The sequence below is a fragment of the Alosa pseudoharengus genome, unplaced genomic scaffold (assembly GCF_046254945.1).
Source record: "Alosa pseudoharengus isolate Yale_2024_CS ecotype anadromous, Long Island Sound unplaced genomic scaffold, YU_APseudo_1.1 YU_APseudo_1.1_scf_4, whole genome shotgun sequence".
Taxonomy (NCBI): Eukaryota; Metazoa; Chordata; class Actinopteri; order Clupeiformes; family Clupeidae; genus Alosa; species Alosa pseudoharengus.
The window spans coordinates 8,988,878-9,051,377 of NW_027468774.1; the positions used below are offsets into that span (position 1 = coordinate 8,988,878).

The window sequence follows — 62,500 nt, forward strand, 5'->3', positions numbered from 1 at the left end:
TTTTAAGGCGAGTGTTTTATTTTGCAAGAACTGTCAGACATTCTGTGAATGTAGTTTGAGAATGGAGAGGTTTCAAAAATGGGTTTTAACAATTGGCTTTACTTTTTTTGAGCAGTATATTATGTAGCCTAGGCTTTATATGACCTGATGAAAGTGGACAGCTAAGATACCTACTGACTAGGCTATCGAAGTTGTGTGGAAGATGTGCTCCAAGAAAATCCTCCTAAAAGGCGGATAGACAGCCAATCTGAATACTTGTGCACCAACCAGCGGAATATTCCACATTGCCAGCCTTCGCTGGGCCTAGCAAAAAAGCTAGGCCTACTTAAGCTATATCGCGGCGGTCACTCATCTAAAATCTTAAGTAGCCCAGTCTAACCTCATACGCTGCGCATCCCACGTTATTAGGCTACCGTCATGCCGACTACGAGGGCAGCGGAAAGTGAAAGTAAGTGGCTGCGATCGATCGCACAGTCCAGGCTAACGAAGTAGGCTAAACAACTTTTACAAATAACGAATCCTGATTACCTCTCTGCTGCTGTCTGGGGCTTTTGCTAAATGCAAATCATGAAATACAAGCCTTACAGTGAAAATAGATAGGCTATCTTCTGATCCTATAAAAACAACGAAAGAAATTATTTATTTTAACACGGTGAAGGACGCATTTGGCGCTGTGTTTGTAATACGTCGTCCTTTATAAAACCAAAATATTTCCATATAACAGACGTGCTTTTCCTTTAGTCACCAATTCCAAGTCACCAAAGTGTAGCCTACCTCGCTTGACTCATTATCTTCAGCCATCACGACTTAGCTCTTGCCTCAACACCTAAAACACCACACACCTAAACTGGTAGGGGACGGGCTTCAGGGCTGCATGACAGCATTGGTTTGGTAAAATATGTTGACATTCAGAATGTGAATACATCATAGACTGTAGGCAATGGAATGCGCACGGCACAGAAAATGTATCAAAATTTATCGAAAATTAAGTAATCTTTGCGGTATGTCCATCGCAAGCGTTGATATCGCGATAACGATAGATTTTAGATATATCGTGCAGCCCTACCGGCTTTGCAAATAACAATGTCCACAGACAATGTAGAATAAGTTGCATGATTTTATGAAAGTATGATGTATTGCGACATCAGATGCAAGTCAAATTTGTAGCTTCTCATGTCTCATTCCATCGAACTACAGATCCGCTACCCGATGCAGCAAACTTACATAGTGCGGTAATAGCCGATAGAGGGCCGCGAAGCGAATGCAGAAAGTGCCGTTCACCCTGTTACGAGTTGATGAACCACTGAAACGATTTTGGAAACATTATTTTAAGGTAAAAAAAACTCTTTGGTGTTGCTTTAAGTCATATTCACACACACACACACACACACACACACACACACACACACACACACACACACACACAATTATGTCATGAGTAAATATGTATGCTGACGCCCTGTTTCTTTTCTGCAATATAGTCAAAGTGACTCATGTGCTAGTGAGCTTTCAATATTAGCAGCTTTTTCAGAGTCATTTTAGTATCATTTCATTTAGAACTATTTTGTGTGCAAGTGCATTCAACACAGAGAGACACAACAACACAAGCAGCTGACTAAGGAAAAAAATCATCACACACACACACACACACCGTCTCATACCGATAAGAGTGTCACTCGTTATCTGTTGGTACATGAACTACCAAAGGGTGGACATTACGAACTTACAGCAGGAAGGTCAGAGTGCAACATCAGCTTACACACACTCTCTCACTCTCTCTCTCTCTCTCTCTCTCACACACACACAAATCAAATGGAAATCTCACATGGAGTCCCTATAAAGTCCTCATATAATAATATAGAATATCATAGTGCAGGCTACAGGACCGTATAAAGTCCATAATAATATAGAATCTCACAGTGCAGGCTACAGGACCCTATAAAGTCCATAATAATATAGAATCTCACAGTGCAGGCTACAGGACCCTATAAAGCCCTCATACAATAATATAGAATCTCACAGTGCAGGCTACAGGACCCTATAAAGCTATAGAATCTCACAGTGCAGGCTACAGGACCCTATAAAGCTCATATAATATAGAATCTCACAGTGCAGGCTACAGGACCCTATAAAGCTATAGAATCTCACAGTGCAGGCTACAGGACCCTATAAAGCTCATATAATATAGAATCTCACAGTGCAGGCTACAGGACCCTATAAAGCTCATATAATATAGAATCTCACAGTGCAGGCTACAGGACCCTATAAAGCTATAGAATCTCACAGTGCAGGCTACAGGACCGTTTTCCATTTTGAGAGGCCCAGTGTGCCAGCCATACAGTAGATACAAAAACCACTTCCCCCTTGTGCCCTGCCCCTACCCCTCCTGGCACATCACACAGGTTTCCATGCCAACACATTATGGAATGTATGACTGGCCACCCATGATGCCCAAGGGAGAGAGGAGAGGAGAGGAGAGAAAAGAGGATAGGAGGGGAGGAGAGAGGAGAGGAGAGAAAGAGAGGAGAGGAGGAGAATGGGAGAGGTAGAAGAGGGTCTGCAGCCCAGAGGTGAAATAGATGAAGGTGACCTACTTTCATATCTTAAATATGAGAGGCTATAGACCTGCTTTTGCTCCATAAATATGGGCTAAAGACCTGCGTTTGCTCCATAAATATGGGCTATAGACCTGCTTTTGCTCCATATGAGAGGCTATAGACCTGCATTTGCACCATAAATATAGGCTATAGAGTATAGACCTGCTTTTGCTCCATATGAGAGGCTATAGACCTGCATTTGCACCATAAATATGGGCTATAGAGTATAGACCTGCTTTTGCTCCATATGAGGCTATAGACCTGCATTTGCACCATAAATATGGGCTATAGAGTATAGACCTGCTTTTGCTCCATATGAGAGGCTATAGACCTGTTTTTGCTCCATATGAGAGGATATAGACCTGCTTTTGCTCCACATGAGAGGCTATAGACCTGCTTTTGCACCATATGAGAGGCTATAGACCTGCTTATATAGACCTGCTCTTGCACCATATGACAGGATATAGACCTGCATTTGCTACGTATGAGAGGCTATAGACTAGAGTCCACTCTAGCCTGTCTGTGAACTGTCCGAGGCGTATGAAGCTATAAACCTCTCCAGACAGCATCTCCACCCACACAGCAGGCGTAGCAGGACTTGTTGCCGCCTGAGTGGTGGAATAGTCGGATAACAGGGCTAGCTGGATAGTGGTGGAATAGTCGGCTAACAGGGCTAGCTGGATAGTGGTGGAATAGTCGGATAACAAGGCTAGCTGGAGAGTGGTGGAATAGTCGGCTAACAGGGCTAGCTAGCTGGAGAGTGGTGGAATAGTCGGCTAACAGGGCTAGCTAGCTGGAGAGTGGTGGAATAGTCGGATAACAGGGCTAGCTGGATAGTGGTGGAATAGTCGGCTAACAGGGCTAGCTGGATAGTGGTGGAATAGTCGGATAACAAGGCTAGCTGGAGAGTGGTGGAATAGTCGGCTAACAGGGCTAGCTAGCTGGAGAGTGGTGGAATAGTCGGCTAACAGGGCTAGCTAGCTGGAGAGTGGTGGAATAGTCGGATAACAGGGCTAGCTGGAGAGTGGTGGAATAGTCGGCTAACAGGGCTAGCTGGATAGTGGTGGAATAGTCGGCTAACAAGGCTAGCTAGCTGGAGAGTGGTGGAATAGTCGGCTAACAGGGCTAGCTGGAGAGGGGACTCTTAGTGAAATGTGAAGTCGTCTGGAGGAACAAAAAATGGCAGCTATTTCAGTTGCCTCACTAGTGGACTTAAGACTAAGTAAGTATGCAAGCTCTAGCTCCAAAAGTACTTATCGTGCAAACTTAAGCTCCAATTTTTGACCGACTGGCCAATTCTGGGTTCATGCGTTGAGAATGTAAGTGCATGCTGCCACGCTGAATGGGGACAGGAGTAGCTGCACATGGGCTTGGGGGTAACGGAATGCAGTTCCCTCAGACTAGACGGGGATAATCCAAGCCCCAGGCCAAGCTTACATTCCTTACACTACTAAACCCAATCACCCAGCGCTCATTCAAACCATATTAGCCGACCGCTAACAGCCCAGCACAGCACAGCACAGAAGTCACACCTTAGCAAAGCAAAGGAATGAGAGGACTTCTGCAAAGCCTTGAGAACAGACAACCAGTTCAAGCCGGTGAAACATGCTTAACATTGACAGCAAAAACCATTGGGTGTCATTCCCAGAACAGCCATGTTTGAATTCATGATGTGATTTATGTAACGATGGTGCACATGTCTCTACATGTTTGTGTGTGTGTGTGTGTAGAGTGCGCAGTAGGCATATCTGGTGCTTGTATCAACATTGCCTTAGCTTCCTAATAATAATCATCTATTGGTAAGACCTGGAGAAAAGTGTCGGAGGCAACACACACGCACACACACAAGCACACACACACACACACACACACACAGAGAGAGATAGAGAGAGAGATAGAAAACTGTGCAAAGTGACTGAATGTGCACATAATGATGGAGAGGAGAGGAGAGGAGAGGAGGGGAGGGGAGGGGAGGCTTCAATTAAATCCTGTTCCACTACTCATGCCCTGCCAACCAGAACGACCAGTTCAAACAGCTGACATTTAACTGCTGCTGAGACACTATGTGTGTGTGTGTGTATGCATGAATGTCTTGTGTGTTTGTCAATGTGCGTATGTGTGTGTGTGCTTACAGACTGTGTTTGTCTTCTCCATGTATTATGTGTCATTCTTAGACACACCTATGATTACCGAGTGACACATCCTACATTCAACTAATCATTATCTGATGTGAATGCAGTTACAGTCACACGCACATACGCGCACACACACACACACACACTGCTCAGGCAACTGCAGATGACCTAATGCTTGGTTAAGGTGGAAAAGAACAGAAAACATGTAGCCCACCGATTAGCCTGATTATTATGATGTCTGATTATTATCAAGTCCGTTTAGCCTGATTATTACGAAGTCTGATTATTATGAAGTCCATTTAGCCTGATTATTATGAAGTCTGATTATTATCAAGTCCGTTTAGCCTGATTATTATCAAGTCCGATTAGCCTGATTATTATGAAGTCTGTTTAGCTTGATTATTATCAAGTCCGTTTAGCCTGATTATTATCAAGTCCATTTCAGGAAAAGAGATTCAACCTGACAATAAAAAGACAGCAAAACTGTAAAACAAAATGCTGACCACATCCTCTACATATGCATGCCTACCGACCCACACCAGTGGAGGCCACGCAGCTTATCCAGGTGTGGCAGCAGAGAAGAGAGTTGAAGAATGTATCTGTGGAAACCTCATTAGTGAGAAAACTGTGAGGCATCAGGCAAGGATTATACTGTGGGGCACTCAAGAATCTTTGATATCCGGCAACCAGGAAACCCACGTCAGGAATCAAATTACAAGCCGTAACATGTTGATGCAATCAACCCTGTAGAAGTTCTTCAGAAGTCGGAGCATAATGACAAAGCAAGCGTAGGAAAACTGCAACACACAGCACACATTAATGACCACATTCACATTCTATAAAACCCCTCTAACGGTTTGTGTGCAGTCAGCTGTCATTCAGCCACTCCTGTCGGCGTCATTTGACGGCTGCTCCCGTCCTGGCTGCTGTGGTCGGTCTGCTGCGGACGGCCACTGTGAGGGTTCTATAGGGCTGGACAGGATCAAACAAACCTTCTCCTCCCTGATCTACTGCCTAGTGAGCCAGCCAAGCAGCCTGGACCAGCCAAACACACTCGAATGGCAATAACCAGAAATTAAAGTGGGAACTGCTGTTCACTTGTGTGGATACCTTGGAATAAGTGTAAGTAAGTATAGTATATATACTCTTTTGATCCCGTGAGGGAAATTTGGTCTCTGCATTTATCCCAATCCGTGAATTAGTGAAACACACTCAGCACACAGTGAGGTGAAGCACACACTAATCCTGGCGCAGTGAGCTGCCTGCTACAACAGCAGGCGCTCGGGGAGCAGTGAGGGGTTAGGTGCCTTGCTCAAGGGCACTTCAGCCGTTGCTACTGGTCAGGGTTTGAACCGACAACTCCGGTTACAAGTCCGAAGCGCTAGCCAGTAGGCCACGGCCCCCCAATAATGACCATCAGGGATCAGGAGTAGACTGTGTCAACAGATAGCCTGAAGTCGGCAAACAGAGAAGCGACAGGACATTTTGGTGAAGTTGTGAAGTGAAGTGATGAAACTGTCCAGTCCTCTGACACTGTGTCCTCCACAGACACACACACACACTAGGGTTTCACACGAAACGGACAAATTGGATAACTGTGTGTGTGTGTGTGTGGAAAATACATATACACACAAACACACACTTCAGCTGATTTTGTGTGTGTGTGTGTGCGCATCAGCAGATAAATTCCTAAATAATGACCATCAGGGATCAGGAGTAGACTGTGTCAACAGATAGCCTGAAGTCGGCAAACAGAGAAGCGACAGGACATTTTGGTGAAGTTGTGAAGTGATCTGGTCTAGAAATGTCTGGGGGGAAACAATGATGGTGTAGGGTGTCCTGAAGACGAACAGGTTGAGTTGAAGTTGAGCTGGGCTTAATTTACTGGCCCATGAGCCAGCAGCCTGAAGCAGCCTGCAACACAGGGGATCTGCTGATGCTGCAGCCGCGCTCGGACGGAACACTCCGGAAAACCCCGGGTAATTAGCGCTCGTTAATTAAATCAGAGCCGATCAATCGCGCTCGGAGCTCCGTAGCTTACCCCCTCATGCAATATAGCCCCCCCCCCCCCCCCCGGCGAAGATCACCCGACATCGATACCATGGCAACGAGGATTACCTGCACATTAACTTCAGCTAAGCTAAGGAAAGTTGGAAGCTGGAAAATTACATAAAGAGAACAATAAGCCTATAAGCATACGCAATATGGTCAATAAAAACAATGGTAAAAAAAAAACTAATTTAGAAACATATGCCTTGGACATATCCCTTTGTTTACCTTTTTTAAAATGATAAACCATCCACACAGAAGGGAGATAGAGAGCATGTGGTTGCTCGGCAGTAAGAGAAACACGTTATGAGGAGTCGGTGAGCAGGTGTGTGTGTGTGTGTGTGTGTGTGTGTGTGTGTGTGGTGGCTGGGCGAATGCATGACGTCTTGGCTGCACACGGTGTTAGGAAAAACACACGGCCATGTTAATATTTGATAGCAGCGTGTCTGGCTCCACCCCTGGGTAGGAGAGGACATCTTCCCCCCCACAGACAGATAATGGGATGTGTGGGCAGACGACATCCGGCTCTGATCCGGCCCTGTCCTGGCCCACAGACAGCTGCTCTCATTAAGAAACACGTCCTAAAAATCACCACAAAAACACTGTCCTCATTTTAATGACAAGCATGCATCATCAAAACTCCCGAGTCCAATCTTCTCTGGTGTGCGGTTTGAGTCAACAACATTATCATTTCTTTATCCGTGCACAAACACAACTAATATTTACGGAAAGCACCCTTTAAAAATGAGGAGTTTCTGTTTGTGGCTGCATCTCATACACGCACACACCCACAGCTGGAGAGAGATGACACAGGGCTGGTGACGATGAGTAATGATGGTCCTTGAGCAATCACGCTGAAACTGTCCAGTCCTCTGACACTGTGTCCTCCACAGACACACACACACACTAGGGTTTCACACGAAACGGACAAATTGGATAACTGTGTGTGTGTGGATAATACATATACACACAAACACACAGTTCAGCTGATTTTGTGTGTGTGTGTGTGTGCGCATAAGCAGATAAATTCCTAATACGTACAGTATTTTTAAGTCTTTTATATAACTGAGGTCCACTGGTGCATCATCGCTGCTATTGTTTGGCGAGATGGAGTGTGTGTGTGTATGGCTCCATGTGGACGATGGGGCAAGAAGAGATGCCTAGCAACGAGAAGAGATGCCTAGCAACGGACCCCAATTGGGGGCATCTGCAGTGGCATTCTGCTTGCTTGTGCCCCCAGGCTGAGGGAGTCATGTGGGTCTGCTTTGTAACATTTGGCCAAGACTGATACTGACCTACACACACACACACACACACACCCCTTCTTTGTCGATGGCAGCAAAGCTATTGAGTTACGGTGCCTCAAATAGGCCTCCTCATCAATTATGCAAAAGTGCAGTACTTAACCTGTCATGGCAAAGATGTGGATCAATAGGAAATCTCACTGTTGTTCTGCTGTGTGCCTGGGCCCACTGATCTGGAAGCAATACTTTATGAGAGCCAATAATGCGAGCAGAGGATGTGGTCTAAAAACGTCCGTGTGGAAACCATAGTTCATCGGAGTCATCTGCGTGAAAATCACACAAGGTTCTACAGTGATTTTTGACCAGAAATGTTTGTGTGCAAAGGTCAATTGGGAGTGTTCTAGAAATGACTGTCTGGGGTATTTTGGACTTGGGCGGCCGTCTGGATGACTTTAGTGATGTTCTACTGTACAATGGACTTGGATGCCTGTCTGGATGACTTTAGTGATGTTCTACTGTACAATGGACTTGGTTGCCCGTCTGGATGACTTTAGTGATGTTCTACTGTACAATGGACTTGGACTAACCGTCTGGATGACTTTAGTGAGTTGCTCCTGCGCTCCCTGGGGCAGCTGAAGTGGAGACGAGCTTAATTTGGGGCGTAAATGAGCACAGGGCCTCAGCTCTGGTAGCGTCTGTGCGAGCCAGATGGTCCAGTTTGCCCTCAGCCACAGCAGGCATCACAAGACACAGCGCCTCACCTCCACAAAGGAGACTCACACAGAGTACAGAGAGCGAGCGCTCACGTCAGAGCAGGACACGGGGACTAGGGCTGGGACAACGTGTCGACGTAATCGCGTCGATTCATTACGCGGAGGGAAAGTGAAAACCAGCGCCCCAAGTGTTTGCGTTCCTATCGAAGAGCAGCTCCAATGTTAAGTCCCATAGACCTATTTTTAAAAAAAATATTGTGAAGCCAAATCAGCGATGTTATCCACCAAAAATATTTTTCAGTGTCTATACAGTAATAATCTTCTAACTGTAAAAATGTCAGACCCTATTTTGCCTTATTTAAGAAACTCGAAATTGCTCCTTTTGTTTCATAAACGAACTACAAAAGAAGTCACGTGACTTTACCCTTCTACGTTACTCACGGTAGCATGGTTTGTTTATTAGCCTGGTTAGCATTGACACTTAACACTTACAGCCAGCTCTTCATGTGAGTAGAAGCACAACACCAGTTATCCAGACAAAAGGTTATCACCACGTGGTTTACATCACGTTCCGTTATTACAAAAATATGTTAAGCCAGTTAAGCAAATTGCCGTATTGATCAGTTAGAGATTAAGCGCCCAAACATGTGACGTCACATGCAGCTGTAGTTCCTTATCACCATGTTACGACAAAAACTCAAAACAATTCAACTGATCCCAAAAATAAGGTATGACCACTTGAAGCAATAGAGATGACCCCAGTGCCTAACATATGGAAGGCATTAAATTAAGATCCCAATGTGCACCGAGATATATTTTTTCTAAAAAAAAAATCCCATCCACTCCGCTAAACTCTAGGAACGCAACCACTAGATGGCGATGAGATTACTTTCCCTCCCTATGTTAAGGAATTCATGTTTTTTTCATTCAGATATGTAAATCAACATGTATAAGTTGCTATTAGTCAATTAATGGGGAGATAATCGAATTGAAATCGAATCGGACTGAAAAAATGAATCGTTAGATTAATCGATGCATCGAAAAAATAATCGCTAGATTAATCGTTTAAAAAATAATCGTTTATCCCAGCCCTAACGGGGACCCTACGGTGGTCATTCCACTGAAGCAAGCAGCAGGCCTCTCTTCCAGTTTCCGGACTTCTGTCACTATTTTACTAATACATGTATAATAACTTTTGAACAAAAGGTGACAAATTGATTCTGTTTTTTTTTTACTAAGTAGAAGACAAAATTGGGAATCTCTCATACACTCTAGGTTTTTGTCCATTTTTAACAGAAATTGGGGGTGAAATGAGATGAACCTTGACAAACTGATATTTTCATGTTTTTTGGGGTTGAATTTTGAAGAGATTTTTTACAAATTACCAGTATGTGTGTGTTCTCCTCAAATTTATGAATTATATTTTATACCCTTTCAATGGGCTACTTCACCTGATTACAATGGTGGATATATTGTATCTCTGTCATGTAACATAACCACACAATACACCTTTTTGTGCCGCAAGGGCATCAAGTCTGAAAAAATGTAATGTTCCGTGCAGTCTGTAAAGGGTTAACTCCTCGTTTGAGTGCATTTGTGTGTGCTGCAAGCACCCGGATGGTGCTCTCATAAAGGTCAAAAAGTTGAGTGTGGAAAGCTGGACACCTTTAGCCCTCAATGGTCGCCCTATTTGGCTACATAGCGAAAGGGGAGGGACCATTTTTAAACTCGTGATAATGGAGGAGGAACCTGGAGCAGCAGACGTGGAAAGCGCACCTTACGAAGGTACAAGCAAATTATACCAATTATTAAACTGGTCATGCTTTGACAGAGCGACTATGTGATGGAAAATGCACCTTACGGATGTACAAGCAAGTTATACCATTAAACTGGTCATGCTTTGACAGAGCGACTATGTGATGGAAAATGCACCTTACGGATGTACAAGCAATAAATTCATCAATTAATTGTTGAAGCCCTATTTTCTTATTGTATTGCAATGGTTTTGCTTTACATGGAGAAGGGAGGAGAAAACGACACAATGTGGATTCAGTGGATTGCTCATTCAGCAATAGGTTCTTTTTTTTCTGCCCGGAGAAACTGCTAAACATCCTCTTAGACACGACACCCTGGTATAGCTTCACATTGTGCAAATGTGACATCACCCTGACTGTACAGTACAAATCCAACTACATGAGGCAGACAAAATGGTGGATTCAACCAATAACATTCATAGCGTAAAGCCGTCAGTGTACTCAAACCAGCGAACGCGTCCTACATCTGTCGCATGGGGCAGACAGTAGGGGCTTGAGGCGGCCGCTGGAAGCGTCTCGGGCATCTTGACTTGCTTTCAGCACGTTCCGTATTTGGTTTAATGGGCCGAGAGAAGCAGGGGAGGTGGAGAAGCACCATGGCAGCTCTGTGGGGGAGCAGGGTGCTGATGCGCGGCAGCATCAGAGTCTAACGCATGGATGGGGGTTAATAGGGCCGTGATCAGGGCTACTGGCCCGGAAGAGGTTAGCAAAGCAAAGCTAATTACAGCTGCCGATCCTACTCTTGTGTGTGTATGTGTACGTGTGTGTGCGTGTGTGTGTGTGTGTGTGTGTGTGTGTGTAGGGGGCTGGGGGAGTACACATATGTGTAATTATCACTGTATGCAAGTTTGCACAAACATACTGCATGTCCTCATACACATTGATACTTTAACACACAGAAAGAAGTGGAGAGAGAACAGACAGAAAGGGACATTAGCACTCTTGATTAAATAACAAAAGATGGATGAGGCAGTAGATTGAAGTGCTCATTGATGCACTAACAATGCAAGGAGAGGCCACTTCCCCTGAGAGATCGCTTGTCACTCAGTCTCTCTCCTCTCTCTCTCTCTCTCTCACTCTCTCTCTTCTCTCTCTCTCTCTATCCCCTCTCTCTCACATTCTCAGTCTCTCTCTCCCCTCTCTCTCTCACACATTCTCTCTCTCTCTGAGCTTTTCTCTATGGGTCCAGCTGCTGTGTTGGGATTCCTTTGTGATGTTGAGCTAACATGCTTCGTGGCTTTTCAACCTCTGAATGGCCAGGTCTCTCTCTAGTGTTCTCTCTGAGAGTCTTTTCTTTCCCATTTTCATCTCAATAGAAACAGATGCGCTGTTGAACTATTCACAGCACCGCAGCCACACACACACACACACACACACACACACACACACACACACACACACACACACACACACACACACACACACACACACACACACACACACACACACACACACACACACACACACACACACACACACACACACACACACACACACACACACACACACACACACACACACACACTTTCAGCAACAGGTGGGACAGGGATTGGGTCATTTGCCAAAAGAGTTTTATCCAGGTCACTTCTGGGTAGTACTAGTAAAAGCTTGTGGAGAAGGACATCAACCTTGAGCCTTTGCAGCATGGTTATGAAGGTCAAATGCAGTCACAAATGACAGCCACCACCAGGGCGACTCCAGTATTGAACACAAATCCTAATGTTCCAGTGATAGGAGAGAGCTTAAAATCCATAATCTCCATCATATCAAAGCCTGCAGTTTCAGTAAGCTATCGTCGGAGATTCAAGGACAGTGTGCTGTGCTAATCCCCATGAAACGGACGGTGTGTGTGTGTGTGTACAGTGTGTGTGTGTGTACAGTATGTGTGTGTTTGCGTCGTGCACTCCACCAGACAAGAGGCCGCAAGGCGTGTACACACACACACACTCACACACACACACCCATGTGGGTCTCCCAGGCCGGGAGCCCTGTCTGGGGACAATGTCCCCGTTGTGAGCGGGCTGAGGGTTCTTAACGCGGCCGCTGCCTCTTCACCACATCAGCTGCCCCCGGCTGCACACACACAAAGCCCTGCATTCTGCATTCTCCCACAGGCCCTGATGGACACACACACACACACACACACACACACACACACACACACACACACACACACACACACACACACACACACACACACACACACACACACACACACACACACACACACACACACACACACACACACACACACACACATCACCACAGTGTGTTCAAGTCCCAGCCATCACCTCCGACTAGCTCATTAAGAGCGAGTGTGTGTGTGTGTGTGTGTGTGTGTGTGTGAGTGAGAGAGAGAGAAAGAGAAAGAGAGAGGAAAAGAAACGATGAGAACATGTTGCTGACCATTAATAAGCGTTTTCTGACAGATTATACGGTAATGACACATTTACTATCAGTGCAGCCGTTTTGATAGAGAGGAAAGCAAATGAAAAGAGAGATAAAAAGCGATAGAAAGACAGAAAGAAAGAAGGAAAGAGGAATGCAATAGTGATAAAGAGATGGCGCGTTGATCCTCTCGCATTGAAGTGTGTGTTCTTTTGGGTGTGTGTTTGGGTGACGAGTATTTGCCAAAACGAATTGAGTTGAGTTGAGAGGGTCCTTCTGAGGAACTCTCTTCAGAGACAGAGACGGGGCTTGATGGCAGAGAGGGGCTTTTGATGGAAGAGAGGGGCAATTGATGACAGAGAGAGGCATTTGATGACAGAGGGGCGTTTGATGGCAGAGAGGGGCATTTGATGACAGAGAGGGGCATTTGATGACAGAGAGGGGCAATTGATGACAGAGAGGGGCATTTGATGACAGAGAGGGGGCCTCTACAGCGGTGCTCTGGGGTGCTTTCAGGCCCTCAGTTTATATGACATAGTGCAGAAGCTTTCTGTGATCCCCAGACTTACACACTCTCGAGAGGCCATCCACTCTGAGAACCATCACAGGCCCCCACCCAGGGAGAGGACCACCAGCAGCTAAGGGAGCCAGTCACCGCACACACACAGAGGCTGACCACCAGCTAAACAAACACTCCTCAATGGGTGCAGCAATCACACACACACACACACACACACACACACACACACACACACACATACACAGCACAACAACCTCAACATCACAAAAGCGAAGACATAAAACAAACTGTAGTACAGCAGTGGCATTACAAACGTGTGTCCTCCCCAACACAAACACACACACACACACACACACACACACACACACACACACACACACACACACACACACACACAGAGCACAACCCATTACAACTGCACACAAACACTGTACAATAGCGTCACCATCACACACACACACACACTTATGGCCTCACCCCAAACAAACACAATGCACAAGGCTCCCAAGCTGCTGCAAGTGAGGAAGCCATGCAGGGCCGTGACATGAGCACAAAAGGAGCTCTCTCCCTCGGCTCTCTCTCTGCTGTCAAAGCCCAGACCCAGGCACACATCACACACACACACACACACACACAGGCCCAGGCCCAGCACAATACACCTCAGACCAGAGTTGGTGTATTGTGCTGGGCGGTCAAAGTGACCGGCAGAGGTTTCGTTTTCCGGACATTTTGATGATATGCCGGTCAAATATCCTATTATCCCTTCTTAATTAGTCAAACTGAGGAAAACTGGAGACAGGCTATGTAGCTTAAATAATTACATAATCTGTATAGAATGCAACATGTTCATTAGCCTAACTTAAACATGCTTAACAAGATCTAGCCAGTATCTTTTCATGGACAAGAGTCCGCTTCGTTCGTTGTTTTAAAAAGGCTACGTTGTTTGTTGCTGCTACCCACGTTATCTCAGTGGTGACTGTTTAACTTGCACAGATGCGCACAAGAATGAGCGCTTACACCACTACCCCCTAATGCTATGCCTCTTTATTTGATAACAATAAATTAAGAAATGTTTCCTATTTCTTTCGGCCGCAGTTCAATGATATCGTTTAATTGTTTCAGAAATTATCCGCGGACCAGTAATCGCCTCGTCGAGGAGGCCCTAACCCTGCAGATCATAGACAGAGAACGCATAAACCTACTGTATGCTTTGGGTAAAGAACACTTTGCATGTCCAATGTACACGGAGAATGACAGTGTCTTGGAGTGGCCGCACCCCCCGCAACTCCACTTCCAATGTCACTGATTCCGACAGATACGCCCGACACTTCTGCTTTTTATCTGGTGGTGGTGGAGTTGACCGGACATCTGAGGCTTCAGACGTTACCAATTTATCATCATCCATCGTGTCTGGCCTCTGAAAAAACGTTTAAGGCTAGTCTTCCTGGGCCTGGCCATGTTTGAACCGCCTCTCATTTGTTCGTTGTTTAACATGGACGTTTTAAGCGTGCGCTTCCTTGAAATGCAGCATAGGTTATGCTTGTTGTTTAATAACTTTCAAACGGTAGAGCCTGTTCATTTAAAAACATAGCCAGAGGATGTATAATATAGGCTTAGGCCTACATATTAAGGCTTATTCTCAAATTCAGATTGCGTTAGGGGACGGGATTATTAGCCAATTTCAATCGGACAATTTGACCGGAGAGATTTAATTTTGTCGGACATTTCATTTTTTTTCCGGCCAATGTCCGGTAATTACCGGACAACGGAAACCCTGCCTCAGACACACACACACACAGCACAATACACCTCAGACACACACACACAGCACAATACACCATATACACACACACACAGCACAATACACCTCAGACACACACACACACAGCACAATACACCTCAGACACACACACACACACAGCACAATACACCTCAGACCAAACACTGGAACACAGCTCTCTCTGCTGTTAAAGCCCAGACCCAGGCCCAGCATAACACACACAGAGACAGAGAGAGAGAGTGGGGGAGGAGAGAGAGAGAGAGAGAGAGAAAGTATGTGTGTACTACAGTGAGAGAAAGAGAGTTTATGAGGGAGAAAGAAGTCCTGTGCTGCATTCCTCCCTTATCAGCGGAGAGAATCCACCGTGCTCACAGCAGCACACCTGAAGACCAGCCTGCGTGCCACGTGGCCTGCTCAGTCCAGTGAGCACCTCACCTCACCGCGCTAGCTAGCTAGACCCAAGGTCACCCTTCCTGTAAGCGAACGCCGCGAGCAGATGAAAAAGGGACTCTGTTTATTTTGGGAGCAGGAAACATGTCGTCTCTCGATCAAGTGTGGGACACTGACCACGTGTGTCTGTAAACAGAGCCGCTCATCAGCAGTGCTGAGCCAGCAGAGCTGGGAGAGGAACCCGTGAGCCCTCAGAACAGGAGAACCGCTGAGGCCAGAATACTAGAACCTGAACCGGAACCCACCCAGACCTGACCTGACCTGGCGCCAGATCTGCTCAGTTCAGTTGCTGTATTTGTCCTGAAGGATTTCTTTCATTCTGCTTTTAAACCATCCAAGATTACACACGTGTACACACACATGCACATTGCACACACTTTTGTAGGTATGGGAAGAGAGTTGCACACACACGCACACACACACAGACACACACATATGCACACACTGTTGTAGGTATGGGAAGAGAGTTGCACACACACACACACACACTGTTGTAGGTATGGGAAGAGAGTTGCACACACACACACATGCACACACTGTTATAGGTATGGAAAGAGAGTTGCACACACACACACACATGCACACACTGTTGTAGGTATGGGAAGAGAGTTGCACACACACACACGCACACACTGTTGTAGGTATGGGAAGAGAGTTGCACACACACACACACTGTTGTAGGTATGGGAAGAGAGTTGCACACACACACACACACACACACACACACACAGGCACACACTGTTATAGGTATGGGAAGAGAGTTGTACACACACACACACACATGCCCACACTGTTGTAGGTATGGGAAGAAAGTTGCACACACACACACACACACTGTTGTAGGTATGGGAAGAGAGTTGCACACACACACACACACATGCACACACTGTTATAGGTATGGAAAGAGAGTTGCACACACACACACACATGCACACACTGTTGTAGGTATGGGAAGAGAGTTGTACACACACACACACACACACAAACACGGTTATATGGGAAGAGAGTTGCACACACACACACACATGCACACACTGTTATAGATATGGGAAGAGGGTTGCACCAGAGACTGCAGTAGCAGAAAATGTTTAGAGATGATTCTGAACAGGATGTCAGACCACAGTGAGTACACACACATAAACACACACACACACACACACATGCACACACACACACACACAGGGAGTACAAATACACACTGAGCCATTGAGGAGGAGCAGTTGGGGGTTAGGTGCTTTGCTCAAAGGCACCTCATCCTGCTCATAATATAGGGCCATAATACACCTGAGAGGAGAGCAGAGAAGAGAAGAGGGGAGGAAGAGAAGAGGAGAGGAGAAAAGGAGAAGAGAAGAGGACAGAAGGGGAGAAAAGGAGAGAAGAGCAGAGCAGAGGAGAGGGGAGGGGAGGAAGAGAAGAGGAAAGGAGAGAAGAGGAGAGATGAAGAGAAGCACAGCAGAGGAGAGGAAAAGAGATAGAGGGGAAACAGAGGAGTGTTGATTGACATGAGGCTAAGAGAGGGTTAAGGATCAGAAGTGGGGAACAGACGCTGATGAGAGGCTAAGAGAGGGTTAAGGATCTAAGAGAGGGTTACGGATCAGAAGTGGGGAAAAGACGCTGATGAGAGGTAATGGGGGGGTCGGGGTAATGAGCGTCGTCAGAATTAGAAAAGAGTAGAAGAGAAAAGCAGCAAAAGGCAAGGACATCCTAAAACAGAAGAGATGAGAGACTAGGTGTCCCAAAAATCTAGCTGAGCCTTTAGCACCATCAGAAGCAGGTTGTGTTTAATTAGGCTACTGCCACCCAGCATCCCCTGGGCTTGAGCTCATTTAACTGGAGCACCAGTGGCATTTAATAGCCCCCCTAAAGCACTTAGGGCAGTAAGTAGCATCATCTCTAGCAGCCGCACTGTATGAGTGCTAATCATGTCTGCTAGCCTGTAGGGGGTGTCATGTCTGAATAATCCCAGGAATTAAGCCAACACCATCCACAGCCTCACACGCTGGAGCAGCTCTCGAAGCATTCTTGGCATAACTAATCCTGAACTGATCTTCCAAGTAGGCTAATCCCAAGGAGGTTCAAGGGAGTAGGCTAACGCGTAGAGATGGCAGCTAGTGATTTTAATCTCATTAGGGTGAACAGACAGACAGGCAGGCCTGGCGGTATGTAAGAGTTTAGCTGTCCAGCAGGTCGTGTGTGTGTGTGTGTGTGTGTGTGGGAAGTGTATGCTGAAAATATTTTTGAACGGGATCTGTCTGTCGGTCTGTGACACACACACACACACTCTCTCTACACACACACACACACACACACTCTCTATACACATAAACACACACACACACACACACACACACACACACACACACACTCTATTCTATATACACACACACACTCTATACACACACACACACACACATACACACACACACACACACACACACACACACAGCACTGATATTGTGGTTCCATGCCCTCACATGCCCAGTGGGAGCGTCATGTTACATCAGGCTGGCGGTGGCCACCACTACGCCGCCATTAAAACCAATCATAGCGCTATCTCCATCTGGGACCCTCCTTTTCAGGGGGAGAGAGAGAGAGAGAGAGAGAGAGAGAGAGAGAGGGAGAGAGAGAGAGAGAGAGAGAGAGAGAGAGAGAAGACGACTTAGGATGTTGGGGAAAAAATTAATAACGACAGAAATGTCTCATTTTACTTTAAGCCCAGAAGAATGCTCCTGGGCTTTGAACTGACTGTGACAAACTCAATTCAATACACACACACACACACACACACACACACACACTAACAAGTCATAACCGGCATGTATTTCAAGGTCTAGCCTACAGGAAGCAGAACAAACTGGACTTACAAAAATACCTAGCCATCACACAATAATGATTTAGTAGACTTTCGGCCCATAGGCCTATGCAAAGTAGATTCAATCACTAAACTCACAACTGTTCATTACTGTCTTCATCAATTAATACTTGGTTAGTCGCTAGGGGAAAACGTTATTCCAGTATGGTCTTTCAACATAAAACGATCACTATTTTAACTTAAACAGAAGAACCGACCATCAGTCACAACACAATGCTTCTCAGCTGGGAGAATGCCCCATTTCCTGGCTTCACTCGACACCTACAAAAGTGAGCGGCAGTCATTCCGTTTTGTTTTGGCAGCAGAACACTGCAATAATGTTCACGTCACCTGACATGGCTAACAGCTAGAAATCTGTACTCATGTTAGCTACTTTACATGTAGTCTGCAATGCTACGGAGACCACTGAACAAATGGGATCTGCACCCCGTTTAAAACGACAACACGGCGGGCGGAAAAGGCAACTTCACGCGCAGAGACGTCTGGAGAATGACGTTATGGGATCTTGCTAGGTAACGCTTCCACCTTCCATGATCACGCTAGCAAAGGATTGTTTTGGGCTCCACCAAATGGTAAACATCTAGCCATGTGAGGTATTACCATTACCATAGGGTATTAGTAATGTAATACATAGATTTAACGTTACCGTCATAAATGGTTTACGTCTTTCGCATTAAAGACACACGACAGTAGGCTACCGGCGAACTACGACTATTACCACGGTTGTCAACACATGTAAACATAACAATCATAATCCACTTTGCAAACAACAATTAAATAGATTGACGCATTATCCCGTTAGGTGTAGGCTACCTTATGGTGGGAACTTGTTGATAAATCCTTTCCTCCTTTGGTTTTCCCAGCGACAAAAGGCAGCACAGCTCGTGGGGTCGTAGATAGCTTGCTATGCAGTCTAGTGTTAATGTTTTTAATAAAATGCAAACATATTCCTCTACATTGATCTACTTCATTGTGGATTGCGGTACAGTGCGCTCCATAAATATGTAGCCTACTGTAGGTAACGATCACGACCGCTTTCCGACTGCAGTACTCGCTGGGGTTGTGTCCGTCAGGCAGGCGGTGTTCCTTACTTGTGCTCCAGATTTTTTTTCTATGAACTACACGCTAGCACAGCTGACGCTGACGTAGTCAAGAACACACAACGAGACAGCGCCTCCGTCGCTTTAACCACAGACTTCAATATTGCACCAAAGCTTTTACAATCCAGTTAGGCTAACAGTTCAGGTGAACCATAACGGTTTGGGCCTACTTGAATGACTAAACCGAGGATCTGTAAACATGTTTTAAACTCTGCCTGGTTACAATTTGTATGTTATGTAACATTATTACATACTCCAATGGATTTCCCAGCATTAATTTAATGTATCTGCATTATAATCTCATTTGACTCTCAGATTGAACAGATTTAAAGATGATCAGCAAATAACTTTTCAAAGATTGTGGTCTTTCTGAATAAAATACAATTGGCAAAAATTAATTAAACCCACTCAAAACTGTTTTAAATAGTGAAAAAACCTGACACATTTGTAATGAGTAATGTTTTTGAATCAAGATTTCATTTAATATTCTCCTAATCCTGAAACTAAAGACATATTCTACTGGACCTACAAACCATACACAAAGTAGAGTGCTGTTACTTTTATTTTATTATCATTATCATTTTGACAGATGGCTTTTCTTATTTGGATTTGCACAAATTACCACTGTCAGGTTACCATAGGTCACTTTCACAAAGGAATTGAAACAAAATGAAAATGTGCAGCCAATGTCGTGGTCGATTGAAGCTGATTTCAGCACGACACAACAAGACTGCGGACATCTCTTTTTAAACCCACAGGTTCCTTGAAAATGGGGTCATTATGAATCGGCTTTCAGTACTACATTTCAAATGATTTCCTATGCTCATACAGTAGTATAGGGATTGTCATTTTCCGATGACAACTTCACATTGGTAATGCATTTATACATGAACTGCAGTACTCCACAATTCAATTACTTAAAATGTTTGTTTTAAAAATATAAATAAACCCAACATGTTAGATCTGTATGAACAATCTATTCTCATTTGAAACAACTCGTAATACACACAAACAAAGGCTGTTTGGCTTATTTTGGTGTGTCTGTCAACAGTTCAAAAGAAGTAATTCCATCCACTGAGAACATTCTGGTAGAAGGGATCCTACTCTTGCTTGGTATGTTGTAATGACATGCTACCCACTCGCTGCAAGGTTGAGATCCGGAATGAAAGGCCACATGGTTTGTCCATCCTTCTCCGACCCAGAGCCCCCTTCCCTCGCGTGAGACAGCTGGGAGTTATATCATTGTTTCTGTCTGTTACCTCATTAAACATTTTTGATAAAATGCACACATGGTCTGTGAGAATCATTTTGAACTCAAATGCTTGGATTCATTGTGGGTTTAGAGGAAGACCGAAGACAGAAAACTTCTATTCTCAAACAGCATGCACACTCTCCCAGTGTACTTCAACTCAGAGATAATGAGTATTTTTGCTCTAGACTACTTCACTGAATTTACCCAAGGTTGTTGTAGACCTAAATAAAAATCTACCCTTTTTAAGTTGAAAGGTTTGGTGACATCACAGAGTCACCGGACAGCAACGACATAGGCCTTTAGTGGCCTACATACAGCATGACAGTGTGAGGCTAAACAGGCCCTCCTCTTGGGAATCTCTGTCCCAAAATAAAGTATGTAGGCTATATATGCACAGTGCAAACACCCAGCAAAATTACTTCCATTACTGCATTCCATTAGTCAAGGACGACAGCTTACTGTCATTTCAAACCCTCACAGCTGACGAGAGGGGATCAAGCGTACACACACTTATGGAGCTTGAGGTTGCGGGGGTCCGAGTACCTCTTCCCACACTTGTCGCAGATGTACTGCTTGCCTCCCGCGTGCACGTGTCGCTTGTGCGTGCGCAGGTGACTGCCCTGGCTGAAGGTCTTCCCGCAGAACTCGCAGTTGTACGGCTTTTCGCCCGTGTGCGTGCGCTCGTGCAGCTTCAGGCTGTTGGTGTTGTTGAAGCGCTTCTCGCAGAAGGTGCAGCCGAAGGGCTTCTCCCCCGAGTGCGTGCGCCTGTGCGAGACCAGGCTGCTCTGCTGGCTGAAGCTCTTGCCGCACTCCTTGCAGGTGAAGGGCTTCTCGCCCGTGTGGATGCGCTTGTGGATCTTCAGGTTGACCGACTGCCGGAAGGCCTTGCCGCACAGATCGCAGGTGTAGGGCCGTACGTCCATGTGAATGCGCTCATGGATTTTCAGATTGACCGCATGCCGGAAGCTCTTGCTACAGATGGAGCACTTGAAGGGTTTCTGCCCGGTGTGGATCAGCTGATGGCTCTTGAGTGTGACTGCTCGCGTGAACCTCTTTTGGCAGATCAGGCAACTGAACACTTTCTCCCCTGTGTGGATAAGCTGGTGTCGCGCCAGATTTTGGGCCAGGTTGAACTTCTTTCCGCATTCCTGGCAAGAAAAGGGCTTCTCTCCCGTGTGGATGATCTGATGGGTCTTCATATGCGATGCTTTGCTGAAGGTCTTGCCACAGACATCGCACGTGAAGGGCTTCTTGCCCGTGTGCATGTTCTGATGGACGTTTAGGCTCTGCTTGTGGGCGAAGGCTTTGCCGCACAGCTCACAACCGAAGGGCTTCTCACCCGTGTGGATGCGCTGGTGGGACTTCAGCTTGCTCATGGTGGAGAAACTTTTCCCGCACTCCGAGCAAATCAGGATCTTCTTCCCAGAACTGCTGATGATGCCGGCGAAACCCTCCAGGTTTTCGTTGCCGTCACTGCTGCTCTGCTCGTCAGCAGACAGGGCGTCTTTGGAGCCAGGGTCCAGCACACCTGAACAGGAAGATATGGAGCAGACAAACACAGAGAGAGAGAGAGAGAGAGAGAGAGAGAGAGAGAGAGAGAGAGAGTGAGAGTGAGAGTGAGAGTGAGAGTGAGAGTGAGAGAGAGTGAGAGTGAGAGTGAGAGTGAGATAGAGTGAGAGAGAGTCAAAGCAGGATGACAATGGAGATTATTTTTTAACTTAATAATTTACACATGGATTGTACGGCCTGTTTACTTGTAATGATTTAACCATTACACGGATGACAGCTGGAAGAAGAACTACTGTTTTGATTCTAAATGCCAATCAGGGCTATGTCAATACTCAACACCACTACTGTCTTCTACTAAAAGAAATGTGAGGCTACTTCATTCTTACTAGCTGCAAGTTTTGCCAGATCGATCTTGCCAAATTCATCCCTGATGGTGACGGCCTTGAGGAGTGGAGATTCAGGTCTGTCTGTCTGCTCATCTAAGGACTAAAACACCAACAGACGCACTTGAGTTGAATTAACATAACAATATATCCCTACAATCACACACACAATCAAACACAACAGGACACACTGCACACATTTGTCCTGCCAGTATTCTGACAAAACGATCGTCATGAGTGACCATACCTCCTCAGGACCTACGTCAGCACTTCGGCCACCACCATCGTACGAATGCTCCTCTTCTGAATGATTGCAATGCAATTGGAGAAGGAAGAATGAATAACTGTGAGTACAGTTTGCTGTAACACAGAAACTTAGAGAAGTATAAAAATACTTCTAATAATAAAAAGTTATTGCACTGTAAGATACTTTAGATATGCTATACATTCTATTCATGACTAATGATGTCTGCAGTATATCATAGTGCTTAAGTCAGTAACATCATAACAGACAGCTTTCCATCTTGAAGTCACGAAGTCCCTCCCCAGTGAAGAACCAGTAGGACATTTCCTTACCCATCCCACCAACTGACAAGATGTTTAAGAAGCAGCCAGGAGGCTTTGCCTTTTTGCCCTGGAACGTCTTGCACTCCATGTCCAGAAGAAACTTTGTTTCGTCCACTAGTTTGATGATCTTCCCCAGCGCCTCGTTCCCCAGGACTTCCATAATGGAGGCAAACTGGGTCTATTCAAACACAACGACACACGGATCAGGTGAGCAACAGGTACCAACTAGCCTAAGAATACCCAGACGTACTTTCGGCAAATTTGGGATTTGCTCTGCAGGTCCGTCTGGCCAAGAGGCCATTGAAGTCCATTTTCCAATGTCCCTAAAAGACGGGCACGCAAATACAATCACTAATCTGGCATGAGAGTGTATTTCTTTGGAATTGAGTAAACAACTGCGTTTAAAACATTTGTTTACAAGACTGCTACACTTCTAAAATTTGGTAAGATTTTAATGCACCAATTTAAGTTTAATTTCACTGCTAGTTATGCCCCTGCTGGAAGTTGTAAGTCAATTAACCTTTTCCAGACCCACTCTCAACTGAGAAGCGTCTAAGGTCTGGTGTCAATGAGGCTAGGTACTAACATTTGGAGGAGACTGATGTCATAGGGGAAAGACACCGGCAAAGAGGAGTCCGGGAGATTCTTTCACACTTGCGGGCATTTGTGGGCACTTGCGGGCATTTGTGGGCGTTTTGGGGCGGTAACCAGGTATGCCATGCTATTGGAGGTGCAAACAAACCTACATCACCATTGAGATCACATAGTAAGGAGCGGGCTCAAGGGTTATAAAAGTATTTTGTCATGTTTAGTTGTATAATAAAAGCACAGTTTTTATAGCCATCCATGTGAGTTCACTTCTGGCTCCTTGGCTATCAATTTGGTAACGGGCTATTTGACGTTAATCACTCCTATATTATATTGTCTATCCAAAGTAAAGTGCCTGTTTCAAAGTTAATTGATGGTCAAATCAACCAAAAATCCGATATTGTTTGCACCTCCAAGTGGTCTGTGACGTATGATTGTGAAATAATTATTTTGTTTAGTATTGAATTGTTTTTAGGCAGACCAATTCTTCATTTTGTTCATAGAATGTTCATAGTTAGTGTTGGTGACTTATCAAATGTAAAACGTAGTGCATTGCAACAATAATGCAGTTAATTACGTGTCTGTATCATCCAGTGAAGAGGGAGTAGAGGGGAAAACCTATGCAGAAACCACACAATCGATCATTAACTAATGTGGATGCGCCAGACATTGATTGCATACGCCTTCCTTCCATCGAAATGCTGCAGCAGTCGCGTCTACGCAATATTTTTGCGCCACACACCACACAGTAGTCTGCACGTGACAGCAAGGAATCAAAACATGGCATGGTTTATTTCTTAAAACAAATCTAAGCTAATCTGGCTCAATAACTGGCGAAATAACCGTGCTGACACTGATTCTCCAAGCAGCTCGCCATGTTCCAAGACTGCGGCGAGACATTCGGGCCTCTAGGTACAACAAACTTAGAACACACGTACCATCCTCATCTCACTCTCCAGCTGCAGCTTTCTCTTTAGTTCCTCATCTGCCCTCTGTTCCTCTGTAAGTTCCAGACTCAATAAGAACACGGATCCTTCATCCACAAGTTTGCACATTTCAGCAATAGCCGCATGAATTAAAGTCCCCATGACGGATGCCAGGTGGGTCTGCAACGCGACACAGTTTGACATTCTACGTCGGGTCTCCTTGTCCTGTCAGTCAGTGAATTTACGGACACATTTGTATGAATAACCTCTCAGATTAAATTGGGGAAATAATTCAATGTAAGAGTAGTAAAAACAAACTCACTAGGATCCAAAACTACTTTACATGGCATAGGGAGCCATACCGGACATACGTCACGACAACAACACGTTAGGACAATTTGAGTTCTCTACTGCCCCCACAACGCTCGGAGAATATCTGAAAATGTGTCATCTGGTCTGCATAGCTTCAGTATCAGTAGGCCCATTGATAACGAATATTTTCCCCTAGTATTTGTCTGCACTAGAGGGTGACAATTTTTCGGGACTCCCGCGGGTCACGGTATTCCCGCGGGTTTCCCGCAGTACGGGAGTAAATTTCACTGTTGGTAACGTGATTGGGACGGGACAGGAAATAATAAACGGGAGCTGGCGGGAAGCCAGAGATTATTAACTTAAAAAATGACGCTGCAATGCAGTGAGTGCGCCCAAAGACGTGAGGCATTTCGTTTTAGAAAAGAGAACCAATTACAACCCACAATACGTTTGTTGTTGATTGGTAGCCTATCAGAGCAAGACAAGCAGCTGCCCTGTTCACAATCAATCAGCTTCAGCGATAGGCCCTAAGGCAAAATGGATGCAAAGAAACAGTTACAGGCGAAAGTATCAGCAAAGGACAACTCTATTCAATTGCACGAGCTGTCCGGGAAAGCGATTCTCGTTGAGTTTAATGTGTCATGCAATGTTGGGGCATGACACCTTGACGATCGCATTCCTCAATATATTTATCGCATAACCCTGGCGGAACACAAAAAATTGTTTTGTTTACTCATAGCAACGTTGCTATGCTTCGCTGGTTTAACGTGATGAGAACGGTGCAAACTTAACTGATGGGATGAGATCTAACTATGAAATGATTTAAGCATAGCCTACAGCAAAGTACTGTAAAATATGTAATTTTAATATAGCCCAAAATGATCGGCTATTAAAGAAAAGTTAGACAAGGCTTTCTGCCCTACCAAAATGTATGGTCACCGCACGCTACTGTAGCCTAACAGTCGGATAACTTTAGACATCAACATAGGGAGCGGGACGGGATTCGGGAGTCTTTCTCTCGGGATTTTGCGGGACAGAATTTTTTTGGGGGGGCTGTCACGTGATCGGGATATGACGGGAGTATTTGTGCGGGCTCGGGATGGGACGGGAGTGAAAATTGCTTCCCGTGTCACCCTCTAGTCTGCACAGTTAACAGTGCCGATATGCCACAGTGTAGCCTACCCATGAACCTCCGTTGTGTAAATGTATTAGTCAAATACAATGTATGCATTAGGCCTAATTGCTACTAGACCTGGGTGTCCTGCATTTTAAAATATAATTGCAAGTGAATGTCCTGCATTAAAAAAGTGACAAGTGATGATATTGAATTACCATATTTCTTCAAACACACACGCACACACACACACACACAGAGAGAGAGAGAGAGAGAGGGGGGGGGGGGGGGCGTCAGACTGGGGGTAAAACCACTACTGATTATAGGGGCCCAACATTACGTTCATTAAAGAAATTCAAAACTGTAAAAACATATCAAGTGTAATTGTAGCCTAGAATGTATCCTTATCCTTTAAAATCAAGATTAAAACAGATTCTGGTCCCATACACACCACACATAAAGCAAAGCAATAACTTTGTTTATTTTGTCAGATGAAATCTGGCATTTGGATTTGTATAAATCATACCATGTTCCGGTACACACATTTGAAATTAAATCTAATGAAAACAGTCAGCCCCTAAGACTGTACTCAAATGTATGGTCATCATCGAATGTCAGAGTAATTACATTCAAACACGTAACTTAACGATACACCACAATTTATAAAGGAACGAAGGTTAAAAAAAAAAACACAATTAACCAAATGTATTAAAAGATTATTCGACGGCCGCTTCTTTTCTAATAAGTGGTCTGTAACGGGCAACATAAAATATTTCATGGCCACCAGATGGCAGCATGGCACTGCTCTATATACGGCTCTGGCACTTTTTCGGATGTAAGCAAGCAGTTAAATGGCGCCATCTGATGGCCATACAGCGCAATGGCATATTTAATTTAATTCTACTTTGGGTCTACATTGGGTGTTGTTGCCCAGTCAGTCAATGAATTTATGGACAAATATGTGTGAATAACTAATATTAAACAGTACAAATGGGAGACTTTTAAAACTAAAATCTCGTGCATGTATCCTAGATGACAACAGTGATGCCCTACACAGGAATCACGTCACGACAGCAACAAATTCTCTACTGCCCCCAAGAGGCACGGATGAGATGTAATTTTGTGTGCATCATGCATTTCTGAGAATACTATACCATTTTACCATATATCTTTCGTTCATTCACATCTTTTCCGAGATTAATCATTGAATGACTTTTAGAAAACTATCTTAGTTTAGTTACGCCTAAGTTTAGTTACGTGCGGAACGAAGGAAATGAATTGTTGTATTGCCCGGAAGTAAGTAGAACACGGGACTTCAGCACGACACTGCAACGATTCGGAGGGAGTTTTGACTTGCCACATGCTGGCAGCTTGCAATTTGTCTGTGAAACCTTAAAATGGAAGCTCACACAGACATTCAAACAACCCAGAAGGGTTTTCGCTGCACTTTATGCGATGTCAATTTACCAAATGGTAAGTCATATCTCATGCCTAGCTAACGTTATAAGGTTTCTTTTTCGAAGTTTAGCAAGCATTGTTTCGTTGGCCATGCATAGTCTTTTAATAGGCATTTAAAACAAAATTCGCCTAAATCTTGTTATTAGAGATGTGCATGCATACGTTAACGTTAACCTTTGGCAATCTGACGTATTTTCTGATTTGTCAACAAAGTTTTTAGAAAGCAGCCAAGGCGAACATGCAGCAGTAACGTTATGTAAACTATTCAGGACTTGCTGTCATTACTGTCTTCTTCGTCACATTCAGAACCGACGGTAGACGCTCATGTGAAGGGGCGTAAGCACCAGAACCTGTTCCGACTACGTGAAACGCGAAAAAGGCAAGTGCAAAACAGCGTGTTTGTGAGCGGCATCAAACCAAACACCTTGTCAACGCAGCTCATCGAGTACTTCGAACAGTTCGGACCAGTGCAGGATGTCATCATGGACAAGGAGAAGGTCAGACACTCAAAACTTTGTGAACCCCGTGAACTAACCCTGTTAGTTCGATTATAAGTGCATCTCCCTGGTCTGTCTTTCTAGCCTTTGGTGTCGCTCGGTTGTGTGTGTGTGTGTGTGTGTGTTAATACACATGTTGAACTCTGTTAAACTCTCGACATTAGCTCAACTCAGTGATGTGTGTAACTGACCTCTGACCCCTCTGGACACTAGGGCTCGTACGCCATCGTGGAGTTTGAAGAACAGGCCAGCACTGCCGCGGCCCTGCACCGGACGGAGCATGTCATGAACGGCCTCAAGCTGCGGATTAAACCCCGCGAGAGCAAGGAGTTCAAGGTCGTCCTCAAGAAGAAGCAGGACGGAAAAAATTCACAGGTCAACCTGGACGCTCTCAGCCAAGAGCTATGCCGGGTTGCGTCGGTAAGAGCTCACACATACACACACACACACACACACACACAGTTCAAACATTGGCATTATACTTTTTAATGAAAACTTGTGTGGGTTTTGCTCATATGAAGAAAACACTTGTACTGTTTACCCCCTCTAAAGAGTACACATACGTCAACACACAAACACATACTCCACAAGCATGCCCCCCCCTTCCCTAATTACAGCAGTTTGTTAGGGGTTAAATATTGCTGATACTTTGCAAACGCTATCCAAAGCAGACTTTGTAACGTTGGAAATCGAACCTGGGTCGACCGATCAGTTGGTAATGGTAGCCTACTGCTTCTCCGTTGTGATCTGGTAATGACTGTGTGTGTGTGTGTGTGTGTGTGTGTGTGTGTGTCAGGTAAATGAACAGATGCTGAGAGTTGTAGAGAGTTTCCAGCTGAACGAGAATGAGCGGAACGGCCGCGAGCTCCTGGTCAAGCTGCTGCAGGAGGTCTTCACGGAGTTCCTCCCAGGTTAGCCATTAAACACACACACACACACACACACACACACACACACACACACACACATATATATATACACACACACACACACACATATATACACACACACACACACACACATATATACACACACACACACACCACACCACACCACACCACACCACACACACACACTCTCTTACACACACACACACACACACACTCTGGCTCTATTGATGATCCCACTTGTGTACTCATTCCATCCATAAATGACCTATACAGTGGTGCTGCTGGCTATTATGACTGTTTGTACAGTAAAATTATAAGTAATTTCTTTAAGATATCAGGGTTGTTGGAATGTGAACTTTTAAAGGAATTATCCGGGGTAAAATGCACTTTAGATCAATTTACGGATGATTGGGAGTACATACGTTGAGTTGACATCCAAATCATGTCATTTGGATGTGTTTTGAGAAAGTTCGATTTTACCGTTTTTAGTCAAAACTCGTTAGCCTGGAAGTGACATGTCATTTCGCCGCTACAAAACTCTATTTTTATACCTCTTCTACAGTTCCAAACAACATTACACTTACGTGGTAGTGAGTAGAGGGTCCCTAAAGCCAAACCGAAGTATCCCGAGGTCTTTATGTGGTCGGATAGAGAGTCCAGAATGAATTTCATCAAGCCAGTAACTTTCCGGAAATGTTGCCATCTTTGCTGCCAGCTTCAGGGGAAAGTCCGTAGGAGTCGATTGCTGAGTGTGGAGTAACACGCTCTGGAAATTCACAATTTTGTCGCCTTTTTTTTTTTTTTTTTTTTTTTTTTTAAACGGCGACGAAATTGTGAATTTCCAGAGCGTGTTACTCCACACTCAGCAATCAACTCCTACGGACTTTCCCCTGAAGCTGGCAGCAAAGATGGCAACATTTCCGGAAAGGTACTGGCTTGATGAAATTCATTCTGGACTCTCTATCTGACCACATAAAGACCTCGGGATACTTCGGTTTGGCTTTAAGGACCCTCTACTCACTACCACGTAAGTGTAATGTTGTTTGGAACTGTAGAAGAGGTATAAAAATAGAGTTTTGTATAGGGCTGTAACGATATACGATTCGAAACCGAAATCGCAACATTCATATCAACGATACTGTGTCGCGGTGTGAAAAGGCAGAATCGCGACACACCTTTCTAGTGTTTCACGCCGTGCTTTGCATCTTACGCGGCCGCAAAAGCAACCCACATCTCCCGCTTTACTTATCGGTAGCCTACGTTGTCCAAAAACAAACAAATAAATAAATAATAATTTCATACCTCTCCTTGCTTTCATTGTAGACTATGTGTGCAACTTTACCAAACAGTATAGAAGTAAACCCCCTTTCCTTGCCCCGCTCTCTCTTGCGCTCCCTCGCTCTCACTCTCCTGCTCAATGAACACGCGCGACTTAAATAAAACATTCACAATCGTGAAAGCAAGGACGCATAGAAGACGACTAGCTAAATTACTATTAAATCCGCTTAGCATCATTAACATGCTGCACATATTTGTTTAAAAGTCTTGCATTGAAGTTGACTGATCATCTCAATACCAACGTTTCCCAAAAGGGCCTGTCCCAAGGAGAACAAGTATTACCTTGAAACTTAAACACACATGGGAAAACTGAACAGTCCAATCAGTAGACTATGATAGGCTAAGCTAGCCAACTATGCTACTTTGTTTACAATATTTCCAAAAAATAGCAGGCCTAGGCTATAGGCTAATCTGCATAAAGTGTGCTGTCATAAATATCAGTCATTCAGAAAAATATTTTTATATCAGGATATAAAATAATAGATATATTATATTGTAATCCTCTGGTGTTCTAAGGGAGGCTATGAAAATGTTATTTAATAAAATGTCTAGCCCCCCCCCCAAAAAAAAAAGAAAAATCGAGATTCGTATCAAACCGTGGGTCAAAAATCGTGATACAAACCGAATCGTGAGGTTGGTGTATCGTTACAGCCCTAGTTTTGTAGCGGCGAAATGACATGCCTCGGTCACTTCCAGGCTAACGAGTTTTGACTAAAAACGGTAAAATCGAACTTTCTCAAAACACATCCAAATGACATGATTTGGATGTCAACTCAACGTATGTACTCCCAATCATCCGTAAATTGATCTAAAGTGCATTTTACTCCGGATAATTCCTTTAAGACATCAGGGTTGTGGGCATGTGGGAACAGAAGGCTCTATGACGGTGTCTGTTACCCTAAAGCACTATGGGAACCCATTGGTATCTCTTTGTCATTTGAGCGTATTGACTGCTGCTGTTGTCTTTCAGATTGTGAGATTGTCCCTTTTGGTTCGACCGTCAACACTTTTGGGGTTCACTCCTGTGATATGGACCTGTTTCTGGACCTGGAGAAAACTAGAACCTTTCAGGCCAGGTCCAAGACCGCATCAGAACCGGTATGTCTGGATCAAAGTGTTTTTGTGTTTGTTTGTGTACAATATTTGTAATGTTTGTATATTCAGTCAGACAGTTGACCGTTGGGTTTGGACCATAGACTGTTCTATACAGTCAAGGGTTTGGTCCATAGACTGTTCTATACAGTCAAGGGTTTGGACTGTTCAGTGGAATTTCTATTTACCATTTATGCATGTAGCGGTCGCTCTTATCTACAGCGACTTAGAGACAATCCTCCCTGAAGCAACTTGGGCTTAGGTGTCTTGCTCAGGAATCAATCTCTCAACTTTCTGGCCTCCACTTGGAAGCCCAGTTCACTTACCACAACACAATTACCGCCCCTCATTCAACTGTCAGAGCAGATGTTGAGAGAAAGGTGAACGACTCATATCTAGTGTCGTTTACATGTTGTGACTGTGGTGCAGTGGCCGACAGTATTCTGTCACAACACAGGATTTGGGAACCGTTATTAGTTTGCAGTTATATGCCCATGACGGACATACAATCATCAAAGATCAAAATGAAAATGGCAAATTGAGACCCACACCCGTCTGGTCCTGCTTTCACAGGGTGTCCGCGCGGTAGTAAAAGGTAGTAAATAGAATCTACCAAAATTAAGGCCCTTGAAAGGTAGTAAAAGGTAATAAATGCAATTTGACTTGGTAGTAAATTTTTCATCACCATGATTTTACATTTTTTGCTTAATATTTGTGTCTACATGTTTTAACTGCATCTTGCTTAATTAAAAAATAGGACCTGAGTGAGTCGGAGTCGATAGCAATGATGTAGAAGTAAACTGTAGAGTTCCGTGGTTGACAGCCTATCAGCGACGCCAACAAACAACATTTTCGCCTTTTTGCTTCAGTTGATATTACAGGGATACAAACAACGCGCTTTTTGGTGACTCCTTCACATTGCTTTGGGCGACTTATATGAATCGTGCAGATCCGAAGAGTTTTTTAGGGGCCAGGGATGCTTTTCGGCGACTCTCGCGCTTTTCACGTCATCTAGGCCCTACCGCAGGCTACCAGAGCAGCGTTTATCATATGGGCCTGCTGGTCCGGTGTCCGTGCTTCTGTCACTCATCTAATAATATTTGTTCATGTAGCAAAGGAGCGGTAGATGTAGGCCTAGGCTAGCCTATCACTCTGATAGCAGCTAAAAAAATATAGGCTACACTCACTCCGTTAGGAGGCAACTCTCTCAGTTTACACTAGGCTACTTCAGCTGGAAGTTTTAACAACTGTGGACTTGACTAGTGTAAGCTTTCGTTCAGCTGACGGTAGCGCTGCCATCTGACTGTGATCATCCAGAACCGTGCAATAAAATTCCACCTATCCCATCAGTAACAAAGTTCGAACTAGTCACTGACATGTGACCTAGACCTAGTATCTAATGTTACGGAATTGCAAGAAAACGAGTGAAAACAATTCCTTAGTTTTAACCACGCAAGTGCGCGTGTCATTTATTAAAATGGTAGAAAACTGAATCAAAGACGGTGCATCAACAAAAACGGCATGCAGTTTAAAAGTCCCGTTATTTAAAGTCCCAGACATTTAAAGGGACAGCGATCACTCAAGACAGACCTACACCACAACTGAGTGATGAACGTGAAATTCTTTGAATAGCCTACAAAACACTGCATTTAGATGACAACTGCGTGAAGAACCACGCTAAAGTTGATGGCGAATGAAGTTTATGGCATTCACATTTAAATCATTCAATAGCCTATGAAAACTTGATCAGTTAAATTGTTCTCATAAAAGGAACAGCAGGCCTACAAAATATTCCAAATAGGCTAGTTTTATTGCAGTGACAGAAAACTGCAACATATGAGTTTAAAACCATGTTAAATTTGAAAGCATCTAGCTAGTGACAGGAGGTTTTAGGGGGGGAAAGAAACTCTGTAACCTACTTGATTCCACAGTCAATGTTCAGTATTTGGCCTATAATTTAGCCTATAATATTGGCATTTGAATCCATGAAAACTAACCAAAATCTATCATTTCCTATCGACAACAGACCAGTAATGCATCGAATCGCATCGCTACACATTTTGAAGTATTGAAAAGAATCAAATCAATGGCTTAAAGAATCTATATTTTATCAAATTGTGATTAAACTTGATTTACACTCCTAAATGGCATCCTTACCTACCTACCTAACTGTTGTTTTGGGAAGTATTTATCATGCAAGCATCGTGCATCCATGCTGAGTAATGCAATGAAATAAAGCAGTCCACTGATGTGCATGTTTTCACGGACTGCTTTGTGTCAAATGTGCAACAACAATACCATACCAATAATAATGGCTTTATCCATATAAATAGATTTCTGGGCCTATCCTTAGACTGGAGTTGTTTTTTTTTTTTTTGGGGGGGGGGGCGGGGTAGTCGGTGTTTGTTCTTCATTTTTCACCACACATGTTTGGTGTTTTAGCGTCATTTGTGCCAAGGTTATCATTCACCTTATTAGGGCTAAGGGCTGGTTAGGATAACTCAAGAGCTAGGGTTAAGGTAAGGACAACTGAAACTGAACTCCTCGACACTACAAAAAAAACATTGTCATTGACAATGACCATACTTAATGATCACAATTAGAAATTATTCGTGTACCTAATATTTATGATTTATACCTTATAGCAAGTAGTAAGTGGTACCACCCCCCCCCCCCCCCCCCCCCCCCAAAAAAAAAAGGGCTGCTGCTTGATTTCGTGTTGGTAGTAAAAAATATTGTGGAGGTAGTAAAAACGGTAGTAAAAAGTAGTAAATTCAACTCTATGATTCCTGCATATACCCTGTTTCAGACCGGAGAGGGTCAGTCGGAAGACGGGCGCTCTGAAGACTCCATCCTGTCTGACATCGACCTGACCACGGCAACACCTGGCGAGGTGCTGGAGCTGGTCGCGGCCGTCCTGAGGAAGTGTGTCCCTGGCGTTCACAAGGTGCAGGCGCTGCCCACTGCTAGACTGCCTGTCGTCAAGTTCAGCCATCGCAACTTGAACCTGCACGGGGACATCAGCATCAAGAACAGGTGGGAGCCATGCACATAACACACACACATGCACATAACACACACACACGCACATAACACACACACATGCACATAACACACACACACACATGCACATAATTAGTGTTGTCACGATACCAAAATTATGACTTCGATACGATACCTGCCATAAATATCACGATGCTCGATACTAAAACGATACTACAGCGAAATCCTAAGATATCTGGAGATGAAAGGACTCATACCTCCTCCATGTGTATTGAGTCATTTGTGTTAAATTTGGTGCACTTTTGTAGGTCAATTCTGGGTTCTAAACTTCCTACATAATTATTTTTTTTTTATAGTCAGTAAAATAGTAGGCCTACTTTGTGTGATTAAGTCCTTTATTGTTTGTTATAGTTCATTTACATTGTGTTGTGTTTTGGCAATAAAGTAGCTTTAAATAGCCAAACTAGGCTAGATCAAGGTCAGTGTTAAAATTACTGCATGCAAATCACTGAATGCTATGCAGAGGGGCCTAATCTTTAGGCCATCTGATGTACAGTATAGGCTACCCTAGGCCTTCCCGTGTTCATGGGATTTCTTTGACAGTTGCAAAGGGGAAAATGTGAGGATAGTCTTCTTTGCGCCCAGTGTACAAGTACGACGTTCCAACCACTCAGGTCTTCGTCAGATAGGCCTACACCATTACCTGTTGCAATATATCTGTGTGCATTCCTACATTATGTCTATTTCTTTGATAACATGATTTGCTACCACGTATTAGCCGCTATTATTAGGACTCAACACGTTTGGTGGTATTATGCTGTGGGCTTTAATTAGCGCATTTCGGGTAGCCTATCCTACATCTGGACAATAATTATTGAACAAATTGCAGTCTACATGCCATGACAAGTATTACCAGTAGTAGGCTACTGACCGAACATGAAATAGATCGTTTACAAGTTATGGTAATGTTATTCTGGCGTGAACATTGCGCTTTCATCACGTTAGCACCCTATGATTACAGCTCGTTATGTCTCGTCAAAATGATTACAGCTCGTTATGTCCTATTTTTTACAGTCTATGGTTATGTCTCTTCAAAATTCATGGATGAAGGAAGGTTCGCTTTATCCCAGATAACCATACTCGTTTTCGCTAGACTAAAACATAAGAAAAGAACTTGCCACTAACCATGTAGTTGTGTTCTCTATAGTATATTCGTTAACCTGTCGTTCTTTGAACTCTTTAAAAATGTTGGGATATGTCTGCGAGGTGTTTAGCCAAGTTCCATGCATAGCCTACTGCTTTTAAATTACTTTGTGTACCTGATGGCTTGCCTTCACTATTCGCGATGTATCCGAAATAGTTGCACTTTTCACTGCACCTTTTGTTTTATCCTCAAGGCCTAGAACTGTCGGCAAAGAACTATCAGTGTTGCCAACTATTTAAAATAGAAAGTAGCTAAAGCCAGCTCCAAAAGTCGCTAAATGACGTCACATACTAATTTGCATATCAATTACGTCACCACGTCGTGTACCCCCCCCCCAAAAAAACAAAAAAAAAACGGTGATGGCCCTTTAACTCCCTTTTACGCCTGTTTGCTTTTGTCCTACTCAAATAGTCAACTAACTAAATATATTTCATTTACTATACTTGTATATTAATTGAGACACTTTACACTTCTGTACACTATCTCGTCATAGCCTACACCAGAATGAGCATCAAGTGGCTGAAAAGCAGTCCAACCTATTCCCAACTGCTCCATCTGCTTTGCACTGCTTGAAGTCTGATTATAACTTCACCATAGGCTACACACAATTTAACCTTACTGGCTATATTTTGGATATATTTAGGCTTAATGTCACTAGGACAGACCAACAGATTTTTTCCCCCTCAGCCGACAGTCTGTCCTGCATTGACAACATTGAGGCTACATAGCCTAAACGAATGCTATATTTTCCTAACCTGTATGTTCGATTTTGAACTGCTTGTGAATGAAGTTGTAGCCTAGGCTACTTTCTTTTGTTCATTGTGTTTGTTGAACGATGCTGGCAGCGTGTCCTTGTTTCCCTGTCATCATGTCATTGCTCTCGTCTCGTTGATTCTGGTTGTAATCTCACCCGAAGTTGCGGCCATAGTTGCGGCACCTTCCAATAACATTGTCTGAGCTGTTAGATCTATAGGCTAGAATATCTACTTCCGTGTAATAACATGGGCTGATACTACAGGCCAGTCATTACTTTTATAATCATGGGGCAACGCTTCGGGCGAACTCGATGTAATTCACAAATGAAACAGGCATGAGACTTTCACACAGCACAAACTCACTGCTCACACAGAAGAGTAAAAAGGGACGTTACATGCCATCACATCAAAGTCTCCAAAAGTCTCCAAGAACGCCAGAAAAAGTAGCTAGATTTGTCGCTAGTCGCTTTTTACAAAAAAAGTCGCTTGGGGGGTCTGAAATCTCGCTAAATATGGCGACAAAGTCGCTAAGTTGGCAACACTGAGAACTATGTTGACGTTGGCTGCGCACTCACTCACTCAGAGCTGCCTGCTTGACACGCCCACTTGCCTAGATGCGTGCAAGGAGCAGTGAGAGCAGCAGTTCACACAGACACAGAACTTTATTATTTTAATAAAGTATCGATTCTAAAAACGTCTGAAATCGTATCGTTTTTTGCGTGAAGGCATCGCGATACCTTTTTAGTATCGATACACCGTGCAACACTACACATAACACACACACACATAATGCACATAACACACACACACATAATGCACATAACACACACACAAGGATTAAAGTTCTCCGTCGTACGACGGATTTCCGTCAATTTGATTTTAGAAATGTCATATTTGAGATCGATGCACATCCGGTGAGAAAAAAAAATAGGAGAGGGGGGCCACCTTTTCTTTTCCTTTTTTTAAGGCAACTAGGCTACAAATATTAGGTCCGATGAATGAATGTGTGTGATGGTAAATGTTTAAAGACCTATAGTGTTCTTGAGAACTTTCTGTGTCTCAATCAGAGACCGCTCAAGAAGATACGTCAGCCATGAGTTTCGCTTTGTTTATGTTGTAGCTACACGCTTGTCTCATTGGCCTGGGGCGGTTGCTTAAAAAAAGAACACATCTGGAGGACGGTCTAAAAGTTGGATTATAGTGACACAATCGAGACAGCTGATGAGGTTGCCCAATCCGTTTAACTTTTTTGGATATGATATTGTGAGCTCTATGTGCGAATTCGGAGGCTGTGTTCTTTCCGTGCATCATGTAGGCCTAGACAATTTCTTACTATCGCGAACTTTTGTCAGGGGAGGTCATTCATTTTGGGTGTCACCTATGACTTGAACAGATGTTGCTGTGCTATGCCACCCGATGTACTATTATTGTTACAGTTTTTAATCAATGCAACTAACATTATGTGTAAAGCGACGCAATATAAACCGTAGCCTATGCCTATCCCGTCTGACATGTACAACAATGTTGTTCACAATTTGCGACGGAAGGTTTTGACTGAGCGTGTTAACATAAAATAATAATATCGCAAACTGTTGAGTAAGGGGGTCGGTCAGTCGTGTTTGTGACGCACAGACAGCCTTGTAGCCTATTTTGCTTAGGCCTCACTTTTAAAGACAGTAGGTTGTGAGCGTATGTTGACAAAAATAACCATGCAATTAAAACAGTCAACTTAAAACTTTGCTATTATTAATGTATAGCACAAAACCATAACCAGTAGGCCCACCAGAACCTCGCATATTAGCGCCATGATTTGTGTGCGTCTATTTGGCAAGGCCACTAGCTGTCATGGATGCGTTGTTGCTAAAGGAAGGCACAGGTGTCAAAAGTTAAAAAATAAATGGAGACGGGCGGCTGTTGGAAACGGGGGAGAACTAACAAGCCATGGTGTAAAGAAATTAAAGTGCCAGGGGTTTGCTTTTGCGCGGTTTGCTGCAAGAAAATTGTTTATGGATGCAATAGGAAAACGCTTTAGCACGCCAACAATCAGAAGACCGCCATAAGGTTAACATTCGTGCACTTCAGGACATCTTCCCTACCTGGCAGTGTTGCGCGGTCTGCCCGAAATTAAGCGGTCGCCCGCGGTTATGAGTCATAAACAAAATATTTTAATGATATTTGGGTAATTTGCGGGCGGGTCAGTTAAAATTAATTAAATATATATTTTCTACAAATAGGCCTACTTAAAATATCAGGAGAAGGCTAGCATCAATACAGTAAAGCATCAATACAGTAAAGTCAACAGTAAAGAAGCTGAAGACGCGAGTTAAAATTATAAAGACACCCCTTCAGGAAAAGCGATAAGCTATGGGAAATATTGGGAAAAGTTCTTAAAAAAGATGACAGTAGTACAAGTTATGGTCTATGTAGGCCTACTTCTTGTGAAGCCATTTAAAAGTATGACAGCCAAAACGGGCAGCCTGCAGGAATAAATGTTATGGCAGGCACAGACTACACAGCCATACCTACCGGTATGTATAGGTTCGCGCATGCATAAAAGTTACCTTAGTTCGTTGTGTTTGTGACTTTAAACAGTGGATGTGCTTTAGTAAATGTGCTTTGTGCTTCATTCAGCATTATAAACCAGTTCTTACGCTAACGTTTTGACCAGCAACGTATCTCTCTTGCCTATACCTTGCCTCACCATTTCTGTTTTCGAAAGAAAGATGTAGGCCTATGTCCATGGCCTTCAAATCGTATAGTGTTCTAATCCTTGGTGGTTGCGTGCGTGCTTGCGCTCTTATTCTCATTCTCTCTCCTGCGCAAACATTATGTCCTGCATGCATACTGCGTGCAGTTCTACCGCATAAAGTTTCGCAAATAAATTAGTTTGTTTTACAGAAATGGCCTACTGTCACACTGCATGCAGGCTATAACCAAAAGCACACATTTTGTAAATAAGCGGGTCGGATCGCGGGTCGGGTATAATTTTGTCCTAATTAATATTCGCGGTCCGAGTTGCGGTCGGGTTGATTAAAATATCGGGCAACCGCGGGCCGCTTGTGACCAAACCCGCGCAACACTGCTACCTGGTGCAACTAGCCACCACGACAGAGGTAGGCTACGTTTATCTATGGCTGACCGTAGAAAGTAGGCTACGCATGTTCTTTCATAGCGCAACAAGACCTGTCCCTCACCATATCGCAACCTATTGTCAACCTTATACAATCTGTTGCTGAAGACAAAAGCGCCCTCTCCAGATTGTCGTTATCAAATGCGCAGACCTCCTGCATGAGCACACACAGTATTGCTGCTCATTGGAAAACTGAGTTGTCTGTAAAACTCAAAATTACCATGTTTTCATTAAATGCAGATGAGGCAAAAAATGGAAATATGAACAATATCTAGACTGTTCTGATTCGTTACTTTGATGAGGAAATGTAAAGTCTTGCAAACTTGATTTTATAGATTTTACTTGGTGTTGAATTGTATATTAACAAGAAAAAAAATCTCCCCTTTAAACACTTTTGGCCTGAAGTAATTAAATAAGAGTGTAAGTTAAAGCCTTGCTACAATATTGCTGCAGTAGAAAAGAACAGCAATGGCTAATCAGCAATGGTCAGGGATGGTATTGAAATATTGTTTTGTTCATCAGGAAAACTCAATCTCAATCAAGAACACTCTCAATTCGCCTTATTCACATGGCGGCCATTGGCGGCTAAAACAAGGCTACAGGGTACACAAACCATAGGATTGTTATGTTCTATGCATTCACCTGTAGGTGGCATTAATTATATAGTAAGTTAAGAGTACCCTGTAGCCTCATTTTGGTGTTTATTTGGTGCTTTACATTGCTGTTTGCATCTTTTTGTACATTAAAAACCAATACAGTAGGTCGCGACCGCAAAAGTGGTGCTATCTCTATAGGTAGATATGAACAACGTATGGTTTATGGCCTGAAAAAAGTTCAGTCAAACGATTTTTTTTTTCTTTTTTCACTTTAATCCCTGCACACATGCACACAACACACACACACATAATGCACATAACACACACACACACATCATGCACACAACACACACACATGCACACACACACATGCACACACACACACACACACACACACACACACACATAATGCACACAACACACGCACACACATCATGCACACAACACACACACATGCACACACACACATGCACACACACACACACACACACACACACACACACATAATGCACACAACACACGCACACACATAATGCACATAACACACACACACACACACACACATAATGCACATAACACACACACACACATAATGCACACAACACACACACACACACATAATGCACACAACACACACACACACATAATGCACACAACACACACACATACACATAATGCACACAACACACACACACACATAATATCACACATGCACATAACACACACACAGATACACATAATGCACATAACACACACACATAATGCACACAACACACACACACACACACACACATAATATCACGTAACACACACATAATGCACATAACACACACACACACACATGCACACAACACACACACACACACATAACACACACACACACACACATAATGCACATAACACACACACACATGCACATAACACACACACACACACATAATGCACATAACACACACACATGCACACAACACACACACACATATAATATCACACATGCACATAACACACACACACATAATGCACATAACACACACACATAATGCACATAACACACACACACATAATGCACATAACACACACACACACACATAATGCACATAACACACACACATGCACATAACACTCACACACACATAATATCACACATGCACATAACACACACACACATAATGCACATAACACACACACATAATGCACACAACACACACACAACACACACACACACATAATATCACACACGCACATAATGCACATAACACACACATAATGCACATAACACACACACACATAATGCACATAACACACACACACACATAATGCACATAACACACACACAACACACAACACACACACACACATAATATCACACATGCACATAACACACACGCACATAATGCACATAACACACACATAATGCACATAACACACACACACATAATGCACATAACACACACACACACATAATGCACATAACACACACACACATAATATCACACATGCACATAATATACACACACACAATATCACACATGCACATAACACACACACACACATAATATCACACATGCACATAATATACACACACACAATATCACACATGCACATAACACACACACACATAATATCACACATGCACATAATATACACACACACAATATCACACATGCACATAACACACACACACATAATATCACACATGCACATAATATACACACACACAATATCACACATGCACATAACACACACACACATAATATCACACATGCACATAATATACACACACACAATATCACACATGCACATAACACACACACACATAATATCACACATGCACATAACACACACACACACAATATCACACATGCACATAACACACACACACATAATATCACACATGCACATAATATACACACACACAATATCACACATGCACATAACACACACACACATAATATCACACATGCACATAATATACACACACACAATATCACACATGCACATAACACACACACACATAATATCACACATGCTCATAATACACACAAATAATCATGTGATTCTGAACAGGTGGGAGCAATGCACTAACCTGACTCCGCCAGATGGATTTGCTCCGCATATCCATCTGGGAACTTTTCATTGAAGAACTTTTGGGAAGGGGCGGACATACTGGTTAGCTGATTGGATAAACCATCTGTCTATCACCACCTTTGTTGGTTATCGACGGTCCAAATCAACCAATTAGATGAACAAAGTATTCTTCTAATGCCGTTTAACATACAATTAAGTTAGGTAACGTGACAAACGTTAAGATGTTTTAACTTACCATTTATGAACCTAATCAACGACAATTCCCATCAAGTTTTCACGGTAGGCCCTACACTTCTGAAGAAAGTATATTCCTCCATTATGAACTGGAATCAGCCGTGGAGGATGTCTGTGTCGTTCATTCCTCCCAGCTGCATGGCTGAGACTCATAGCTTCACAGTTTACCCAGGAATACTTTCTAATTTGAATAAAACTTCTCTGTGGATGCCGTCATGTTGTTCGTTGCGTCACACCTCAACCCGCCTCAAAGCCAACGCTGATTGGACGTTCGTTTGGTGAACTGCTCCAAATTTTCTTTAACGGAAAGTATCCAGACTGATCTGCGAGTGAAACCCTGAAGCTCGCGAGATCAGGATGGTCTCACGAGGCTAGCAATGCTCATAACACACACACATAAAATCACACATGCACATAACACACACACACATAATATCACACATGCACATAACACACACACACATAATATCACACATGCACATAACACACACACACATAATATCACACATGCACATAACACACACACACATAATATCACACATGCACATAACACACACACACACAATATCACACATGCACATAACACACACACACACATAATATCACACATGCACATAACACACACACACATAATATCACACATGCACATAACACACACACACATAATATCACACACGCACATAATGCAGATAACACACACACACATAATGCAGATAACACACACACACATAATGCACATAACACACACACACATAATGCACATAACACACACACACATAATGCACATAACACACACACATGCACATAACACACACACACATAATGCACATAATACACACACACATAAAATCACACATGCACATAATGCATCACACATAATCATGTGAATCTGGATGTCTTGTAAAGAACTGGACAGCACAGCACAGTTTGATTGAAGCAACAGTGGTCATGACACCCTACTGGTGTTCATCTCATGTCCACTCTGTTTACATAATAACTTCTTGTTAGCAGTCTCAGCATGCTAACAAGAATATTCTTCAACTTATATTTCTTTCGAAATGTTGACTTAGTTAAGTTAACTACTTTTACATGGCGTAGGATTGCTGAAAGGTTTGCTGAATCCTTCTCTGTTCCATATGGTATTTATATTAACAAATAAAACAGCCAGGGGGGTATTCCATCAACCTGGCTAAGGGCTAACCCTGGCTAAGGGCTAACCGTGGCTAATGGTTAACCCTGGCTAAGGGTTAAGTTGATACCAATTTTATTTATGTATGCGTCAAGTTCTGCAACACCCTAACAGAGACACATTTTGTTGAGCGTCATTTGTCGCCTGAACTGTAAATTTGGTCTGAAGTCTCCCTTCACTAAGCTCCAGTGTGTGTGTGTGTGTCTGACCCCTCTCCTCTGTCCTCTCCTCCTGTCCCAGGCTGGCGCTGAGGAACACCCGCTTCCTGCAGCTGTGCTCTGAGCTGGACTCCAGGCTGCGACCCCTGGTCTTCACCGTCCGCTTCTGGGCTAAACAGAAGCAGCTGGCTGGTGCGTTTCTCTCTATAGCCACTAGGTGGTAGCACAGAGCTGCTTATCATTAGAATGGGCTACTGTTGATACACATCAACTATTGCTTTGAACAGAAACAGAAATGCATTATTATGATAATCATATGTTAAATGAATGATGATCACTGTGTTCTGTGTAGTTATAATAACAAAGTTTAGCAGGCCAAAGGCACATGGGAAGAAGGAAAGAGGAGTGAATGTCCGCAAACACTGGAAGAACAGTGTACACACACACACACACACACACACATACAGACACACTGGAAAAACTGTGTCCCCAATAGGGATGTAACGATTACCGGTATAATGGTAAACCGAGATAAAAATGTTGACGATAATAATTACCGTTTTCATTTCAAACATCATGATTATCACTGTTGATTACCACGGTGTGGAAACCGTGTGTTTAATCCTTCCCAGCTTCATCTGAGCCTGCTTTTGACATACAGTAGGCCTGGTACAATGGAACAAAACTGGTACCCTACTGATTCTGTTGTCTAATTGATGGTTTTAACTACGATTCGGATTAGGCTACACCTGATTTTAAAAGGCGGAACTTTTTCACCGCAAAATGTGCACTGTATCATGTAGCCACTCTGCGTCTTTTTATGTTCGCGTCCACATTAAATCCATTCCACTCACGTTATCAGGAGAATACTGTAGCCTAAAGTTTTATTTTGAACGCTTACTTTGGTCTCACTCATTGCATCCAAATAACAGAAATAGCAAACTCCAAGTTATGGTAGGGTAAATTAAGATATAAGCACATAGCCAATTAAACATGAAGAAAAAAGTGAACGGGACACTTTTTGAAACTATTTCAGCTTGTGTAGGCCTATCAGTGCTTTCTGAACATATTGAACACACTTTTAGAAATACCGTGATAATACCGAAAACCGTGATAATTTTGGTCACTATAACCGTGAGGTTCAATTTTCATACCGTTACATCGCTAGTCCCCAACAGGTTACACACACACACACACACACACACACACAAGAAGAACAGTGTCCCCAACAGAGTACACACTTACACACACACACAGGAAGAACTGTGTCCCCAACAGGTTACATACACACACACACACACACACACGAGAAGAACAGTGTCCCCAACAGGGTACACACACACACACACACACACACACTGGAAGAACAGTGTCCCCAACAGGGTACACACTCACACAAACACATTTACTTACACACATTTATTTATTTACAATATATTATTCATTCACAAAGAAAATTGGTTTCCTTAAAGGTTGGCTTTTTCCTCATTTTTTTTAATTAAGGCATTAAGATCCATTTCCAAAAGAAGATTTTTTTATTCCTCTTTTTAGTCAACTTTAGCATGGGGCTGAATACTTTTATAGGCACTGTATGTAGGCTATACAAGACATCATGCTGATAACATGAATTGGACCCCATTAGGCAGGTCACATTTAAAATTGCTGGACTGGCCTGGTGAACCCCACCTGAGAAGAACTCATCATAGAACAAAAATCATTTGGATTTCACAAAACAGGGGCTTACAAAACAAGCACTAAATGAGCCTCTCCGCACCAACATATCTTAATTCACTGACATGATGACTGGCTTGCTGTAAGTATGCAGGGTCAGCAGGGTCCAGAGAATAAATGCACTCGCTTAAGGTGAGAGCAACAGGGCTACAATGCTCTAATACTCAACAGGGCTACATGTACGTCCATCTCCTCCTCTAATACTCAACAGGGCTACGTCCATCTCCTGCTCTAATACTCAACAGGGCTACATGTACGTCCATCTCCTCTAATACTCAACAGGGCTACGTCCATCTCCTCTAATACTCAACAGGGATACATGTACGTCCATCTCCTCTAATACTCAACAGGGCTACGTCCATCTCCTCCTCTAATACTCAACAGGGCTACATATACTTCCATCTCCTGCTCTAATACTCAACAGGGCTACATGTACGTCCATCTCCTCCTCTAATACTCAACAGGGCTACATATATGTCCATCTCCTCCTCTAATACTCAACAGGGCTACATGTACGTCGATCTCCTCTAATACTCAACAGGGCTACATCCATCTCCTGCTCTAATACTCAACAGGGCTACGTCCATCTCCTCCTCTAATACTCAACAGGGCTACGTCCATCTCCTCTAATACTCAACAGGGCTACGTCCATCTCCTGCTCTAATACTAAACAGGGCTACATGTACGTCCATCTCCTGCTCTAATACTCAACAGGGCTACGTCCATCTCCTGCTCTAATACTCAACAGGGCTACATGTACGTTCATCTCCTGCTCCAATACTCAACAGGGCTACGTCCATCTCCTCCTCTAATACTCAACAGGGCTACGTCCATCTCCTGCTCCAATACTCAACAGGGCTACGTCCATCTCCTGCTCTAATACTCAGCGTAAAAGGAGCTACTGCTCCTGTGCTCTTGGAGCCTTGTCCAAGGTGCTCGGGTCATTTTGCCGACATAAACGGGATGTTTAAAGATGAGCTTGGGTATCTCTGACCAGTTTCAGGCCCAGATGGATATACCAGTGCTTTATAAATGGTGTTTTTAAATTCAGACACAAGCGAAGAATATTTTTTGCAGCACAAAGGGGAATTACTTTGATTTTATTCCGCTTGTGTTTTACCGGAGACAATCCTCTTGTGTGAACTGGTCAAAATGTTCTCTGCCCGTAAAAAGAAGCTGAGGTATTTCCCAACATGCATCTACAAAAAGAATGACAGCCAAGGCCTGATGGCCGTCACAGCAATCTATAAATCTTTTCAGACATTGCGTTTGTGTATAAAGCTGTTAAACAAGTCAACAGACTATATCGTCCCTTCTGCTGCATTATGGTGTCAGGCTAGTTACCTGACTGTCTTTCGTGTGTGTGTGTGTGTGTTGCAGGTAATCCCTTTGGTGGCGGGCCGTTGCTGAATAATTATGCCCTGACGCTGATGGTCATGTTCTTCCTGCAGAACAGAGACCCTCCAGTCCTGCCCTCTGTGGACCAGCTAAAGGACATGGCCTGTGAGTGACCAGGGGTTAGCATGTTAGTATCGTATTTGGGGGGGTAATTAAGTATTAGCTTCTGAGTGACCAGGAGTTAGCATGTTAGTATCGTATTTGTGTTGGGGGGGGTATTAAGTATTAGCTTAAGTGAGCAGGGCTTAGCATGTTAGCATTTAGGGGTGAAATGGTAACTATAATATAATAAATAAAAAATACATATATAAAGCATAGAATCAAATAAAAAAACAGAACACTGCAGCAAATCTCTTCTATTAAGTTTTCCAATTAATACAACATGTCTGTCTGATGATACTGTATGTGTGTGTATGAGTCTGTTCATATGTGGACCTGCCTATGTGTTCGGTCTGTCGACCTGTATTTACCTGTGCTGTGTGTGTGTGTGTGTGCAGGTGAAGAAGAAGAGTGTGTGATTGAAGGCTGGGACTGCACCTTTCTGTCTGTATTTACCTGTGCTGTGTGTGTGTGTGTGTGTGTGTGCAGGTGAAGAAGAGGAGTGTGTTATTGAAGGCTGGGACTGCACCTTTCCCAGTCAGCCCATCGCTGTTCCCCCCAGTAAGAACACAGAGGACCTCTGTGAGTACCAGCAGATTGCCTGTCTTAAATTACAAACTCAAAACCTCTAGCAGGAGCTTGGCCTTAGCTTCAGAGTAGGTTAATATCCTATTTCTACTTCCACATTTCTGTTTTTTCAGCTATTTCATATGGAAAAATAAACAGCCCTTCATTTGCACTCAGAAGAGACACGGGGTTGTTATCACCATATTATTATTGTAATCATGTTGAGTTTTTATTTCATTTTTCTCTCTAACTCTCTCACACACACACCCCCTGCCCCCCCTCTCTCTCCCCCCCTCTTCTCTCTCTGTCTTTTTCTCTCTCTCCCTCTCTCTCTCTCTCCCTCTCTCTCTCTCTCTCTCTCTCTCCCTCCCTCCCTCCCTCCCTCCCTCTCTCTCTCTCTCTCTCTCTCTCTCTCTCTCTCTCTCTCTCTCTCTCTCTCTCTCTCTCTCTCTCTCTCTCTCTCTCTCTCTCTCCCTCTCCCTCTCCCTCTCCCTCTCCCTCTCTCTCTCTCTCTCAGGCACTCTGCTGGCTGCCTTCTTCTCCTTCTACGCTACGTTTGATTTCTCGGCCTCTGTGTTGTCCGTGCGTGAGGCTCGCCCCGTGCCCATCACCAACTTCCTGCCCTCCGAGCCGCCCAGCTCGGCCGCCCGCCGCCCCGACCCCCCCGCGGGGCCCCGACTGGGTCCCATGACCGTGCTGGACCCCTTCGAGCTGCGGCACAACGTGGCGGGCAACCTGAGCGAGCGCACGCACAAGGGCTTCCAGCGCGAGTGCGCCGACGCTGAGAAGTACTGCCGCAGCCTGCAGTACCAGCGCAAGTCCAGCAGGGGCAAGTCCTGGGGCCTGGTGCGCCTCTTTGCCCCCCGCTGCCCCACCGCGCCCGGGGCCGGGGGCAGACAGGGCCAGGGCGAGGGCAAGGAGCGGCATCTGGAGCTCAGCCTGCCCTTCCGACTGGCCGCTCTGCCCGACGCGGTGCAGCGGCGGCTGGGCACGGCGGGCGAGCGCTTCAGGGAGCAGTGGTTCGCCATGGTGCGGCTCGCCGTGGAAACGGTGTTTCAGGAAGTGCTCGGCTGCAGCCCCGCCCAGGAGGAGGAGTTTGAAGGGCAAATGGACACATCCACGTCGTCCGACGCCGTCGCCATGGACACGGCCAAGAAGCCCGAGGAGGTCGGTCGTCACGACCAGACGGAGGGTGTGGCCGCTCCCTCCCGCTCGTCCGGCGGCGTGGTCTCCCCGCAGGCGGGGCAGAAGCGTCCGTTTGCGTCCGCCGAGACCTCGCCCGTCTCGCCGCAGGAGAAGAGGCAGAAGCTGTGCGCGGCGGCGGACGAGGAGGAGGAAGACGAGGGTGCGGAGCCGGCGCCCTCGGCCTCCTGGTGCTGGCTGCAACGGCACCCCGTGTGGGCCGGGCGCCGCAAGGTGCGCCGAGACCTCCTGAAGGCCCGCGGGGTCACTGGGGGCGGCGGCGCCGAGGCCTCCCAGCCAGACGGGGGCGGTGTGGAGATGGAGCTGCAGGTCACGCGCCACATCACGGCCAAAGAGCCCGACCCCCACGACCTGGTGGCGTTCAAGGTGGGGGCGCAGGTGGTCGGCGGAAGTGAGAACACCAGGGCGGTGTTGCGCTTCACGCCGCTGTGTGACCAGAAGGGACACTTCCAGGACTTCTTCCACTTCTTGGAGATCTTCCTGCCCAAGACCGCGGAGGCGTTTCTGGGGAAGTAGGAAGGAAGGTTAACATAATACACTTTGTTTTGTGAAAGTAATAATCTATTTTATTAGAACGCTTGTGTTTTTCCTGTCAAATCAGCGCTGATGCTGTGTATATAGACTCCAGTTTCCTAATACTAAATATTTTATTTTTTTATGAATGTTGCATGTGTTATGCTGTTTTTTGTTGTTGTTTTTTTCATCAGCAATTGTCATTCCTTTCTTTTTCTGTAGTATCTGATGTGGAGTTTGGCCTTAATATTCCCTGTGACATGGTTATTATCTTTGTTTTATTGGCTCTTGTTTTGATGGTGAAATGGTTAGGATCAGGTCCTCTCGGATCGGTGTATTCTGGACAGTGATCCAACTTAAGGACTGCCGGGATCTCGTCGGCCATATCGTAACCAGAGTACGCTACTGTGCTGACCTGATCCAGAGTACGCTACTGTGCTGACCTGATCCAGAGTACGCTGTTGTGCTGATCTGATCCAGAGTACGCTACTGTGCTGACCTGATCCAGAGTCCTGATCCAGAGTACGCTACTGTGCTGACCTGATCCAGAGTCCTGATCCAGAGTACGCTACTGTGCTGACCTGATCCAGAGTATGCTACTGTGCTGACCTGATCCAGAGTACGCTACTGTGCTGACCTGATCCAGAGTCCTGATCCAGAGTACGCTACTGTGCTGACCTGATCCAGAGTACGCTGTTGTGCTGATGTTTTCAGTTCCATGTGAGGGATGAATGGGAACTTTGCCATTTGTGTGAAGTTGTGTCTTTGTAATCTGTGCAGGCATTAAACCTGTTGATCATCGACAGCTGGGCCTGAACTCTTTGTGTGTGTGCGTGCGTGCGTGTGTGTGTGTGCGCGTGTTTTCTTACAGCTTAAAGCGTACTGGACTGAATTTATTTTCACAACAAATTGCAGTCCTCTAAATCATTGGTTCCCAAAGTCTGGGTCGCGACCCACGGGTGGGTCTCAGGAGATTTTATTTGGGTCGCCAGCACAATTTATGTTGTGTAATAGGCCTAACTTATACTATTAGTATTAGGATCTAGTTTGTTAACTACAGTCACGGCCCTATGTGCAATTTTGCATTTATAGCTCTGAAACTGGGGGGCGAACGCATCGCAGAGGGGACAGCGTGCATCTCACTCACAAAATGAAACATTTTTGGGGGGTGCCTGCCATGGACCTCGCAGTTGCAAAATGCAAGGGACATGAATCAGCCTTTTTGCACAAACATTAACGGACACCAGCTCTTCAGCTTGACTGATTAAAATCTACTTACCGTGCTGTCAACTAAAGCAGACATCCGTATACCTGACATGGCTATTCAATTTGCGTCATAGGCTGTAGATATTTTCGATTGTAGATGCACTCTAAAGTTAATACATGATGGATTTGGGAAGTGAAATGTCCACCTGAGGAGAGAAGAGGGATAATTAAGCTTCATGGCTCCAGATTTCATCACCACACACAAACGCACACACACACTTCCATCTAGAATGAGAAAGACAAATGGCTGTAATTACGCACAGCTTTATTAGAAGAGGCTGGAGTGCTGCTCAGGGAAGCCCAGTAATTAAGCACTTTGATTAATGTTACCAATCTCTTCTCGTTTCACACAGCTCTAGATGGTCACTGTGTGACCAGGAGTGTGTTTCCACATGAGTAGTCCCCATGCTAAATGAGAGTGACTTTCTGCCGTTTTTAAGTAGCAGTACATGAATGACGCCTAGTCTGGGCCTGCACTAAATTATTATTCAGTGGAAATTTCCATTGAAGTTACTACTAGTCCAGGACTAGCCCTCCTGTTCGCGGTCAAATGTGACCAATTGACAATTCTTTTCTCTCAAAAATATTGTTAACTTATTCTGACTACCATGAGGCTCCTTTACTTTGTTAACACAGGACATCTGAACACACAAAACAAATTTTGATATTTTTTATAACAATTTGAGTGTTTTATTTAACTTTAGAACACCCATGTGTATTTCCGATCAAAAATGATCGGCCATTAGAAGTGAATGGGTGAGAAAATGGTCAATGTATAAAATTGGGTCCAGTCACAAATGTATTGATCAGACGGACTGTATATGTGCTTCTGTACATTAAAACACACACACACAAACACACCCTCACTCCCCCTCTGCTTATATGCCAGCCCCCACTGGAACCTTTCCCAAATAGAAAATTCCCCTTTCTGACTTGCATGAGCTCAGATCAGTGAGGCCTGCAGGCCATAAATAGCAAATGGAAGTACAAAAATATCCAATAGAACCCAAGTTGATGCAAAGGTCTATCAAAACATTAGATGATAATATGTGTGCTACTATGGATTTATAACAAGTTATAATGCAGCGGTCATTTTTGACCGGGAACACAAAACTAGTAAACATAAAACAAACACAACAGGAGGGCTAGGCTTCATCACTACTAGTCCAGGATTAATCTTAATCACTACTAGTCCAAGACTAGGCTCAATCACTACTAGTCCAGGACTAGGCTTAATCACTACTAGTCCAAGATTAATCTTAATCACTACTTGTCCAAGACTAGGCTTAATCACTACTAGTCCAGGACTAGGCTTAATCACTACTAGTCCAAGACTAGGCTTCATCACTACTAGTCCAGAGGGGTATTCCAGAAAGGAGGTTTAACAAACACTGAGATAAAACTTAACCTGGGTTGTCTGAACCTGTGGCGACTAAACCCGAGATGTCAGTTCCAAAGCACCGGTTACCAGTTAGTTCAATCAACCCTGTGTGAGATAACCTAGAGTTGTGCGCGTTCACGGCGAACTTATAAAGGCATCATCATCTATTGAGAGTCGAAACCATGAGTGAAACCGGCGAAACGAAGAGCACCGTATTTTTCAGAGGCGGAGTAGTCGAGGCTTAGGGGAGAGTGGGGTGAGTTGTGCCAGTTTTTACTTAAAGTGACTTTAAAGGGAGGCCATGATAGGAATGCTTCCAACTACAATATGAACATATATTTCAGGATGTGGTGCATCTCTGGGAACAATCACTTTCAATCTGAAATATAGTATTTAAGAGATATAGCTTTCTGAAAAAAAGTGGTCTTGTGGCACAACTTGCCCCCGGTGCGGGGTAAGTTGTGCCTTTGAAGAGAATGCATTGGGGTAAATTGTGCCATCGATTATTGAAGTAAAACAGTATATTTTGATCTCAGACACTGTAATGCTTTATAAAAGCTAGACAAATTCAATACAAAATTACTCATTTAAGGTTTATTTAAAGTTATTTTACAACATCAAAGGCCAATTTTCTACAAGCCTATTGCGCCACACGAGCACGTCAAAGGTCATTTTCCATTGTCACACCAGTTTCATCCATGTTATAGATCTTGTGTGGAGGGAAGTCATACCTGAAATGAAATTAAAGTATTGTTGATCAGAGAAGTTTACAGCAGATTTAGGTGGTTGGATGTGGTTGTGTAGATGTCAACTCTGCCACTGCTACTACCTAGATGATGTTCCCCCTCTCCTTCCCAGGCTTCCTGGTCAGTGTGTGTGTGTGTGAAGTTCACAGCATTTCATGGACTTATACCGTGAAACATTACTGCTAATGCCTTTAAATGTTCTGCCAGCTCCTTCTCCATACAGTATGCCCTGCCTGTCTTCCTCTTATAACTCTGTGGCATGATGGTATATTTCTATTTTTGGTCTAAAATAAAGAATGTCACATAGTTTTAGTGTTAAATGTAAGAATAAAATGCACAATTACAATAAAATAATATGTTTAAAACATTATTTATAAGTGGGGGTGAGTATAAGTGGAGGTGCCACTGGCACAACTTAACCCAGGGCCTTTGGCACAAATCACCCCAACCCCACCATTTTGGAAAAAATGCATCATCCATCAGATTTGAGCTAACATCATGCTACCTGTACTCATAATGTAGCTTACCAAAGCACTAAAACATGTGTGAAATGTTTCAAACTTGTCTATAACTGTTTTGACACAACAATCAAAAAAACATGATCATAGAAATTTTACTTTGAAAGGCAAAAAACAGTTCTTTTAACTTAAATGTGCTTACCTCTCATGCAATGATGCTCTCTTCTCTGCAGGATGATTGAAATGGCTGAGTCTTCAAAAATGTGTGGTCACATGACCAATTTCTTCTATAGTTTCCTAGAAATAGGGGGTGGCACAACTTCCCCACTGGCACCAATCACCCCACTCTCCCCTACGAGGAGGAGAGAACTGTAATAATAAAAAAAAGCAATACTTAAGCGCCTGCGTCCGAGACCTTGCTTGGCAGAGAATAGCCTAACTGACCGTGTAAATGCGTATAATGTCAAAAGCACAATTAAATAATTCACTGGACATCACGTATTGTATTGACTGCTTTGAATGATGCTTTCTTAAACTAGCCTATCTTGTCACAGATTGAGTGGGCCATAGAATTCTTTGAGAATCCCAAATTTAATTTTCTATTTTAACGCGGGTTCTGCAGCTGTGGGCCAAGTTAAACTTTTGCGCTCCATCATCGGAAGGGTGAATGTCGGAAGGCATGGGTAGCCTATTGGACACATTTCGGTGCACATTTGGAAAATTGAATAAGTGATGCTGACCTGCCAGTTGGTGAAACAAAACTTTAATGATCCTCGTGGGTTTGTGTCCAGGAAAACGAATGAAGTTGCGCAGGAACTGCTTTAGCGCAAGGCAAACTTTACGGACCGACCGACAGCTTGCCGATATGCTCTGCGTCTCCAACACTACAAAAACTCCCAGTCGGAGAGCGTGTGTAGCCTATTAAAAAAAATATTTAATCCCAAATTCCATCAGCATTCTTAACCAAACTTAGTGACAACATACATACCCGGCTGAGCTGTACAGCTATATTTATGTAGTAATGTAGGGATGGAGAATGATTTTCAAGTAGCCTACTGTATATTTAGGATTCAGCTGAAAAGCGCTCTTGCGCTCTTGAAAAACTCGTTTGGAAAAGAATGGATAGGCTATCATGTGATGTTGTGGTCTTATCGCCCTCTCACGGTGAATTGCACGGATGAATATTACATGATTTTGTGCTTCTTTGTCAATCGGACCTTCGTCAAAATGAAACGCCATTGTGTAAGCGCAAGTTTAAAAATAGCGGCCTGGTTGAACATGCACTGAAATAACCCAACATAATTGAACATAACCTGAACAAAACCTACCCCCTACCAGGTTAAGTTCAGAGCCTATGTTACCATAGTTACTTACATAGCCTGATCCTTTTTGAGCTTTCTGGAACTGAAATCCAGGTTTCCCGTTTACTCTGGGTTTATGCTACATATCCAGTTTTCAGGGCCTATGTTACCATAGTTACTTACATAGCCTGATCATATTTGAGCTTTCTGGAACTGAAATCCCAGGTTCACCGCTAACTCTGGGTTAACATACCCAGTTAAGCCAGTAAACCTGCTTTCTGGAATACCCCACAGGACTAGGTTTAATCACTAGTCCAGGACTAGGCTTAATCACTACTAGTCCAGGACTAGGCTTAATCACTAGTCCAGTTGCAGCTGCTCTCATATACCCACGCAGTTGCTTTCGCATATGCTTTCATTCAGAAAGACCTGCTGTATAGTAAATATGAATCCTGTCTGATCTTCCACAGTCACCTAAGTGTAACTTTTTACTGTTAGAAAAAATAGTTAACTGTCATATTACATTACATTACATTTGGCTGACGCATTTTTAACCAAAGCGACTAACAACATGGTAATTGTTAAGTTTTAAAGTAATTTTCTCAACAATTTTAGGACAATTTAAAAACGATAGAGTACAGTAAGAATAAGTGTATCAGTGAGTGCTGTCTTTAAACAGTTGAGTGTCAGTTCAAGACGGGTGGTAAGTGCTAGGATCAACAAGACTTGTTGTAAGTGGTGCTATAAGAGGAGATGTTCTCTAAAGAGCTGGGCCTTCAGCAGTTTTTTGAAAATGGAGAGGGATGTCCCTGCCCTTGTAGGAATTGGCAGTGTGTTCCACCAACGAGGAACAACAGATGAGAAAAGTTTGGATTGGCCTGAGCGTACCGGTGGTAGAGCTAGACGTCGTTCGTCTGAGGAGCGCAGTAGTTGTAGACCAGGCGCGTCGCCGCATTCTGGATCATCTTAAGGGGTTTCACTGCGCAACCTGGGAGACCTGTCAGGAGGGCGTTGTAGTAGTCAAGTCGTGAGATGACTCTTGCCTGGACCAGAAGTTGGGTAGCGTCTTGAGTCAAGTAAGTCCTGATTTTCCGTATGTTGTAGAGTGCGAAACGGCATGACTGGGCGACTGAGGCAAAATGATCTGAGAAGGTTAGTTGGTTGTCGAGAACAACTCCTAGATTTCTTGCAGTCCTGGTAGGTGAAACAGACAGGGAGTCTAATTTGATGTTGATGTCGTGGTGTATGGTAGGTTTAGCTGGGAGGACCAGCAGTTTAGTCTTTGAGAGGTTTAGCTGGAGGTGGTGTGCCTTCATCTATGTAGCTATGTCTGAGAGGCAGTCCGAGATCCATTCTGAAACCAAGGGGTCATCAGGTGGAAAGGACAGATAGAGCTATGTGTCGTCTGCATAGCAGTGGTATGAGAAGCTATGCGAACGGATAATCTGTCCCAAGAAGGTGGTGTAGATAGCAAAGAGAAGGGGGCCCAGCCCTGGGGGACCCCTGTGGTGAGATGGTGAGGTGCATTACACAGCTAAGCCCTTTGGCCATCTTGTTCATAACAGTGTCACTGGAACTTTCCATTTGGATAACACTGACATGTTGCTTGGCATACATATTGGCTCATGAGGCAAAAAGTAAGCTTTTGCTTTTGCAGGTAATCCATTGTGGTGCAGTTTACAGAAATTGTTTTGAGGAAAATGCACTTACTGTTGTGCAAATATTAATGATGATTTGAGAAATGCACCAAAGCTACTGATAAAAACTGTAATATGAGGTGCATAGTTTGCTTCCTGATTGAGCTATTTAATCTGCCTGTCCGTGGCTGCTCCTGTGCCCTGAAGAGTGTTTTAGATCACACGTGTTAACCAGGGGGTCAAGAGCGTGCAGATTAGCTTCGGCATGTTAGCATACGCCATTTTCAAATATGGCGCTGCATGGAGCATTTGGAACCAGCTCCATGCACGAAAATCCGTGTTGGGTACGAGCTCTCATGCGCGTACATGTTGGTGGGCGGGTACCTATCCGGCGGCTACAGCCAAACGTTATTCAGTGCGTATTTCTTGAGGATCCTATGAGAAGACGTGCATATTATGGTTGTTTATCCATCATATGACAAATAAACAAATAAAGAAAATTGTATTGATCTTGTTTCGTTGTTGTTTGTCCCGAACAAACGTAGCCTAAACACATGAACAGCGGCATAAAGACCTTGTCTCGTTACACCATCCAACACGTTGCTCTCAACCTAGCCGCCCCCTTTGGAGCTTGCCAGAGGCTGAAGCACTAGGCTACTACATTTAAACACAATTATTGCCGCGAGGCATTCCAGCCTACGAATTTAATAAAAAGTAAACCATGCATAATTAAAAAAAAAAAAAACTCAATTTAGGCTACTTCTCTATGCAATAAGGATTCCATTAGAGCACAGCGCACGTTCAATGAATGAAAATGGCCTTGTCTCGCAAACAGCTGGAAATTCCAACACTTTTTCAACTACACGAAACTTTACAGTGATCATCAAATACCCTCTATATTTAAATGCCCATCAGCCTCAACATTTAACTATATAATAAAAGTCAAAAAGTAAATTAAATCCCATACCAAAGCCGAAAATCGTCTGCATTTGATAGCCTGGTATGCCGCTCCAAACAAAACGCATGTCTCACAATAACGTACAATGTAAGAAATAAAGGTCTGCCTCGAATAAGCATACCTCAAATAAATACTTGTGCTTTGCAGCCTAAGTAGATAGCAGACCCTGGACATAATTTAGGATTTACGGAAATGCAATCATACGATGTTGGACGCCTGGCGATGCTCTGGCCGTCTACTGTGCCTCCGCTGCTTCATTTGGATGGTAACTCCACAGGTGAGCGCAAAGATTGGACGTCGTGGATGCGTAAGTAAACTGTTTTTTTGCTGAGTCCGCAGACAATATTCTCTTTAACCGTTACTTTACGGTTGTGCGGTGTACAACTCAAAGTAAAGACTCCACATTTTAGATGAGTTGGGGACGTAATTGTCCGCTCAGGCTGACCGTTTTGTGCGTTATCTTCAATACTATCTTCAATATTATTTTCAAAACAGGGTGGCTATTGAGGGCTCTGGCTCCAGTCATTATTGTGGCTACTGGCTATTATTGGCTTGATTTGGTCATGGGCCAACGCTAGAATACGTTTAGAGCACCCGCTATGAGATGGCAAACAATAAAATAAAAAACAAACTAATCATAGACTGTAAAAATGCGCTACACTTGGCACTAAAAACCGAATAGTTTATTTATAGTTCGACTACGGATATTTCACGTCAAGTTCGAATGCATATTTGCAGCAGGACAGCAAGCAGACCGCTCCTAGTTAGAGCCGCTGTGTTATCCAATGAAATTAAGTTGCGCTTCAGGGCGACTCCACTCGGACTCCATGCGCGTTCCCGAGCAACTTTTTCTTCTTCTTGTTATGAGGCAAGGACTTTATGTGCATTATCGCCACCCTCTTACTGGAGGATGACACTCTTTTTACAGAATATCCAATAAAAATCGACGTTGGTCCATGCGTCATTTCCAGCTTTGTAACTGGCGCATGGTCAGAGTCGACTGGCGCTGGATCCGAACCCCAGTGTTCAAGATGGCGTTGACTATGAATTGGCCGGATTTACTAGCCTAGCCTCCACCATTCATTTGTATGGAGGGCGGGACTTAGTCACTCTCTCCAGTTATATATAATACCTCCATGGTGTTAACCACCACAAACCCTCCAAGTCCAGATCAAACTGGAGGATCGGATCAAACACACTTAATTAGCTCCTCGGCTAGCGCAGGGTGGTCTGTCACAAAGAGGGTAAATATCTCTCTGTTCAGCTGCGCAGCTTGTCAAAGTGTCAGATGAAAGTGGATATTGATCCTTTGGTAAAATACCCATTGATTTCAGGTGACGTCGTAAAGTAGCAGAAACAGAGCTGATTTATGCCTGCAGCCATCAGTGTGCATATGGGAGTGTTATCAGGCCAGGACTCACGACCAACTTAGCCCATCCACAGCCTTTACCTGAGGAACACACAGAACTTCTGAGACTACAAAGCTATTTTACTACTGTTAGAAGATAGATAGAGATTCGGCCATGTCACTGCTCGGCCTTTGAGGTTTTTTTTTACACTTTTATCTTTATACCAGTGTTTCCCAAAGTGTAGGAGGTGGACTGGACATTATTTTTTATCTTTTTTATTTTACATTTTGTAATTAAGGTTGAAATACTACAATTAAATATACAGTAAGCTTGTTCATCAAACTGACATTCATTTGATGTTGGTCCGGAACATATTTCATGTGGTTGTCATTGGCGGATTGTGGGTAACGCTACACTTGACGACACAACTCTGGTGGGTCTCATCACCAAGGGCGACGAGACTCAATACAGGTTGGAGGTCGACCTTCTGACCACGTGGTGCAGGGACAACAACCTCCTGCTGAACGTCAGCAAGACCAAGGAGATTATTGTTGACACCCAACACCTGTCACTGACCATCGACGGTGCTGTGGTGGAGAGAGTGAGCAGCACCAAATTCCTGGGGGTGCACATCAGTGAAAACCTCTCCTGGACCACCAACACTGCATCACTGGCGAAGAGAGCTCAGCGCCGCCTGTACTTCCTGCGGAAACTCAGGCGAGCAAGTGCTCCACTAGCCATCATGACCACATTCTACCGAGGCACCATTAAGAGCATCCTCTCCAGCTGTATCGCTGTGTGGGGCGGAAGCTGCACTGAATACAACAGGAAAGCCCTGCAGTGCATAGTTAACACAGCTGGAAGGATTATTGGTGCTTCACTCCCCTCCCTGAAGGACATTTACACCACCCACCTCACCCGCAAGGCGACCACAATTGTGAGTGATGCAAGTCACCCCGCTCACAATTTGTTTGATCTACTGCCCTCTGGGAAGAGGTACAGAAGCCTGCGCTCCCGCACCACCAGACTCACCAACAGCTTCATACACCAGGCTGTTAGGATGCTGAACTCTCTCCCCCCTCTCCCCCCTCCACCCTCAGCTACATAACATCCTGGACTTTGGACCCACAATGGCTGCCTTGAACTACTCCACATGCACTACTCCGCTTGTACACTTGCACACTTTGCACACTTTGCAACTTGTTGTTGTTGTCCTGTTGTCCTGAAAACACAACACTTCTGCTGCTCTTACATAACTTGCACCACTATGCCACTTGCTTACTTAGGTCAAACAGAACTACCTCAGCCATTTATTGGCCTGACTTTGCACTATTATATTGACTGTCAATGCACAATTGCACAATTTCAACCCAATTTTGCTGCTCTTATTTCTTGATTGTATGTGCCTTCTTATTTACTTTTTATTGTTTACTTGAATGTTATGTTTGTCTGTGGACTTAATTGGTAAAATATGTCTTGTCCTCGCCGTGGGATAGTGAGAAACGTAATTTCGATCTCTTTGTATGTCTGGGCATGTGAAGAAATTGACAATAAAGCAGACTTTGACTTTGACTTTGACTTTTAAGTGTCTTATATTCAAAGATCCTTGATTACTAGCTCCGCTTCAACCCTCTCTGTTATAATGGAGTGGTGGTTGTAATCAAAGATTCTAGAGCGGAGCTCTGTTCTAGAATCTTTGATTGTAATAGGCTTAGTTAATTGCATCACGATTGCTTTATCGTAGTCCTGTCTCAGAGTTGTGAATAAATGTTTGGCCGCAGAAGATTTTTAGAAATTAAATTTGGCCTCAGTAGTCTTAAGGGAGCCTCTGCTCTAGACGTTAAAGGACTGCTGCTGAAAGAAAGCTCTGCTCTAGACGTTAAAGGACTGCTGCTGAAGGGAGCCAACGCTCTAGACGTTAAAGGACTGCTGCTGAAGGGAGCCAATGCTCTAGACGTTAAAGGACTGTTGCTGAAGGGAGCCAACGCTCTAGATGTTAAAGGACTGCTGCTGAAGGGAGCCAACGCTCTAGATGTTAAAGGACTGCTGCTGAAGGAAGCCTCTGCTCTAGTGTGGGATCATTTTTATGTTTCTATTGAATGTTTAGTATACCTTATATACATGTAGTGAAATCTTATTGCCATCTCCTTACTCTGACCCTTGTGTTTTCTGAAACTCCTATGTGGGAATGTTTAGTTAAATTAACCCCTGTGTCACCGAACTAGGATGGGGGGTTGTAAACATTTCACTGTGGGTAACCCTCAGGATGGGGGGTCGTAAACATTTCTTATCTTTGTTAAAATACCAGATGGTTAAGTGATTAATGGAGGGTGACAACTTGTGATTTTCCATGGGTGTGGGGTAAGGTATAAGAGTTGGCTTCACCCACAGATGTGGGGGCTTGTTACTTTGACATTTCATGTGGGTAACATGCTCCCGGCGTCGTGAATAAAGCTGCAGTCTCACACCAGTTGTCTTGGATTAATTTTGACCACACTAGACGTTAAAGGACTGTTGCTGAAAGAAACCTCTGCTCTATATCAGGGGTTCCCAAACTTTTCCACGGCAAAGGCCCCCAAATACCATTAGGTTCTGGCCAAGGACCCCCTTGATGTGTTATTACAGTTTTTTTCAACTGCTTACACACTAAATCTTTGCTTGTCACACAATTTTCTAAACATGTCCTCCAAACATCATAACCCGACACCAAATCTGCAAAACCATGCACTAATTCTCAGTGTTTGACTCAGTTTTCAATTGACTAAAACACATTTTGCAAAACACCACACACAATTTTCTACCTAACACACAAAAATCTAACAGGAAGTAACTTGATTTCGTTCTTCAAACACAACCCATCAAAATGCCACACTAAATCACCAGTGCTTCACTCTTTCTCTTCACATGTGCAAACACTCTTTACTTTACTGAACACCATCCAATCATTGCCTTAGTATAGGTCTATGAATAGATATACTCTCTATATAGGTATAGACCCTTTCAATCTGCTCCTAGAGGATTTCCGGTTGAAATATTCAGAACCAATGCAGATACTTTAAAAATAGAGAAAATACAGTAATCGGACTTTAGCTTACAGTAATGTTCTACAAAAAGTTGACTTTATGTAAAATTTGTCTTTTTACTCTATTTTTGTTTGTCCCCATGTTACAGTACCATTAGCTCAATACATTAGTCTGTGCCTCCAGAAATGCCTTAGGAACGCTTACTGTAGAATTGTTTGTTTCTGCAGTTGAAAGGGTCTATAGGCCTATGAATACATACTGTACACGACCCCCCCCCCACCTCACACACACACACACACACACACACACACACACACACACACACACACACACACACACACACTTGTCTTTAGAAGAAAAAAAAAATCAGTGTTTTCAAAACTCCATGTACATCTGGTGGTCACTGTATTCTTCTTTGCTTTTTTTCTTGTTTGCTGTGAAATACTGTATTCACAACAGCAAATTATTTGGGAATAATCACTATTTTTGGTTTCAATATTGCTTGCATTTTTACTGTGTATTTCAACTTCTCTTTGTTGATACCGTAACTTTCACTCTTGTATGGAAATACATATAGAAAGCCTAAGACAGAAGAGCTTTAGGTTTTGAGCAACAGTGTGTACATGATGTATCCAAAATGTCATATTATGACAAAAGTGTTTGTAATGTAAGGCGAATGTTTGCTTTAAACATGTGTTTTTGACATTTTGAATGTTGTGTGTCATTTTGCTGGAGATTTGAGGCATTTTGCATTTTGTGTGAGCAGTTGTGGGTTTTGTGTGTGGAGTTTTGAAAAATAGACACAGAGTTTTGAAAACGTGTGTAAACAATTGTAAAAAACTGTAAACCCATCGACAATACTACGGTAAATGTAAAAATACATTAAGCTAATCCTAATAATCCTATCACTCTACAATTATTCCCA

General features: G+C 43.8%; 3 protein-coding genes across 3 annotated transcripts in view; 1 reads left to right on the forward strand and 2 right to left on the reverse strand.

Moving 5' to 3' along the window:
- The window catches only part of ccser2b (coiled-coil serine-rich protein 2b), a 74,019-nt gene extending 54,307 nt beyond the window's left edge, over positions 1-19,712 (reverse strand). Inside the window, exon 1 of the mRNA XM_076264769.1 lies at positions 19,376-19,712. The gene's annotated coding sequence lies outside the window, so the exon portion shown is untranslated. The remainder of the gene's footprint in view (positions 1-19,375) is intronic.
- Positions 19,713-20,188: 476 nt separating this feature from the next.
- LOC143101643 (uncharacterized) lies at positions 20,189-25,246 on the reverse strand. Its single transcript, XM_076264770.1, has 5 exons — positions 24,900-25,246; positions 23,383-23,551; positions 23,054-23,109; positions 22,810-22,909; positions 20,189-22,442 (listed from the first exon to the last, which is right to left on the reverse strand). The coding sequence occupies exons 1-5, from the start codon at positions 25,089-25,091 to the stop codon at positions 21,409-21,411; spliced, it is 1,551 nt and encodes a 516-aa protein (XP_076120885.1). The 5' UTR covers positions 25,092-25,246; the 3' UTR covers positions 20,189-21,408.
- A 2,210-nt stretch (positions 25,247-27,456) lies between these two features.
- On the forward strand, positions 27,457-50,259 carry tut1 (terminal uridylyl transferase 1, U6 snRNA-specific). The gene is made up of 10 exons (XM_076264772.1): positions 27,457-27,786; positions 28,078-28,268; positions 28,482-28,688; positions 29,065-29,179; positions 31,467-31,594; positions 34,398-34,624; positions 44,028-44,137; positions 47,057-47,179; positions 47,663-47,755; positions 48,258-50,259. Exons 1-10 carry the CDS (start codon positions 27,711-27,713, stop codon positions 49,457-49,459), a joined length of 2,472 nt encoding a protein of 823 aa, XP_076120887.1. The 5' UTR covers positions 27,457-27,710; the 3' UTR covers positions 49,460-50,259.
- Positions 50,260-62,500: the final 12,241 nt, after the last annotated feature.

Bases quoted from the DNA above. Each gene is read 5' to 3' on its own strand.
- tut1 (XM_076264772.1), top strand. From the start codon at position 27,711: ATGGAAGCTCACACAGACATTCAAACAACCCAGAAGGGTTTTCGCTGC. The intron at 28,689-29,064 runs GTAAGAGCTCAC...TGTGTGTGTCAG, and splicing joins AGCTATGCCGGGTTGCGTCG to GTAAATGAACAGATGCTGAG. The intron at 47,180-47,662 runs GTGAGTGACCAG...GTGTGTGTGCAG, and splicing joins CCAGCTAAAGGACATGGCCT to GTGAAGAAGAGGAGTGTGTT.
- LOC143101643 (XM_076264770.1), bottom strand. From the start codon at position 25,091: ATGTCAAACTGTGTCGCGTTGCAGACCCACCTGGCATCCGTCATGGGG. The intron at 23,552-24,899 runs GTACGTGTGTTC...GTGTTTGAATAG, and splicing joins TGGAGAGTGAGATGAGGATG to ACCCAGTTTGCCTCCATTAT. The intron at 22,910-23,053 runs GTATGGTCACTC...TTGGTGTTTTAG, and splicing joins CTGACGTAGGTCCTGAGGAG to TCCTTAGATGAGCAGACAGA.